Genomic DNA, 70,937 nt, shown 5'->3' with positions numbered 1-70,937 from the left:
GATTGAGCTGTTGGGCAAAGCAAGGGGATTTACGCTCGCCACACTCTGTGGAAGGTGTTTCACTCCGGCTACCCCAACGTATGTCGAGGGTTCACGAAATGGGAGGCCCCGGGCTGGCTCTTTGTCTTTCTCATTCACTCCTCACAGCAACTCTGTGAGATGGATCCTTGTCTCATTTTTCAGAGAGGAGAAATGAGGCTCAGAGGTGTTAAGCAACTTGTCCCAAGTCACTCCGCCTCTATGTGGCGTAGCGGAAATTCAAACCCAGGCATGCCTGACTCCAGGGATCCTGCTCCCAACACGTGCTCCCCAGTGCTCCTGTGGGCATCTGTTGTCCCCAGGGGAACTCGCTCCCCGGCAGGTCCCTGAAAGTCAGTATTGCAACCTGTATTCTAGAATAACCGCATGTGCTGAGCGGGAGGGGCTAAGTTATACTGCAGTAACAAATGACTCGAAATCTCAGTGCCCTGCCCAAAGGATGCATACACTGCTCACACTGCCTATTTTTTGGATGTCAGCCAGCAGGTTCTATCCAGCCAACTCCTCACTCAGGGACCCAGGATGCTGAGGCTCCTTCATCTTAAGGGTCACCACCTGCTGGGGCAGGAGAAGGAGGCAAGCGGTGAACTGCACACTGACCCAAAAGTAACACATGTCCATTGACCCAAAAGAATCCATGGCCGGACTGTTAGAGGGTGAGGTAGGTCTGTACAGACCTACCATGTGCCCAGATGGAGGAGAGCTTGGCAATGGCGAAGACATTACTCACGGCCATCATATGTGACAAGTCCATTTATCAAAAGTTACATTTAACAGTGAGGGGTCAGAGGAAGGCTTGCTGGGGCCTCTCTTGAAGCTCAGTTCCCCAGCAGCTCAAGCAGTAGACAAGATCACCGCCTATTGTGTGACTAAGTCGGAGTCCTTCTCTGGGGTGACTTCCCCCAAAGTGTTGGGGCTACAGGGACAAGTAGGTTATTTAGAGGAAGCTGCAGCTGATATTGGAGAGAAATCTGAGGGCCTGGGAGAAAAGAGGACTAGGACCCACTTTCTCCTTCTGCAGGGCCCCCTTCAACAATGATTGGAAGCTACTGCCACTCTGTGGAAAGGCCCCAACGCCCGCCACGGCCATCTAAAAAGTAGATGCATTTCAACACCACACGCTGTTTGAGTGGAGAACACGTTTGCTGCCGATGTCCTAAATGTCTTGTCTCCGTGATCCCCGCTCCGCGCAGAGGTTAAGAGCCAGGGAAGCTGCAGCTGTAACAGGACCGAGGCCAGGAGCCTTGTCTGGCGGTGGCTTCACGCTCTCCCAGCCCCTGTCACCACCATGGAGAGGACCAGCAGGTCAGCAAGGCTGCGGCCAGAGCGTGTCCTCATTCGGAGAGCACCACTTCTCCTGGGGATTTGGGTTGCATCCTTAAGACCGAATGCTAATGAATTCTCCAAGAGGTCTCAGATGTTCATCCCCTGGGAACTCTTACTAACCCTTATTAGGATTATGCCAGTTCTGAAACTTGGGAGGAAATAACAGACACATCCAAGTAAGGCTGAACTGTGAATGCCTTTCGTACAAAGGACTCCCTACCCTTTCTTTCACCCAACCTCCTAACCACCCTCCCACCCATCCACCCATCCACTCATTCAACAATAGGCAAATGTAGACATGGATCCTGCCTCATGGAAGTTGTGTTCTAATGGAACCTGGGGGAAGGATGGACATCCATCACGCAATCCCACAAATGTGTACTTACAAACTGACACATAAAAGGAAGGTATATGTGTATATAAGCTCAATTGGAAGGAAACCCCGTCTAGTGTGGAGAATGTAACTACTGTTGACCATTCCTCTCCTGCCTGGGCATTTAGGAGATTAACTGCCCTGCCCTTTTCGGCCATGTGACTTAGTCTGGCCAATGAAATGTGAATATACGTGAAACACACTTCTATGATTCTCTAGCCTCTTGTTCCCCTGTAAGACTTATGTGTTGAGAAGGTGGAGCCAAAAGATGGAAATAGCTTGCAGTTACTTCATGGAGGAGTGGGACTCTGCAGAGTTACCTGAATCTGCAGGGGAGTGGGCACGACTGAGAAATAAATTCTAGCTGTGATGACGTATTGAGATTTTGAGGTTGGTTGTTACTGCAGCATAGCATAGCCTAGCCTGACTAATAGCCTTAGGGCAGGAAAGGCCATTAGGTCAAGGAAGCGGTCGGTCATTCAGGGTGCTCAGATATTTGATCAAACGTTATTCAGAGTGTGCCTATGAAGGTGTTTTGGAATGCGATGAACATTTGAATTGCTTAACTGAGTAAATCAGATTGCTCTCCTTAATCTGGCTGGAGATTAAGTTGATCAATTTATCAGTTGAAGGCCTGAATAAAACGAAAAGGTCTGACCCTCCTGTGAGTAAGTGGGAATGCTCTCTGCCTGCCTGCCTTCAAGTTGAGGCATCAGTTTCTTTTCTAGCCTTTGAACTTGAATGGAAACTTAGGCATGTCCCGGGACTCCAGCCTGTTGGCTTCTAGACTGGCACTACACCATGGGTTTTCCTGGGTCTTCAGTTTACCAGCTCCTCATTCTGGGATTTGTCAACACCCGTAGTCACATCAGGCAATTCCTTATGATCCATCAATAGCCTATTGGTTCTGTTTCTCCGGAGCATCCCAACTGATGCAACAACTCCATTTCGGTCCCTAGCGCAATACTCGGCACTTAGCATTCACTCAATCCATGCTGGTTGAAAGTGGGACCAGATTTCGGTGTTTTTGAGGCTCTGAGCCTTGTAAAGGTAACAACAGAGTCCTCATCTCTGTGTATGTCCATTCAAACAACAGCATAGTAAGACCCAAAACCTAAGATGTGTACTGAAATTTCTTTTTTGAAAAGCCTACTTCTAGATGTTTGGATTACAGGATTCAAGAAGACTGTATCGAAGCTAAACTTCGAGGAAGGGCGTTCCCCTGCTTTGCTCCTGCCCTCGGCACAGGAGTGGTCTGCACGGGGTGGTCCCGCCCTGGGTGAAGGAATGAGTGCATGGAAGAATGGATGAGCACACCTGTGTCTCAGGGAATGAAGAGAAACTGCCCTGTAAATTGTACATTATTATTCTCTCACTTCTCTTCATCCCAGCACTAGCCTAATTCCAGTAGGAATTTTTTTCTTGTCTTTTTATTTCCTCGGTGTGTGTGTGTGTGTGTGTGTGTGTGTGTAGTGCTGGTTCCTCGAAACTTGCTTTTTCATTCCTCTGATGCAACACTTTAAACTAATTAGCTTCTGGATGTGACTCTTGCCCTCTCGCCATCTGGCCCTGAAACCCAAGCTCTGGCTGGACTCCCCTGCAGAGGTGCTCTCTCCCTGCAGTATCCTCCCCTGTGGGGTGCACAGTGCCCGGGGCCACTCAGAAACTGCAGGGAGCCCCCTCCCTACCCCAGATGCGGACTCAACTCTGTGGCAGAAGGACCTTCCTCTAGGAAGTCACTTCTCACGTCTGCCCGAGGTGGAGCCAGAGAGAGAGCGTGTATCTCCACTCCACACAGTGCGCCCCAGTGGGACCCCTGCTCTGTCCCAGCCACCATCTAATGGCTTCCTCTGAGGGACCAGGGTCTGAGGTTGGCACCTGTAGTCATCTCTGCCCTTTGGGGGTGTTCATTAGCATAGATGGCAGAAACTCCCACATCCCTCAGACATTCTTGGCTGAAGAAAAAAAAAAAACACAGAAAAACTCTGCCTTTTGAATCACCCAGAGAGAGGCAAAGAAGAAATTTTCCCAGCCAGGCTGCTGTGTGCGGCACCCCAAGGCTGTGAAGTGGGTACAGCTTTCCTGGGTGATTTTGACTTCTGTAACTGGGGTCTTTTCCTAGGACATTCTGAGCCCCGACTGTGCACCAGACACTCCTTGGAGTCACTGAACCTTTTCTCTGGGAGGCGGGAGGCGGAGGCCGTGGGGTGGAGGTTGGGACCTGCCCTGGCTCAGATCCCGGCACCTCTTCCCCGGGCAACCTTCAGGCGGTTACTTAACTTCTCTAAGCCTCAGTTCCTCCATCCGTAAAATGGGGATAGTGATAGTGACCTAGTTTGCGGGGCTGTTGTGAGGACAAAACCACTTAATTCCAGCAAAGTGGCTAACATCGGGCCTGGCCCTCAGTCAGAACTCAATGTGCTTAAGCTCCTGGCCTCCCATGCTCCACGTAAGGCAGTGGAGGCGGCTCAGGGCCAGCGGGCCAGTGTCCCCTGGTCACAAAGCTGCGAAGTGGAAGACTCCAGGTTCACCCCAGGCCTGTGCGACTTCAGAAACCACGTTCATAACTGCCGCCTCTCTGTGGTTTGGAAAACCCATGGGGAGCCTTGCCTTGGGTAATTCAAGTTCTGCTAGATCAAAAGGAAAGGACAGATCTAACATGTCACTGCATTAGGCTCCTCTGACAGGACATTTTCCATGTGACTGTTTGCCAGAACCTACCCTCCCAAGAATGCACTCCTTGGTTTTAAAACATCTTTCTCCAGGTGTTTCTGTTTGCTTTTTTTCCCCCTCTGTGTGGGATTTAAGCCTCCCATTTCTACCTACTGTCCCTTCTCAATACAAAGCTGCGAATGAAGTCTCTCCAAGCTGTCAGTCACCTGGAATTGCGTGCGTGTTGGGGCTGGAAGAGGCCCAGTTCACACATGAGGAAACTGAGGCCCAGAGAACACAGGGTGTAAGGACCACAGCCTCATGATGTGCAGGGCTGGGGCGAGAACCCAGGATGTGACCCTGAGTCCACGTGGCCTCTCGGGGCTGAGACCCTGAGCCACACTCATCCCCTAACTTCATGCACTAGAACGCCTGACTGGCAGGCCCTGCAGAGCCCAGCACCAGCAAGCGTGAGGAAGAGACAGCCAGGTTAGCCCCTCAGTCTATTATTACTACATAATGCAGAGCGACCTGCGACCATGCCTTCCCAGGGACGAACCACAAGAATGGGTTTCCCATGTGACCTGCTCAGCTGGGAATAGGCTGATCCTGCTGGGCTCAGCTGCTTCTAGCTCAGCTCAGATCTGCAGCCCCTATGCTCTTTCCGGGGCCCCAGCTGAAAGAGCAGAAACTCCAGCAGCCACAGCAAAGCTGAGACAGGGAGAGCAATTCCCTTCCCTTTGGGCCTTGATCTTCCCTCTACAAATCCAGAGGCCTAAACCTCTGCCAAGGAGCTGCCAAGGGGGAGAAGAAAACTCCTGAAGGGGCTTTTTCCAGCTCGGGTGCTGAGCAAAGCGCTAGAGAGCTATTTTACATTGTTTAGGCAGAACTGTTCCCAAATGTGACTGGATAGGGCTATTGTGCTCTGGAAAATCATGTTTGCCAGTAAGCACATGTTACATCCCTACTGTGTGCCAGTCTATGTGCTGGGCACCAGGACAGCATGAGGGTCCATGGAGTCTGTGAAGGAGAAACTCAGCGTCTATCTTGCCTGGGTCTGCAGTCCAAGAACATGACTGACAATAAGTGCTGACGTGGCCCTACTATGCACAGGCCCTCTTGGAAACATGTTGCACGTGTCGTTCCTCGAATCCTCATGGCAACTCCATAATGCTTACATGCATGCCCTTTGTTTTCCTTTGCAGGTGGAGAAACCTAGGCAGCAAGCATTAAAGTGACTTGGCCAATGTCACCCAACTCAAAAGCAGCCAAACGGGAACCAGAACCCAGGCAGCTTGGTTTCAGAATCCAATCTTGAACTACACCATCCTCCTTCCTCTTAAAATGCCAATATGATGTGCTCATGCTGTGATGGTGTATAGGGGTATGAGACCACCCATGCAATGGCAGTCTGGGAAGGCTTCCTGCAGGTGGTGACTGTAAGCTGCTGCACGAAGTAGGAGTTGCTAGAAGATAGTACCAGGAAGTGGAGACAGCATGAGCAAAGGCCTGGAGCAAGGGGCGCATGAGGTGATGGAGGAGCTTGCAGGAATGGGGGCCTAGAAGTGGGTTGGAGCAACCTCATGCCCAGACCCGTCTCAGAGAGAGAAGCCATGCCTTCCTCCCCAGACGCAGGCCCCAAAGCAACAGTTGGAAGACATGATGAACCCTGCCCATAGCTGACCTTTTGCTTCGCAAGACAATGCCCAACCGAGCCGCACCAGTCAGGGCTGGAAGAGTTTGATTTTTATTTAGACTCCCAAGAAACTGTTTTTGTCCCTTTGGGGTTGTCACCCCTGGGGAGAATACATTGGTGGAAGGGGGCAATGCCAGGCTTTTGTTCCCTTGTTGCCGTTTCTTGTTGGTTTCTCAATTGTTTACGTTTTTATTTTAAAAAATAGTAGCAAATATTTAGATACCACTTAGTACATGCCAGGCACTATTCTAGACACTTCACACAGTCTGAACTATTCAATCTTCATAATAATCTATAAAGTAGGTGTTATCTTATCCCTATTTACAGATGAGGAAACTGAGGCTCAGAGAGGGTAAATAACCTGCCCGAGGTCACACAGTTAGGAAGTGAGGGAGCCAAGATTCAAACCACAGCCACCTGAGCCCAAAGTTGGTGTTCTTAATGAAATATAACTGTTTACCACACTTGCAATGAAAGGAAAAAAGACAACACAGAAGGTGGATGTGTTTTCTGTCTGTGAATGGATTAATGTAGGTGAAAGCCCTTATAAAACTTGCAGTGGCTTATAAACATAGGACTATATTCATTATTATGATTAATATGTGGATACTCCCGCTACGATTACACTAATACAATCAAGTTCAGATAAAACCACAGCCAAACTTAGGGATTTAACATCAAGTTGGGGCAAGGGGTGGGGATGAACCTGCAAAAAGCCAGTGTGCAATGAACGAGCCCCTTTAATTAGGATGAACCTGAGCACAGGCAGCTGCAGGGAAGAACCTGGAGACAAAATATTTAGGCAGCTGCACAGCGTTCGGATGGCAGCCCAGCTCCTGGAGCGGTGCCCAGCTCACTCCCTCCACTGCTCGGCTCCCCAGGGGTGTGCTACAGCCAGATGGGTCAACCTCGCAACGCGGAGGACCGCCCAGCTGGGGCATGGGAGGGGATTGATGAATGCCACTTTAGATCTAAAGGGGGTCAATCCGGTGGAAGCCCCCGGCACCCCACATGCTCAGCAGCAACCCCCGTCCCTAACCCATCATTTCTGAACCTTCAGGACCCAAGAAACACAATTCAAAAAATGTATATGCATCCAGTCCCAAACACTTATTTCATAGACCGAGAAGCTGAGGCTCAGAGAGGGGGTGCCACTTGTCCAAGACCACACAGCACACTGGCAACGAGGTTGGATGTGGACCTCTGCCTCCCCGCTCTCTGGGTGCTAAGCCTGACTGCGTGATACAGCTCTCCCAGAGCTTGAAAACCCGAGTTTGCTTCCTTCCCCCGGCCACCTTGGTGGGACGGCTTATCCTTCCAGGTTGCGTCAAAATGACTTGCTCACCTGAGGACCACTGGCCCATACCATTTCAAATTGTTTTACGGCCTTTGTCCGAATCAATCTAATCTTGCTGGAATTCTTTTGGAACTCAGTTGGAAATTAGTGTTTATTTTTTCATTGAGCTCTTTTAGAATAACTTAGCAAAAAAGAGAGAGAGGGAGAGGGGAGGGGAGGGGAGGGATCCTGGGCACTGGACAGAATCTCCAGGTAGGCGGACAGCTTGGTATCTTTGAAGTTAAAACTGCTAAGCTGAGAGTCTCCCTGGAGACGAGCTGGCCCCCAGCTGTCCAGTCTCCAAGGTCACCTGGCCGGACACATCTGCTACTGCAGCCCTGAGGTGCTCTGCCTGGAGAGGACTCACAGGAGCCAAAGAACATCTGGCGTGCTCTGGCAACCCTTGGTGTCCAGGCCCCTTCTTCCTCTTCCTGCGCCTGTGTCATTAATCGGCCATGGCGCTCTCGTGAAGACCCAGGACCCAGCCTCAGAATCCTTCTGAACACAATGCTCTGAGCAGCCTCTTCCACTCTGTCGGTGCTGGCCCTCAAAATGAAACGCACTTCCTTTTCTTGATCTTGTTCAACATCCCCATTTTACAGATGAGGAAACAAAGCCCAGAGGACCTCATCGTGCCAAGCAACCCTTGGACCTTACGCATTCCCACGGATTAATCAAGGTCGGGCGTGGAGTCCCCCAACTTTGTCCTCATTCTCACTGACTTCTCTCCTCTGTCAGAAAAGGGGTCACTTGAGCCCCACCTCGCCCAACCCTTTGCCCTGCAATACAAAACCTGCCTCAAACTCTTGGCGTTGGTTTGCTTCAGCATCAGCTAGGCAATCTGGTCCATTGAAACAAGAGACCCCCAAACAGGACGCACCAAACATAATCGACCTTTGCCTGTCCTTATGTGCTCGCCTTAGGCGGGCTTCCAGAGCAGTGGCTTTGCTCCACGTTGTGGTTCAGGGACCTCAACTTTCTGGCCTGTGGCTCTATCAGCCCCTGGGTGGGGTAGAGTTGACCTTAACAGCGTGCCGTTGAAGGAAGAGGCAAGACCATGGAGGGACCTATGACCTCCACCCGGCCTTGGCCCACACGGTCATTCCACTGGCTGAGACTCAGTCACACAGCCAGACCTAAGTGTCATGGAGACCAAGGACTGAGGGCTAGCTCTGTGACAAGGACCATGACAAAAGAGGAGAAGGGAGGGGAGGAGGTGCAGAAGAAAGTGAATTTTGGGTGACCATCGAGTAACCTCTAGCAGAGTCTCAGTCCTCCCTAAGGGCTCAGTTTGACTCCCATCTTTTCCCCTAGGTGGACGCCCGAGCCTGGTTCCAGTTCCTCAGAATCTAATGCCAATGATGAAGTTGAAGTTCACCCACAACAAACAGGATGACTTTCCCAAGATCACATAGCAAAACAGGACAAAATCCTGACTTTGGGACCACCACGCTCCAAAACTTAATCGAAGAAGCATGCTTTTAGGAATGATAGCTATGACACTTAGAATATTATAAATAAGATACACAACAGTTTATATTTGCATAAGTGAGGTAAGGCTTCTAAATTTTTCCCCCCGTAGTTTTCTATGTTACCTTCAAAACAGTTTCCCACAGCCAGTCAGTCTTTGGATGGTGTGAGAGATCTCTCAGAAACACTCACCGGCAAGAGGAAAAAACAAGATGAACACTAGAGACAGAAGGAGAGCACTTAGTAGGTGCACTTAGTAGTCACACAGTCAAAGTGTTTGCATTCATTTGAATTGAGTTAAGGTTTCATCCCATGCACCTGGAAGAGAATAAAAAAGCAAAGCTATTTATTTATGGGTTTTTACTCTGCTTTGTCTTAAGTATCTCCTATTTTTCTTATTTCTCAAACCATAGTCTTTTCTTATAAAAACAGATAAACAGAAGGAAGTAAATTAAAATTTCTCACCACTCCCCATGCTGGAATGGCTGCTTCTAGCACCCCGATGGGCCCCCAGCCAGATTTTATATACATAATACTTAATTTTTAAAAAGGGGGTGTGTGGAGCCTTTAAGAGATTCTACCTAATTAGGCCAAAGTGACCAGTTGCACCCCGCTCCTTGGGAACCCACTAGTGTTTTGCCAGCCACGCTTGACGAAACCTTCCAGCACCAGCATATATTCCTAATATGCTAATCCTTGTTTGGGTTTCTGAACAAAACCCGTCTTTTAAAGAAAAATCGAACAGGTTTGAAACCAGAAACCCTGCCCTCCCTGGAGACACTGAGAAAACGCCAGCCGAAGGCTCCTCGTGTGTGCTGGCTATTACGGATTTCCTTCCAAAAACAGGAGAAGTGTCGCCCCCGCTGTAACGCTCGAGGGCCCGGAGCCAGCGACTGTTTGCTCTCCGCGCACTCATTAACCGTGGTGTGGGATTCAATAACTGCTCTAATTTCCTACTTTAAATGTTTTTCTTTCCCCTGCTTTTCAAAAATGTCTTTTTATGTCGGACATTTGCATACTCGTATTCAGCCACTTGCGCTGATAGGCCGGTCGCTGTCACACACAATAAAAAGAGACAGAAACCACGGCGAATTACAGTAGCATTAGTGTTGAAAATGGAAATTTAATTTCCAGAAATGAGCCTCGGCAATAAAAGGCCCCTTTGTTGCCGTGCAGATCAGAAATGAGTCAGGTCTGAAAGGAAGCTAATGCGCAATTAAAAACATCTCAAAGAGGCATTTGTGATGCGTTCAAACAGTTGCCTGGGTCGGGCGTTTTGAACGCAGCGGGCCCTGGATAAATGTTTTTGATGAGCGTGGAGATAATAGTAACGCCTTACACGTTATCTCGCTTTTAGCCTGACAAAGCAGTTTTGCCGTCAGGACATGTTTGGATTCTCACAGGGAGCCTGGGAAGGAGGAGGCCAGGCAGAGGGGGAAACTGAGGCTCCAAGGGGGGAGTCACACAGTTTCCCCAAGGTGACCCAGCAGGACCAGGACCAGAATGAGGCCATCGCTGCTCCACAGCACAAACCTCGAATGGGGGAAAGAGTTCAAGTTTCCAGCCAGTACTCCCTGAGCACCATGGGAGCCGAGGCTGTGGCGGGGTGAAGCCGCATTTTGAAATATTGACCCGGCCTCTTTGCCCAGGGTTATCTGTCCCTCCTGCCCCACCCCCATGGGCCCCCACGCACTCTGACAGCAGTGACCGGTGTTCTGGGTGACCGCCTTCGGGGTGCAGAAGGCAGAGAGAAAGACCTCCTCAGGTCACGAGCTCCGACATTGACATGGGGAGCCCAAAGGCAGATGCATAATAATTTGAGAGGAAAAGTCTTGACCCTCTGACCCATAAGGGGTAGAGGTTGGAATATGAAAAGGCAGAGCTTTAAATGTCATGAACGAGAGGGTTAAGGGCCAGCAAGAGCAGCCAGGACCATCCCTCCAAGGCAAGGCCTGGGGGGAGCAATGGTGCCCCCAGAGAGGGAAGGGGACCCTAGAGGGGAATTTCTGTGGCTCTGCTCCTGCCCTGAGACCAGGAGGACAGCAAGCTATTCATTGTTTCCTGGGGAAAATATGAATGGACTGATTGTACCCTAAGTTGACGAATGCAGCCGCCGCATCTGGAATCGACACAGAAGCAACGGGCTGTCCCACGTGTGAATCTGGAACAGCGGCTGGGAAGAAAAAAATAATAAAGGTGGAAGAAAATCAATGGGAAGAAAAAAATAATAAAGGTGGAAGAAAATCAATGGGAAAAAAATAATAAAGGCATCGCACACCTCACACCTGGACAGTGGAAACTCGACCAAATAGTTACCTTTCAAAACTTCAGTCATAAACGTTCTAGAGGGAAACACTGGAAAATGTCTTCATCACCTTGGGATGGCAAAGATCTTCCCAACTATGACTCAAAACCAAAATGTCATAAACAGATGGGCAAGTTTGATTAAATTTAAAAATACTCTGCAAGGTCCAAAGAAACCCGAATACAAGTAACAGCTATTTACAAGTCAGAGAAGACCAAGACCAGCCATCCAACAGGAAAATGGGAGAAATGTAAGTGACTTGTATCCACAGTGCATTGAGCTACGGCTTTTCACCCGTCAGACCGGCAAAACCCCAAACGCTTTACAGCACACTCTGTTGTCAAGGGCAGCGGACAATAAGCGTGCTCCATAGATTAGTGGTAGGGAAACAAGCCGTAAAAGCCTTATGGAGGGTAGATTGCCAATAGTCATCAGGACTACTAATGCAGATGTCTTTGATCAGCAACTATAATTCTGGAAATGTATCCTAAAGATATGAACGCCTGTGAAACAATGACATCACAAGGCTGCCCATTCCAGCATGGTTCACAGCAGTGAAAGAGGAGAAATGACCCAAATGTCCGTGATGCAAGGAAATCCTGTGCACTTATTTTTAAAGACTGAGCAAGTTTTCCATGTGCTGATGTGGAAACAGGGCCACAAGATATGATGTGAAAAAGACCAAGGTGCAGTAGTTCATCAAGAGGGGGATAAGAAAATAAATTCATACTTATTTGCAAAACTATGTATGTAGAGAGTATGCAAGAAACTAAGGAAGGTGCATGCCTGGAAAGATGAGGGGCAGGTGGAGAAAAGGGTGAATGAAAAAAATGTACTATATATATATATATATTTTAATATTTTATTTATTTATCTTTAGAGGGGAAGGGAAGGAGAGAGGGAGAGAAATATCAATGTGTGGTTGCCTCTTGTGAGTCCCCTGTTGGGAACTGGCCTGCAACCCAGGCACGTGCCCTGACTGGGAATCAAACCTCGATCGTGTGGTTCGCAGGCCCGCGCTCAATCCACTGAGCTACACCAGCCAGGGCTTGATATTTTGATTATTAGCATGGTAGTCTTCCTTGGAGTTTAATGGCTACAAACATCAACCAAGTGGGTACTTAATGTGGTTTTATGGGCCAGCAATTTGGGCAGAGCTCAGGTGGGCGAGGCCTCTGTTCCATGTGCCAGTGACTGGGGTCCCTCCAGGTATTCGGCTGGCAGCGAAGCAGTCTGGAGAAACCAACTTGGTTTGTTCATAGGTCTGGCCCCTTGGCGGGGTGGTTGGAAGGCTGGTTCAGCCAGACCTGCCCCTTCTCCATCCAGGCTCAGGCTTTCACCTCGTGGGTCTCTCCAGCTCGCTAGTCAGATACTTCACAAGGCAGTTCAAGGCTCCAAGAAGGAAGCAGAAACCTCCGATCGTTTTCAAGTTCTGCACCCAGAACGGCACAGGGGCACTTCCACGACAACCTGGTAGTCAAAGTAGCTCCAGACTCGCTCCGCCGCCAGGTGAGTGGAAACGGACAAGTCTCTGGTGGGAGAAGGGCCCAGAAATGGGAGCTCTCTCTAATGCCCCACAACTGTGTGTATCTGTGTATTCAGGTAGCAGGAAGAAACCAAATCGTGTTACACGTGGAGAAAGAAGTAGGCTTAGAATTCCTGTCGTACCTCGGAACCACACAGATATCCCCAAATAAGCTGGAGATAAGAAAGTGGAGCTTGGGGTCATCATGAAAAGCTGTGCGCACTGTCCAATTCTACACAACCACACAGCCTAACAAAGCAAACTGTTCATGGATGTAAATGCCATGTGCGTTTCTGGGTACTTCGGACCATAACCAAGCCTTGAGAGATGGCTTTGATTAATATATATAACAGCGCCCTCTGCAGGTCTGGAGGCCCTGGGGCAGGTTTCACTGGGCTGATGGGAAAATCCAAATGAAAATGCAAATTCCTGCCGGGGCTGAGTGATGGTGGTTCTCTGAGATAGAGACAGGACCTCTCGCTTCTCCAAAGCCCCGCCTCTCACAAAATGCACAAGTGTACAAAAACCTGGCTTACTTTACCCACGTTCTTGACTGCCCGTGGGTCCTTCCACCTGTGACGACCGGACGTATAACACACCAACACTGTTAAGGAGTCACAATAAAAGTCAAGAGCCTACTTTCTGGTTACCGTAGTTACCATAGTTACCGTCCACGTTAGCCTTAACATATTACAGCAGATCCACGCTGCCCCATGAACTGGGCCTTGTGGGACAAAGGTGGTGATGTGGACCCAGGGCTAATGGAATATGACAGAAAACGGGATTGGAAGATGCAGACCCACCATCATGTCAAGCAGCCTTTGAAATCTAGGGACCATGGGGAGGCAAACCAGGCCCCAAGGACTCCCCAATGAGGCCCTCCCACAGGGCGGCGGGGATGGGGGGGTGGGGGGGTGGGTCTGGCCTTCGTAGCTCCCATGTGTGAGGTGCCACCCCTGTCTACGACTGTCCCCGTAAACCTGGAGGACATCTTCATTTTGAAGAGCTTCGGGTCGGTTTCCTGCCCAGATGTTAAACATTAAATGACAGAGCTGATAGAGACAGGGCCAAAGTGACTGTGACTTTTGCTTCCGCCATCATGCTTTTTGCTAGAACAGGTCCTACGGGGGTGGGGGGGCTTTTAAAAGAAATTCTCGGGAACCCTCCCCCATGCCACCCTGGAAGAGTGCACACGCCTCTCCACCCACCACAAGTACAACTGCTTTTCATTCCAATGAGTTGTTTTATTTTATCATCATTTTGGCAGTTGAAAAATAACCCTTCGATATCAAAGAAGGCAGGCCTACCAGAACTTATTATTATTAGACTAGTAATAGTTTTGGTAATAAATTGGGCCAAGTAAGAGTTGATGTCGTGGGCTCTCCCGGCCCCAAGCACAGGGCTGTCAGCTCCGCTTAGCGGGTTCTTCTTTCTGCCCTGGGTTATAAGCCCTTGGGTGTCCATCTCTCCCCACTGGGGCTGTCAGCACCTGGAAGGCACAGGCTTCCTCTTGTTCACTTTCTTACCTCCCAGCCGTCCACGGCACGAAGCCCAGAGAGGTGCTCATCAGTGCGCCAGTAGGTAATTCAGGAAAGCTGGAGACCTCACCGAAACCTCCCCGAAACTGAACTTTATGAATTACTCCCTGCTCATAGGAGGACAAGGTGAGTGGGAGGAAAAAATATTAAGGATTTAGGTGGCTTCTGTTCTGTTTTTGATTTTGCCTTTTGGGCGTTTTTCAGGGCTGGCCCGGGGTCTGCACACATGGAGCTCAATCTGTACTTCCCTCCCCCTCAAAGCTGGAGAGTTAGTCGGAGGGAGGCCTGGTTGAAATGAGTCCCTCATTGTCCCCACACCACGATGGGATGGAGACAGGGAAATAGTCAGACACTGAAGAAAAGTTATCCTGGGGCCTAGACATCCATCCATTCATTCATCCATTCGTTCAGTGACTGCTCATCTGTCACTTTAACTATGGACACTCTTCCAGGCAGTGAGGGTACAACGCTGAGTCCCACATCCTCGTGAGAGAGGCAGACAGACACTGAACGAGGAATCGAAACCGTGGGCTACTAAGGGATTCCAAGCGCTGCAGAGGAAACTAAAGCACCCTGGGGGAGGAGGCTCGGGAGGGGGGGTTTCTTAGGAGATGGAGCTAAGGAAGACCCCTCAGGGGAGGAGAGAACCCTACAGATAACAGGGGAGAAGGCGAGTGCAAGGTGGGAGCATGCCCAGGAGTTCAGGCACGAAGATCTCTGTGTTCACCAGGCTCCCCGAGGACTTAGGATTTTACTCTGAATAAGAGGGGGTTTGAGCATAATGTGATCTGATTTACATCTCTCTCTTTTTTTTAAGCACCAATGTAGGTTCTGTATGAGCAGCAGATTGAGGGGGCAAAAGGGAGGAGGAGAAGGGCAGGTGGGGGGTTTGCATGAGGCAGGCTATATGGGATGGTGGCCTGGAGTCTTGCACAGGGTGAGAATGACTGGTTTCTGGATAGATTTTCATGGGAGAGGCAGCAGGAGTTGCTGGCGTGTGTGTTTGGGGGGTGGGGGGGGGGTGCTGTTATAGAGGAAGAGGATGAGACTCAGAGAGAAGTATGGATGACTTCAAGGTAGGGGGGGCCTGGACAGGAGACCCAGTGTGCAAGGTGGAGATGTCAGACGGGACAGGTGAGCTTCCCGGTAAAGCTAAGCGTCTTCCCAGGTAAAATACAATGAGGCCGCTATCGACCTTGAGGGACTGCTGTGATGAGTAAAAAGACGTAGGTGAAGGCAGATCTTAAACCTAGCAGGATTATGGAAAGGTTATCTTTATCCCTTGTCATTTTTGTTGAGACTCCTGCTGCCAGAAACCTTCCTTCAAGGTTTCTTATCTTTTGCTTCAGAATCATGGTTTCTCTCTAGGGGACAAATGAGAATGACAAGGGGAGGCTCTTCGTTACCCAGAAGCCAGCACCCAGCCCTCACTCAGGCATGAGAGTCCCAGGCAAGAGCTGGGGCTCGGGCAAGTACGGAGGTCTCCGGGTGTGTCTCGTGGGCATTCCGATCCAGACCGGGAGGTTTCGAGGGAAACATGCAAATGCGAAGACGAGAGGCCGTCCCCTGTCTTAAAAGGAGCTCTGATCTTGGGGCTAAAGGAACGTAATTAGGTTTATTATTGTTAACAAACTCACCCTCATATTAGAATCACACTGGGAAGAAGAGGGAGTAATTATTTTTACTGTCTATATTCAAAGTGATTTAACGTGGAAAAATATAATTTTATAATTTTACTACTTAACATTTTGTTATTATAAATACAGTAGACTATATCTTGGAATTTAGTAGAAAGTCAATTTCTGGATATTCAGTAATAATCAACTTACTCTCCCAAGAGTATAAAAATGACGCCATTAAAAATCGTAGATGTGTAGATGTGTGCATGTGTGTGTATACACCACTGAGTCTGGAAACAGAAGAAATAACTCCAACTCTGATCAGTCATGTGACCTTTATTATTTAAGAACTTTACGAAGCAAAAATTGACCAAAGGCCACCACTACCATGTTTGCTGTGAAGTTTTGAATTACCTAATTTCACCACGAGGGAGAGCATCACCCATTTCCACCTGGAATACGGATGCGTTGGACACACTAATTGGAGGGGTGTGGGGGAGACGGAGCCATGTCAGCAAATTTACCACTAAATTTGCTTTTTATCATCTCCATTTGAAGGATGAGAAAACTGATGCTCAGAGAGGTTACGTGGCTTGCACAAGGCCACAGAGCTGGAACCAGTGCCGAGCTGGTGCAGTTCTGACTGCTGAGACCAATTTGCTAACCACGGTGTTAAGTATTTCTCTGTATCTAGTGGAATTATTAATCTCCTGGTGAAAGCTTCCTAAGGGATCAGCGGGTCCAACTACTTAAGTGCTGTAGAGATACAAGGAATTCTATTGCTAATGAAGTTGCATCCTGTCTGGTGCATATCGCCCCGTAAACACTGCAAACTCCTCAAGAACAGGGAGCTCTGCCTTTCCCTTTTTTAGGGCCCTCCTGCGGGTCCCAAGCACCCCACAGGGTACCCCAAGCATCCTAACCTGAACGTGTCCCCTCCGTGAGATCAGAGGAGCCGGAATTGACTTGGTTGCCCTGTATTACTCATGTTGCTGAGATTACTATCAGCGATGAATGCCGGAGGAGCGATCCAGCTGCCTGTCCTCTTGAATCAGAAGGAAAAGAGAGAAGGAAGATTTTCAAGTTTCCCCGGTGAGATCTGCGTCCGTCATCCACACCACAGCCCGCAGACAATCCCAGGCAGAGCTCCTCACCAACGGCTGACTTCATGGGGTGTCTACGAACGCCAGGCATCATGTTCAACACGTGTCATGCATGGACTTGCTGAGTCTGGCCACCTGTCTTCTGAGGCAGCAACTAGCCAGGATGATCCTTCTTTTAACACTGAGGTTCAGAAAGGTTGAGTGACTTACCCAGGGTGAGAATGTTACAAGGCAGAGAGCTGGGTTGCAAAACCTAAATTGTTAACCCGGACCCTTTCTGACCTCTGAACATCAAAGAGGACCCTATGGTACAGTTCCTGAGCAGGTCACCAAACTCTGGACACCCAGTGAGAAGCCCAAGAGCCAAGGAAACATACAACCCCTAAAAAAAGCCAAGGAAGGGAGAATTAATACATCCACCTATCTATCCATCCATCTATCTATCATCTAGCTATTTGGACATGGGAACACAGATGTTTCTTGTGGCTGTGGGTAATTGGATACATTTTAGCCGGGTATGGTCTGTTTGTCCACCATGATATTAAAATGGAAAGGCAGGGGATTACTCTTACTTCAACAGACAATGAATTAAAAAGCAAAGAACATCATTTGAGTTACTCAGGTTCGAAAGTATCTCAGGAAGCATTTACTGTGGAGTTAGGCCTCCGCACTCATGGGAAACAATGCCCAGGTAATTATTTTAAATGAGCGTTAATTATGTCATTATTAGAAATGGGGAGAAAATGCAATTTCCTTCTGTCACTTCTTGATATCTTAACTAGAGGAATATTTGCCACACTATTATAACAAGGCGCAGTTCGCATAATGGTGCCCAGGCAATAATACAGAGACATGTACATTTTCATATGAATATATCATGCCTCACTAATGAGATTGCTCATTTCATAACTTCAGTTCCATTTTTATTATTTCATAAAACTGGAAGTCCTTATCCATTTTATGAAAAACACCAAACCTTTGTGAAATTCATTAAATAAGCATAAAAAATTCATTAAACAAGTGAATTGCATCCAGGGCTGCTTTGATGCAAATGCCCTTTAAGCAATGTAAAACTCCATATTGATTTAACCTTTCATGTTCTGATATTTCCATGTGGATATAAAAAAAAATTCTTTATTCAGGGAATGAAATTAAGTGCTGATCCCCTGATCTCCAGCTGGGCAGGAGAGATTGGTCAATTTAAGTAGCTGTCGCTGATCAGCAAACAACTGAATTTAAAAGTATTAAGGCATGTCGATATTTTAAGTATTGTCACCTGCACACCAAGCAAAGGGAAAAAAATTATTATTCCAGCTCAATTAAGTTTGTGTTTGCCGTCAAGCTGAACTTGAAAGGGCTCACCCATTGGGCCACGGCTTCATGCCCTTGGAAGCTGACAAGGGCAAGAGTGGCAAGATGTAAAACACCAACAATAGCCTGACTATTTTGAATGGCATGGCCAGAGCAACCACACAATAATTAGCCTGGAGACATACTCCCCTTGGGCTGTGTCCCCTCATTAGCTGGGGGCAGCCAGGGAGGCAAAAGCTAGTTCAGAGGAGGACAAAGGGGTTTGCTCTTCACCCAAGAAATGCTTCTGGGAACCCTCATTAGGCAACGCGTACGAGGCAGGTTTCAAAGGGTTTTATTGCTGAACAGGGTCTTGGAGTTCCTCCAGCCTTCATTCACTCATTCATTCCACAAACACATATGGGAGGTCTGCTCTTGGCCAAGTGCTACGCTTGATGCTGGGAAGATAAAGCGTGAATGACACAGCTGTGGATCCAGTCCTCCTAGCGCTCACAGGTCATGAGAAGAGTCTTACAATGAGACACATGGTCTCTTTAAAAAAAAAAAAAAAATGGGGTCCGCAGTGTTGACTGTCTGAATCAAATCTCAGCGCTCCCATTGACTAATTGTGTTGTGATTCGATTTCTCTGGGCATCCGCGTCCTAATATTACTACCTCGTGAGGCTATTGGGCCAACTAAATTAGATGCTGCATATAAAAGCAGATGGCAAGCAAAAAGTGCCTGCCAAGTGGCAGTCGTCACCATCAGCTTCATCGTTACTGCTGTTGCAATCTGACCTTCTCATGCTACAGATAAAGAAACCGAGACTTGGAGAATAGAGGTCACAGGAAGACTGTGTGTCAGGCTGGCACCCCCAAGAGACTTTTCCATGCTAGCAGTAGTCCTCACGGCCTCCTAAGAAATGAGCTTTGGATTCTAAGGGACTCCTGGTCAAACTGGCCTCTGTGACTGTAAAATCCAGAAGTGGATCTGCTGAGGCTTGAGGAGAGGCATGACCCAGGAGCCCAGTGCGGTCACCAGGACTCGGCTTCTCCCTCTTGATATTTTTTGGCTCCATGCGCTTGGTCATGACTCCAACCTCAGCAGGTGTCTCCTCTCCTGGTCCTGAGATAGCTTTCAGCAGCTTGGAGGGCTTCCTGTCTGTTTGTTCAGATCCTAGAAGGGTCTCAGTATTCCTGAAGTCCTGAATCAGACCAGCTGAAGTCCGAAACAATAACTGGGGCCCGTAGATGAAATGTGCTGATTGGCTTAGCCGGGGCTCCCCCACACTCCACGCTGGGCCAGGGGGACTATCGGCAGCCTGACCGGAATCGCAAAGATCAGGGGCTGTTGGGAAAGTGGGGAGGGTGGGAAAATGCATGCTGGAGATGGCACTGCAAAAACCCTCACACAAACTTAAAAGCCACGCAACACCAGAGGGTGAGGATTCGACCCTGTCTGACCAGGAGTCGGAAAAGCAATCACACAAGAAAGAACTCAGTCTGCATTCCTATCCACACACACTGGGCAGTGAGCCCCAAGGGCGCAGAGACCACATTTGTCCCATCTCCCCAGGGCATAGCGCTGTGCGTTTGGGGTCCTGAAGTCATGGTCAGCGTGCGAATCCGAGCGTGTGAACGCTTACGTGAACTGCGACTCAGTTGGGATCTCCCCAGGAAGTGTTGTGGGCATCCCGTGGGAAAAAAAAATAGCTGTCAAGGACACAAAAGAAATGCAGCGCACAGCATGGATTCGCACCATGCCATCCATTGTTATCATCACTTAGTCCTGCCAGGCCCCCATCTGGGCATCAGTGATGTTGCACGTCAAACACGCCCAAAGGGAAAGTGGCCGATTCCAACCGACCCTGAAGTGTCCTGGCCCCGCGCCTCACCACCGAGGCCCCCCTCCTCCTCGAGACCCAGCATAGAGCCACCTTCTCTGCCAACCCTTTCCTGGAAGCGACCCTCCTCTGATCTTTCTCCCCCGTCTCTTTTGGAGCTCTGGCGATGCTAGATTATTTCCCTGTATTTTGCTGTGTATAATGCGCACTCGTGTTGTCTGTGTGCGTTATGCATGGGATTATTACACCCATGGTATGTAAGCATTATATCCATGCATGGGGCACACCCTTATTTTCCCCTCAAAATTTTGGGCAAAAAGTGTGCCTCATACATGCTGAAATATAGTACCTCTTACTTTCTAGAGGTGCCTAGAAAACGTTTGAGATGATGGGTTAAATGCTGCCTATGGGTCAACCCAGTTATGATGTTTCAGTAAGCACATGGGACACCGGGAACTCAGTCTTTGGGGCTGGAACCGGGGTCTAGATGTACCTAAATGTCTTGGGCTCCCTCGGTGGCAAAGGCTAAACCCCCAACTCAAACTGGCTGGCAGAGTGCACGGAAGGGAAATGATGACACCGTGGACATCGCCGTGGAAGCTGATGACGCAGTGGGATGGGACCTTTATTGACGGAAAGATGCTCACAGGTGCAGAGGATGTTATGATGTTCTCATTCCAGGGGACTCAGGAGTTTACAGAGAGGCCACCCTGAGCAGAAGAGACCACAGCCTGCACCCGTCTGGGCCCCTAAATTGTCCAGCAATGGAGGGAAAGTTTACCAAGTGGAGGAAGCTCCATTTGCCATTATCATGGGGAATGGATGGGGTCACGGGTGAACCCTCTCTGGTCCCCATCCCACTGACTCGGTTGCAGGCTCTGGCCACTTCCCTGCTCACCCGTACCAACACGTTCCTGAGCTGAGAGGTCGAGTGAATTGAAGGTCCACCAGGTGCGGGGACCCATCCCAGGAGCTGCCTTCTTATCAAGTAGCTGAGATGGCTCTACCTTCCTCATAGGATCCCCTCATCCCATAGATGAAGAAAGAAAGTGAGACAGAAAGAGCAATTAAGGGACTTGCACTAGGTCGAGACTTAGTGACCATGTCAACATGACTGCACATCCCAAACCCTCCATGTCCGGCCTGCAAGGCTGTTTCTTGCACACAACGGAAGGAAGCGTGAAACAGCCAGAGCCTCGGTGGACCCGCTGGCAGCCAGACCCGGTCTGCAGCTGGTAAAACCCGAACACCAGGGTCCAGGGGGTTCCTCCCTCCTCCCCAGACCCGTTCACTCTCAGCAGCTGGCATTCACTGGCTCTCGCTGCAATAAGAGTCTCCATTGGTAGAGAGCATGGCTGGGGCACCGCTTCTGCATTTCACATCTTGTGGGTCCTTCCAGTGTCCCGTGGGGTCACTGGCGGGGGGGTGGGGGGACTTCTGTAAGGACAGGGCTGCTCCTACTGGAACCATGTGGCTGAAGTGGCTTCAAGGACCGTGGAGAGGACCTGAGCCAGTGAGACCACAGATTTTCAAACGGTAGCTAGTATCCCAGCTTCTCTACAGCGTCACGGTAAGTGAATCCAGGAAATCCACGTGGCAAGCACCCAGTTTACAAAAAGATGATGAGGTGGAAAGAGTCGCCAGGGTCGTTTGTCATCTTTAAATCTGCTAAATGAGAAGGACTCCTAAGCACTTTGGGGAAGAATAAAGGGACCGATGGGAAAGTCGGAACCCCACGGATACGCGGCTTCTGGAGCTTACAAGGCTTGGCTGACAAAGCGGGTTATCCGCTTTGAATCTTGGTAATGACAGCACGCCCTTGACTGGCATTTCTGGTTCCTTTCTGTGTGACTTTGGAGAAGTCACTTGCCCTCTCTGAGTCTCAGCTACTTCTTGTGTGATTGGGGGCAAGCGAAGCTGATAAGTGGCTGTTTTAGAATTCCGTCTTGCTGGGCCCTTAGGCAGCTGACGCGGGAGGAGGTCAGGGCGCCGTGGGTGGGCTTCTGAATCCCCTCACCCCACGTTCACCAGAGCCTTCTGCTTTTATCTCTTTCCTAATCAGAGGCCTGCCTATGATTTTGAGGGAAGAAAGAGTTCTGAGGCTCAGAGGAAAATGAAAACCACCCTAATGACTTATCTCAGAGGCCTTCCAGCCCTCACATCCCAGCGGCCCGGGAAGATAATTACCTGTTTTCTCATCCTTTGGCCTTTTGCAAATGGCTTAGGCACCGGCAAGAAACCATACCCAGGCGCCCACGGGCATGCTGCCTTCTGGGGGTGCTGGATGGTTCTGCTGCCCCAGTGAGGAGGAAAGCTGTGGGTCCGAGTGTGACGTCATCAGAAGGAAAAGCGCTTTGTCTTGGGTGGGGCCTGGCCCAGCACTGCCTCATGGTTGGGGTGGGCGGAGGCCTCTTCCTTTCTGCCTTTCTGTGTACATCCCTTCAGAAAACCCATCATCCTGGTGCTAAGACGGGGAATAATGTCCCTCGTGGATAAACAGTTTCACGTGTTATTCCTGGGTATCCATGACATTGAAAGAAAGCTTTTAGCGGCCTGGGCACAACCATCTATTCATTTGCGTTCACAACAAGGGCGGACAAACACTGTCTTTCCCATCGTGCTGATAAATTATGCCTTGCATGATGGACGTCTGGTTGTAGAGACCCTTGGCGGTACTTGAAGGCATTTAACATAAAACCATTATTAGATTTTAGTGTAGCTCTCCCTCGATACTCCGATCCGACACGAAGGCCTTGAGGTACCTCTGAGATATGGAAGCACACGTTGTCTTAAGAGACCACCTCCCACCAAAGGCAAATGCTTTAAAAGTTGCTTTGTAATATTGAGAGAGAGAGAGAAAGAAAAAAAAAATGCATGCAAGCAGGAACTGGGTAGGTTTCTCATGATTACTAATTTAGCAGACTCTCAGTTATGTTTTATTGATACCCCTAAACATAAATTTGCCTTTGGTGTACTTTGCTGCTGATGCCTAAAATAAGACCTGTAAGAACCCACCATCCTATGCCTACGGCTCTTCAGGAGAACATACGAAGGCAGCCCAAGCAGGAGAGATTTAAACGGAAAAGAACGGGGTTTCAGCAGCCGGTTCTTCCAATCTGGGCAGAGGGAGGAGTCGCTGGCTGCTCACGGGTGCAGTGCTCTCTGTCCCAGTGTTCATGCAGATTTAAACATGTCATTTCTCCGAGTTTATTCTTGAATTAGGAAAACGGATCTCGCCCACATTTTACTCTTTGCAAGCAGAGAATCGTGTGTGGGAGACCCCAAGTTCACAGGAGAAAAATAATACACTTTGCACCACTTACGAAGAGAGGTTATTTATGAGTCGACCCTGCTGAGGACTCCAGCGAAACATGTGTTACGAGATGCCTTTCCATGCTCAGAGAAACACAAAACTCTGTGAACAGGGCCCGTAAAAAGCAATCACTTTAAAGGATTTGCGGGGGAGCGATCTTTTTTTCTTCTCTTTTTTTAAATCATGCAATGCCAAGGGATAATCAAATGTATACATTCTATCTCCCCAGTACTAATGGGCCTGAATGCCACGTGAAAGACAGGAGAGCTGACCAATGGGGGGCATGATGATGCAGTGATAGGCACTATTTTCTTTATAAATACATGATCCCGATAAAAATCTCTTATCCATGAGGAATGCTACTGTGAAGGATTTGATAGCATTTGTAAACCGGCTGTCGACCCGGCAGCACTAACTTCATCCTGGTGGATAAAGACATGTTTTCACAAATGACGCGTTCCAGATCAAACCGGTTGGCTCCCTCCAGCTTGCGAACTGCTGTGGACCCCAGCAGCCAGAGAGGCCTCCTCGTGGGACCTCAAGCCTCTTCCCAGAAGGGCGTGTGGTCTCGCCTCCTGGCTGGATGTTTGCAGGCAGCAATGCAGGGCAGGAGCAGAGACACAGAAAGCCTGGCTCTTAATATTATTTTAAAGGAGACAAAGTATCTGAGAGTGTGCTCTGGGCAAACACACTCTCACAGGCAGATCAGCTTAACTCCCTGGTACCCCGGAGCACAGAGCATTTTAATAAAAATAAGATTTTTGGCTGCTGCACAGGTCTGAATGGCGGGTCTCTTTCACCGATAGACATCCTCCAACAGCAGTAGCTGGTCGCATATCTGACGTTCCTCGGAGGCCCAGGGCCTCTCCCCCAGCACCTCCTCCCAGAATAAGTCTACCTCAGGCCCTCCAGTCATGGCTTGCCTTCCTAAGCAGGAGCAAGCCAGCCCCTCCCCACTGCCCACAGCTGGACCTGCCGCCCCAGACCGTTGAAAGCAGGCGCCCGGTTTAAACACTAGGCTCTTCTCAGCTACAAATCATGAGCTACTGTGGGCACTTTTCCTTGGCAGCTTCTTTAACCTACTCACGGGCTGAGAGAAAAGACATGAGTTCCAAGGGCCCTGGTGCTTTCCTCGTTGTAATAAACATTTCCTGGGCTCCTACTGTGTGCCAGGTATGGTTGCGATCCTCAGTCTCTGCCTTCAAGAAGCTCCAAGAGAGAACAATGGTGAGATTGGACCACTAGGTCCAAAGGGAGAAGATAAGAGTCTATAGGACCATTCATTCATTCACTCATATTTTAAAGTGCCTACTATGTGCCGGGCCGGTTTCTATGTGATGGGGTGTCATGACAATGAATGAATGTGTATTTTTATTCTCACAAGAAGCACCCATTGCCACGTAACATTGTGAAAACTGTAGCAAGCAGAAGCTCTGCGGCCAGGAGCGGTTTATGAAGCACACCCTCCTCGTGGAACCCCCGGCGTCCGTGGGAGGGTGACCTGGGTAAGTTGCCGAGGTAACACACAGGCGTTTCCCCTGAGAGGGGTCAAGAGAAAAATAGATTAAATTATACACTTAGAAGAGTAGGTCCTTTTAATGAAAGAACCACATGTTTGCTGGACACTGTGATGATTCAGAAGTTCGGGGCTAAACAGTTCATTCCACTTGTCGTGGAAGTAATAGAGGGAGCAGGGGTGGAAAAGAGAGAACGAGATGAGGGGCCGGAGCCAGGTCACTACTGAGGCCTGTGAATACGTTATACGAGCTCATCATTTCAACAGTTACTACCATTGTGCCTGGTCATTGGAGTCACCCAGGGAGCAGACCCAGGACCGGAGTGAGCAGAGTGGGGCATCTGGGGTATAACAGTTAAGGAGGCTCTCCCTTTCAGGGTCCCACAGATACAGGATTGGCACCTGACAGAGGGTGCTGCCTTAAATTTTGTTAGGTAGGCAGCTCATTTACTTGACCTTAGTCCCAACTCTGATAGAGACCTTCGAAATGCTGATTCCTGGGCCTGGCCCCAGAAGTCCTGGTTCCAGTGGTCTGGGATGGACCAAACCATCCTCATGCACAGCCAGGTGGGGAACCGCTGATGCAGGGCCAGTCTCCCCTGAGCAGGGCTCAGCAGGAGTGGGCGGGGCTGTTCACTGTTGCGCAGAGGGCTTGGAGCAGCGGTAAATGGTCAGAGACTTCCACGCACTCAGCTCTTTCCTGGGCAGCTCGCAAGACCTCAGACCTCCCTATTCCAATGACGCAGCTCCGTTCAGAGCAGCCCCGGCGGCTCTCACATGTTAGCTCAATGTGGACAGAAACTCTGAGGAATACATGCTACCTACCACCTTCCTTTTATGAAGAGGAAACCAAGGTCCAGCACAATGAAGTCCCTTGTCTAAGGTTCACCCCGAAAGGAAATGGGGTTTGGTATTTAACCCAAGGTTGTCTCTTTTCAGAGCATGTGCTCTTGCCTTCAATCAAGACTGTCTCCTGGGCACGTGGCCGCTGTAATCAATGGGAATGGTAAGCCCCATACTGAGTCTGTGATCTGGGAGTAACTTTACTTACAGAAGGCCCCTTGACCTTGACCTTGACCTTGACCCAGGAGAAAATCAAAACCACGGTGTGCCTCTTTACTTCTTGTCACTGCAGTTAGCAGGTGTCCCATTCTGGACCCCACGTCTGTTGCGGTCGGATTTCAGGTGTGTTTCTCAGCCCGTGCTGCCATGCGCAGACCTCTGGCAGATGGCCAGTGAGGCCACTGGGGTACTAGGTCCACGCTAGCGATCCCCAGCCTCCAGAGCGCTCAGCTGATGGCAGCTGCCACGCAGGACGTGAGGTGACCACTTCCATGGTTCCTTGAAATGACAGCCCCTTCAACTTGGGGCCTATTATTTGTGCCAGACATTCTGACTGTCTGTTTCATAAGATTCTTTTTTTTTTAATTTAAAAATGATTATTTTAACAATTCAAATAGTACAGGTGTATATAAGATAAAATTACTTTTTTAATTTCTTTTCAAATTCCCCCTCTGATGTTTGTTTTATTCAATTTTCTTGTTTTTCTTTTTGTAATATTTTAAATTGATGTTTGAAATGTCTCCATTTTCCCACCACCGCTATCCCCCGCCCCACCCACCCCCACCTCCCACCCTCGACCCTAAAAACATGGAACGCTTCGTGAGTCTGCGAGTCATCCTCGCACAGGGCCCGCACTAATCTTCTCTGCGTCGTTGGGATGTTAGTAAACGTGCTGCCGAAGCGAGCGCCCTGAGAGGGTGCCCCCTACGTGTGCACCTCCCAGATCCTCTCTGACCCTGAAGCCTCAGCTGAAAGAAGGTCCCGGTGATGGCCACGCAGAGAGTGGATTTCCCATTCGTCTGCGTATCGATAGAACTGCGACGATTTCTCCCGCGATGAAACTTTGTCTTGTTTCGGGGTTAACTACGTCTGCCTCCCCCGCTGGGCTTGAAACTTCCTGAAGGCAAACGTTTCCATGGGACGTAGGTTTCCTGGGGCCACGTTTCCATCTGGGCTCCTCCCCCGGGGAACCCAGCACAGAGCCTGAATCCGGGAATGGCCAGCAGGAAATGCCGGCGGGGGGGGGGGGGGGGGAGCACGTGGGGTCTAGTCAGTGGGCCAACCCTCCTCCTGGAGAGCTGAGCTGAAAAGCATCGGGCAGCTGCTGGGTCAGCTCAGTGAGCCGGGTCTTCCGTGGACACAAACCAGAAAGGGGCGCTTTGGGGCAGGCCCTCCGATGGATGCTGATTCCATTGCATTATACAGCTCCGTGTTTGAAACTGTGTGTTTATATGATTGGATGACGCATTTCTCCAGCACGCCTAATCGCTATCCCGTCTAACCCTATGACAGCCCTGTATTTAGTACTTTCCCCCTTCACAGAAAAGGTTCAACAGCCTGATCGAACTCACTCCCTTAACAAGCGGCGGAAGCCCCCCTTGAAGCCGGGTCGCCTGCCCGTGAATTCGAGGCTGCTTTCCCCGTGGGTGACAAATCGTCGTCACTGACATCACAGCCCCGAGTTTATATTATCACGCACCATGAAAATTCCCTTCCATTATGTAAATTGGCATATTTATTTAAAACGCAGGAACGTGCCATGCAGGCAAAAGCAGGCATGGGCACGCATACACGTAACAGGAAGACCTCAAATCAAGGAACTCTGCTTCACTGGAAGGGAGGTTCTCTCCTACTCTACTTTCCTACCCTAATTCTCCAAGTGGGCATGTGCCATTGTTGCTGGTATGACAGCATCATGATGACATAATTGGACGACTGATTGACTCAGTGCAAAATGAAGACAACGTTTCTAGTAAAGTAGTCTTGGCTGGGGAATAACAGTGTTCCGGTCCTGGCTGGTGTAGCTCAGTGGATTGAGCTATGGGCCTGCGAACCAAAGGATCATGGTTCGATTCCCAGTCAGGGCACATGCCTGGGGACGCATGAGAGGCAACCATACATTGATGTTTTTCTCCCTCTCTCCTTCCCTTCCCCTCTACAGATAAATAAAATCTTTTTTTAAAAAAGGTGTTTTGCTAAGTCCAATTTTCTGGTTAATAAGAAGTTTCTACAGAGCATATTCGATAGTAGTGAGGAACAGCAACCTTGATGCACATAGAATAAAGGGGGGGAAGGTCCCCAAAACAGAATACGTCATGAGAAAAGTAGGAAAGAGCGAAATTTTCAGTTCCATCCAATACGCATAAATTACACAAAACTGCAACATACACAGGTACACAAAACCACCTTCCATATTTATCGTGGGACGGGAGCAAAAACGGGGATCGTAAGAACAGGAGGAAGTAAAGTCAGCAAGAAGGGGCCTCACTCCAGTAATGGTAACTGGCTAAGAACTGAAAAATATAAGTCACCTAATTCTATGGCAGAGGCTCAAAACTAATTAATTGAAAATGCATTAATATAAATGAGAGTTTCTACAAAACCAAAAGTGGATACCAGAGATACAAATAATTCAAATACCATCAAAAGGGTTTCTCCCCAGCAGTGGTTTATTGCGGAAAATAATCTTTTCTGCCTGCAACACCATCAGCACATACGAAGCACTTTCTACAGTCCAGGTGTTGGAAGTACAGAATCACACAGAATCTCAAAGAGTTTAAGAACTGCCGATGTTTGTTCAGCATCTATGAAATGCTAAGCTCTGCCCAGGGTATGTTACATGCACTGTAATTAATTCTCATCATACACTAGCAATGATTACCCCACCTCTTTTAAAGACAAAGAACCTCAGGCTGATAGAGGTCAAGATGTTTACCCAAACACAAAGCTAGAAACCAGCAGAGCTAGAAACCAGCAGAGCTAGAATGGAGATTCGTGTTCCTTCCATGGACTCTGTGTGCAATTTGGTATCTGGGCAAAGGGAGGGTGGGTCTATCCTCACCTATTCCCGTCTGACAAGAGCTCAGGGCAGCTGCTGTCAACACCGTGTGGACCTCAAGCTCCTGCAGACACATACCAGCTCTCATCTATCCCATGGTAGTGGCAGAATCTTGCCGGCATGTGACTTCACATTCTCGTCAAACAAAAAAAGGCGTGACTGACTGAGAGTAGAAGGGCACGTGCTGGCTGAACTTCCTAGTTAAGAGCTTTCCAAATAAGGCTAATTTTATTGTATTTATTCTTTTCTGTAGATACAGTCTAGGAAGTTGCATAGACAACCACAGAAGCTGGCGTGTAATTAATATCACATGATACAAAAAAACCACGTACTAACATGGGCCAGAGAAGGTTCTCTCCAACCCTGACCAGAGGTGGAGACTGTCTGGGTCCTCCTACCCAAACAGAAGGGTTCAGTCAGTTACTGCATCCAGCTTCTGAGTCGCCCTCCTCCTCATCATCACATCACATCACCATCACCCCACCCCTACTGCCGTCATGCATCACACACATCTGCATGCCGAACTGTCAGCCGAGCATTTCACACGCATCTTTTCATTTAACAACCATTTGAGTAACTGCTCTTTTAATCTTGGCTTGCAGATAAACAAAGTAAGATTCACAGAAGTTAAGCGACTGGCCCAAGATCACATACGATAGCAAGCGATAGACTATGGTGCATTTGTTAGAAATGCTGCAAAAACAAACATCTCTCAGATCTCAATAGCTTAAAGTTTACAAAGTTTGCTACAAGTCTGAGAATCCTAAGCTCTGCCCACACCCTCCGTCCTCCATGTGGTGACTCAGGGACCCAGTGGCTCCACCCACCAGCACGAAGCCTGTGTATCTGCAGACACAGGAAAGAGAATGAGGGGCATCTCATCCAGAGTCTTGTCCTTGCCTCATCCTGGAAGGGACTCACATTATTCACACTTCTGTGGCCCAACAGGTAGCGTGGCCCTGTTTAGTTGCAAGGAAGTTCAAATGTGTTGTTCCCAGCCTGCCCAGGAAGGGGAGGGGAAGAGCATACAGATGTTCACTAGAAATACCTGCCACAAATAGGGACACCAGTGGCCTCTTAGACTCTGACACCTGCACCTGCCATAAATGTTGGATTTGACTTCTGGAACGTGTCCACAGGAGGTGGGGATGGTTGTCATGGTTATGCCTTGGCCCTATGTTGGATCCTGGTAAGACCACGTGCATGCATTAACCTTGAACCCTTACAATAACATCACAAGATGGGCACTATTGTCCCTACTCCATAGATGAGGAGACTGAGGCTCAGGAAACCAAGAGCCAAGACCCAAAGCAACAGTTTATTACCTCCAGAGTAAGCTAAGTTACAGCAAGATCACAAAATAATTGCATTTGCTTATTTGTTACTTTACAAAATATTTTCACCTATGCTCTGGAGTTTGCATTCACAACAGCCCTATGAGCTTGGGAGGAACACCCTAATTTCGCAGGTGAGGACGTTGGCATGCAGCAAGGTCAGGTGCATCACCTAAAAGGTGGTGAGGCCAAGCCCATCCATGGACAAGACATAAAACATTCTTAAGGCAAAGAGTTCCAGGACCAAGAGAATAAAAGGTAGAGGCCCCCAACCTTGTTCTGGCAGCCCAGTCCCTGGAGGAGAGAAGGCAAGAGAAATTTCCACCCTTACAGAGTTCATGCTCTTAAACACTTATAAAAGCTTTAAGATCCAGACAAAATCCAGACCTGAGTGCAAAGGTTACTGGAGTCGGGATTTTATTGCCAGATGTAAATCCATCTTCTCTCAGACCGGCTCCGGGTCCCTTGTGTCTCACTTGAAATATTTCCCGTGTGCGGAATGGATTTGTTGGCTCCTGTTGCCTCCGTAAATCACGGGGTCCAAACTTCTGAGGGCCTGGATCCAGCAGGGGTGGCTCGAACTGCCCCGCTCCAGCACTGGACGTGGGACGGTTTTGCTTCGTTCCTGGGAATTGCCCCGATTTACTCTCTGATCCCCTGCTTTGGATTAGGGGGGTGCTCCTTGGCTCACAACAGTTACCCACACCCTGAGTGCCCAAATTTGGGCCATCACTCCCGCCATGCTGGGGCCACAGCTGATTGGGCCAGCCACAAAGATACTAGACCAAAAATGGACCAATCAGATACTCTCTCTCACTCTCAGAAATATGACACGTATGCAAAGGGGCACAGCTATTGGAAGCCAAGATTCCTTCCTGGCAGCCCCCTGGGGAGAAAGTTCCTGGGCCTCTAGCTAAGATCTCTGAATGGGACTCCTCCAAGTGGGGCATCGAATTTGCCCTTTTATCTTTTTGTTCCCCTTGACTGAGACAGGATCTGTCTGCTGCAGCAACCAACAAAACCTGAACTAATTATCGGGGTTTACCCCGCTCACCCTCAAGACCCAAACACACCCTCTTCAGCCTTCCCACCGCCCATGACCTACTTTTCTATATCTCTCCCCAAAACCCAGCAACTTTGCCTACTTCCTCTCGGAGCCCTCACAGAATGGTATAGCTGGGTGGGTGGGACCGGGGAGAAGCAGAGAGTGTGTGCCCCGGCAAGGGTTAGCCTTCTAGAAGATGCTGTGTCTTACCAGCGCTGTTATGCATGACCTTGCTAAAACCCAGAGCTGCTCATCAGAGACCCAACACCCTCCTCAGTCTGCCCCAATCACCTCCCATCCGCCCCAATGTTGTAATCTCCAAACCTCTCACCCTATGGCTATGAATAAACTATTCCTTCTCTTACCTGGAATGCCTCTCCACCTTCTCCGATTCAAATCCCAGCTTGTCTCTCACAGGCAGATTATTTCTTTGTCTTCTGCACACAGCTATAAGGCACGATTAGTTAAAATTAATTACTCCCATTGCCTTTTATGCTCATTCTCCCTCGTTGTGGTTAACATGTTGCATCATTACTATCTGATTTCTTTCTTGTCTGTGATCCCCCTCCAGCCAGCTGTTACTTAAATACTGCCTCCCTCCTAGGATTAATGCCACCAAATCAGCTACCGTGTCCCCTCCGTACAAAAAGAACGTCTGGGTTTGTTTCCATTTTATTTATTTCGTTTTGAGTCCATCTGAAACTAGAACATGCAGCCTCATGGGAGAAAAGTCTACAGAGATCCAGTTCTTTGGTGCAGAAGTAGAATGGGCATGAACAGAGGGCATGCAGGCCAGGGGCCAAGAACGTGGGAGATGTGAAGGGATGGCCAACAGAGGAGAGAAGGCGGTGCCCAGCAGATTCCCCTGTCTGCCATTCACCAGCCTGTGCGGGGGCACAACCCTCCATCAAGAGGCCTTGTCAACATACCCCAGGGACATTCAGAGGAAAAGACACTGGTGGCCTCTGTGCTGAGGAATACTACACGGGGGTGAAAAATGAGGGCTGTCCGTGTGCCTGTTGGAAAGATGTATGAGTCGACTGTTCAGTGAACAGGATGATGCTCACTGTACATAAACTAGCAAACATGTGTATGGGCTTCCAATGTGCCGGGGACAGTTCTGGGTGCTTCTCGGAGAAATATGAATTAAATCATCAGGAGCAATCATAGGCTTATGATCATAGGCTTATGATCTCCATTTTACTGATGGAGGCATTGAAAAACAGGGACTAAGAAGCTTGTTCAAGATCCCATGGCCAGGAAGTGGCGAAACCACTCTATAGGTAACCTCTACACCATGCTATTCTACACAGGCTGCCGCCTTTAGACTCTCAGCCGCCCTGCTATACTGTTATTAATTGTGTGGGGGGTGGGGAGAGAGAGAAGAGAGAGCTTGTAAATATAGCTTCCCCTTTTATGGCTTGGATTAACATGGAAACTTTCTGGAAGACAGCCAAGAAACTCTTAGGGGTCCATGCCTCTGGAGAGGAGAGCTGAGATAATCAGGTGGCTTATTTGTCTCTTTGCACCCCCAACTACCCTGTCTTGGGAATGTATTCCTCCGTAAGTAATAGAAGACCCAGTTAACAGCGCCGGAAACGAAACTGGTTTATTTGTCTGGCATAACTAAAAGTCCCAGAGCAGTGGTTTACTGGCTCCCTGACAGCAGGCTGCTTCTGTGCAAGTATCTTCCCAGTAGCTCCCCTTCCTTGCTTTAGTTTTTCCTCCACAGTGTCTCTCTGTATCTCACACCTCTATATTTTACCCCCACTCCCTGTCCGTCTCCAGCTGCCGAATGCCGGCTCCATGAGAAGGGGACCTGGTCTTGTCCCCAGGTGTATCTCAGCACCTCACAGTTTTACCCGGAACAGAGTAAGTGCACAATGAACATTTGCTGAAAGAAGAAGCGAATGCTTCTGCTCCAATCATCACGTCCATGCTCAAGATTCAAAGAGAGAGGGAAACGCCACCCCGGCCTCTGTCCTCTTTTACCATGAAAACAAATGCTTTCCCAGAATCCTCCACACAGGTCTCCTCTAAGTCTCCGTGGCTGGAATCGGCTCGCACAGCAGGGCCTTCTCACCCTGTTGCGAAAGACGACGGAAAGCCAGGCGCAAGGGGCCAAGGCGGCGCGTGGCACCCAGGACAGCAGCAGGATCCTCAGCCAGGGGGAAGCAGGGGGCGGGCATCAGCTCGACAATCAATCCCATCTCCCATGGGGAGTCAGGCCTTTTACCGTGTGCGCGCTCTACTTATTTTCTGTTTTTTATGAATACAAATGTCCAGACCCTACTGCAGGCTTGCTCGGAATCTCAGAGGGTGAGGCTGAGTGTGTGTGCTTTTTAAAGATGCTCCAACGACGGGAACGCGCCATCCATGCTGGACGGAACTTCCCAGGTAGAAGAGGAGTTTGGAGTCCTGGGAAAGGAAGCGAGACTTGACTCTCATAAAGATAGAAGCTCCAGGCTTGTTGGCCAGCCACTGGCCCCAAGCTCTCCTTTTGGGAGATGGGCAAACCGACTTCCAAAAGGGAAAGAGACTTCTCTTTCCGCTTCCAAAGGGAAAGAGACTCGTCCAAAGCTTCCCGGGCAATGAGCGCTCTGCTCCCTTCAGCTCTTGGCCACCTTATTCTTCATCACTGAGCACTTATAGCCAAGGGCAGGCCCCTTCCCGTTATTCCCGTCTAACTTTTGCAGAGAAGCAACCCCATATCACTTTTCCCTTTCTCTGCTCGCTGCCTAATCTAGAGCAATAAATTAGTCCCAAAGCAGAAAGATGCCCTTAATCCCCGCACTGCTTTTCCATAGCCCTGTGGTGTTTAGAAAGTGAGGGGGAATTTTAGTGGTTCATATCCAAACTCAGTGGTTAAAACTCTCAGGCTTCCCTTTTATACGCGTATAAATTTATATTTGATAATTGGAGTTACAGGTTTCCCCTCTGCTCTGTTCCTGCCCTCAAGCTGGAAAGTGACTCCAGAGATAGTTTATGGTCTCTGGTCTGCACTGACAGTGTAATCCCACGCGTGTATTTCCTGCTGTTGCTGTCGAGTCCGTTTTCTCCCGGCCACAAGATAAACACGGAACCCGATGCCTCCGTCTCTTCAGACCCAAAGCTGCACACTCCCAGGGCAATCCCAGGCACCGGCTGTGGAAGAGGCCAGCTTTGGGGCAGAGGAGAGAGCCGAGGCAGACGAGAGCTTTGAAGCAGACGAGGAGAGCGGAGCCCAGGTCACATGGGGGACTCCATTGCTGTGGATTCAGTGTCTCCTACTCGGCCCCAGAGAGACAGGGAGAATGGAAGAGCGCACGTCATGAGTTTTCGAGAGTAGGTAGTAGGTAGCGAGTACGGAGTAGGTAGCGAGGGTGGGTTGGAAGCAGCCGAAGCCCCAAGGCCCTAAATCTCACCCTGGTCTTGCTCCCTCCCTCGCACCCATCAACCAAGACGCACAAGAGACGTGTTTCCTTAGTCATTTAGACATCACGTATGGTACGGGTCATCAGTTGAAGTCAAACGTAAAAAAAAAAAAAAAGAGACAAAACATCAGCTATGTATCCAAAGTGTTGGTGTCAAAGACACAGAACGTCTGTCAGGCTGCCCCGGCTTTTCCGTTTCTATGCAGGCATTGCACGCTGTGTGAGGGCAGGCGGGGGCGGGGGAGAGAGCCACCCACGCGACAGAACAGGAACAAGGAGGCCACATCCACCGTGTATTAAGGGAGGTGGTCACTTCTTGAAATGGCATCATCTTGGCAATTAAGCGTTTCATCTGAAATACGTTCTTTTCTCAGGTCTTGGAGGCCAGCAGCAGCCTGAGCTCAACCGCAGAATTTCAATACTGGTTCTAACATGACGAGCCAGGCACGCTCTCTTAGGCCCCAGCTTCTATGAAACAGAACAAATGCTCTCCAATTTTGGGTAGATATTATAGCTACACTCTAAATGCCATGGGAGCAGGGATTTTAATTGTCTTGCTGACTAACCAAATCCCCAGCCCCTAACTCGGTGATCTTTAATAACAAGCGCTCAATAAATCCTTACTGAAGGAATGAATCCGGGATAATGTAACAAGTGCTTACCCTCAGGTCTAGAGTCCTGTGATCATTCCAGAAACATTAGGTCACTTTCCCCAAATCACTGGGGCGCTGGACAAGCGATTCCAGAGTGACGTCGAGCTAGGTAACTCATGAGAATGGAGCCTGCATGAGAACAGAGACCTGTGTAGTTCAGTGATGGATCCTCACCTCCAGGCACCACGCCTGGCATTTAGTAGGCACTCGATAAATGTCTGTCATGTGACTGATACATGCTGTTCTTCCCAGACGCTCTGGCTGTTACTTGGAAAGAGAGGCCAGCACCTTCAGGTTCTCTGACATCCCCACTGGCACGTGGTACGGTGTGTGCATGAAAGCCATTCAAGCATCTCTGCTACCCTAGGACCATAGGCCACCGGGGACCAGGATGACTTAGCACCAGCCCTGTAGGCCAACAGCAAATCGCCGTGATGTGGGCCATGCAATAGTTTTTGACGACAAAGTAGCAGAAACCTCTCTCTGGGCCCTGAAACTCTCTGGCAGCCAGAATTGCAGCAGAAAAATCGCAACAGAAATTCCACAACCTTCTGTCACTGTGAAAAATGTCGTGAAGGGGATTTTTCTTACAGAACAGCAACGTGCAAAAGTCATCAGAGCTGGCAGAGTCCGAGAGAAATGAAGCAAACAAGAAGAACGGGTCCGCTCGCTCTGGCTTCATGAATAGACCATATCACCACCTCGTTCGTTCGTAAGGCCCTCCTGAGATCTTTTTTTATAGCAGGTTATGAATCATCTTCGTGATATCTTTAAATGGATGATCAATACTATATTTTCCCATAAAATGTTTGGTTTGAAATCCGATTTTAAGTGCATTAGAGTTTTTGTGCACCGAGGAGGTGAATGCTGTAATAAATTGTCATTAAAGACGAAAGAAATACAGCAGAGATTAATTGCCGTATTTATTTATGAGTCTATAAAATACCTCGTGAGAGTCCTGGCACATTTTTGGGATACCAATTTGAACCTTCGGGAAAGTTAAAAGCATTACAAGGGCCTGCCAGGAGATTTATTATCAGAATGTTTTTAATTGCAGACCCAAGCAGACACGCCAGTATTAGAACGGCGGTGCCCTTAATGGGCACGTCTCCTGTGTTTCCCTTTTCTTTTTCCTTTAAAAATGATCTACTTCGCATATTTTTTATTGATTTGTGAAGAACTGTCATAAATTACCGAGGCCAGCACGTGACATCACCAGGGATCCCAGCTTCCCTGAAGCAGGGGGCCCCGGTGGCTCCAGAAACAGGACCCGGGTCAGTTCAACAGCCCGCTTTAAACGTGGGAGAAACCGCAGGGACACAGCACGCCCTCAATAAGACGAAAATGTGGATAGCTTGAAGTTGCTCTTATTTGAATCGAAACCTTAAAGTCTATGACTGTGCCACTGTGCCAGGGGAAAGGATGACAAGACACCCTTATCAACTGTCCTTATAAACTCGTAAGTCCTTATAAGTCAGTCTGTATGAAGTGACTGTGAGCAAGGCCAGGTGGGAAAACACAGCCACAGTCAGAGCCGGTGCCAGCCAAGCCCCAACCCCATCTGTCCAGGCCTTGATCCTGTCCCCAACTGTACCCTCACGACCGTGCCTAGGCCCTGTCACAAAGGGACGGAAGACCACGGCCCCTTACCTCAGGGAGTCACCTGCCGTCCCTTTAAGGTCTTTAGGTCTCCCATGCATTTCTTCCCCCAAGGACTTGAGCTTCAAAAACTGCTCCCTGCTTTCAAAGCCTTACATGTGTTGTTCACTTTCCATTTTAATTCTTTGAAAACACATGAGACGCCTTGAGCGTATCGTGAGAAAGCTGTCATCATCCACAGGATAAAACAATCAAGAATTTCACTACAAAACAACCACGTTGAAAGGAAGTACCCAATGCCCTAAATCCCCCAGTCTACAAGGCTAACAAAAAAAAGGTTAATAACGTTTCCTCTTCCTGGAAATAACCACTAACAAAACTCAACTCATAGTTTTTTTTAAACCAATGTGCATATATAGACACAACCCTGGTTGGATGTTTTTGAGGGTTTTTTTTTTTTGGTTGCTGTTTTTGTTTTGTTACTTAGTCACAGCTGGGTCTGCTTGATGTTTTCCATTTTGACTGATGTACGATCCACACCAAATTTCTAAAACTCCCAAATTATTATATACGCTCTTTCATAACACAGGTTGATATAAATACACGTAGCGGTGACCCTGAACTGAGGTGCCCTCGGTGGCTCCTCTTTAGGTATTTTCGCTGCTAAATTACCCCATGTCATCCAGAGCTGCCGTGAATTCTCTCATCCAACCGCAGTCAGCCACATCTCCCGGCAGGGCCGGACTCTCCCTGTGTTTGAAATATGATCTGTGAAAAGACCCAACGTCCTGAGCTCTGGATTCTGGCCCCTCCTCTGCCATCTACTGGGTTATGAGATCTTGGATTTGCTTCTCACCCCTCCAACCTCCTCACCAGGAGCCTTAAATAAGGAAAATCAGAGACATTTAGGAAAGCTCCAAAGTATGCGGCGAAGGCAAAGAAATAGCGTCGTGAATAAGCTATTCTCTTCGACTCCCAGCTCAGGTCTTGCTTGGCTTGCCGACGCAGCAGGGCCTCTGCATTCAGCCTCATTTTGTGTTTTTAATTCATTCAAAACTTCCTTCTTGCTGTTTGGCACCTTCCTGCGAGGCAATGTCAACACCCTCACCTGGCAATTACTCCCTTTTCATTCTCCCCTCCTGACGCCAGCGTCGCTGGTGACAATACCTAGCCAGGCAAGGCGGGGGCACACCACATTTCGCAATCAGATGCCACGCACACTCCTTCCGTCAAAACAATTAGTGTTCATTTCGGCTTTACTCGGGGAGACCTGCGGTGACTGGTCAGTATAAATTATACATGTGTCTGTCCAGATGGACTTGTTCATTCATGCATAGACTGAAGAGAATTTCATTCTTCTCAGTTCAAAAATAGCCCCTCAAAAATTTGTACTGGAACAATATAATCTGGTACATTTTCCTCTATCTTATTGTGCCCGTATAGTCATATTCCCTCTATGCAGCATTTGAAGTTGATTTGGGGCATTTCTGGGTTATCCCCCGTCCTTCTCCTGGTAAAGATCTGCTGTCTTTTTGAATCATTAGGAAAGGACGGGCATTTAACCCAAAATAACACGTTATGATTTGTTTTCCTCTCTGTGTGTGTGAGAAAGAGAGAGATACTTGCACTCAAGTTTATTGTCAAAGACACATCCTTTACTCTGCCTGCTGAGACCTCCAATGCATTTAAAGCAAAACCACAGGGGGAAAAACAAGGTAGATCATTGAGACCCTCGCTGCTCCAAATAGGCCTTTGATTGTTTACTTTGTTTCCAATTTGTTTTAATGAGCAGCCAGAGGAAATACCGGGGGCATGTTGCACAATACAACAGAAGAATCTGTCCCACTGTTTCAAATACCTTTGCCCAATTGACTCCCTTAAATATAACTGGGAGGGTCCGTATTGGATAGGTTACTTTCCTGGCTTCAGTAACATTCTCTGTCGACACATAGGCAATCGGGCGTTTTCCCCACGACCCAATGAATCGCCACTGAACAAAGCCATCAGAAGCCAGCCCCGTGGAGCTCAGGGCACTCCCATGCTGAAGCGGGTGCCTGTCGACAGTCAGGAGGTCGAGAACAAGTGCCCCGGCCGGGTCCCTGATTCTGGCTTCCCAAGACACAGACTTCTTTCCACTCGAGGTTTGTGCCAGATGGAGGTTGGCATCGGTTTAACCGCTGGCTTTGTTTTGTTGTGGGTCCCAAATGGAGTCCCCAAATGAAGGCAAGAATAGGCACGCTTCCTGAGTTTTAGGAAACTTTTCCAGCTTTAGGGAACCCTACTGAACGCTCATGGTGGTGACAGCCACGTGTCAGCAGCCCAGGCTAGGTTTGCTGAGGGCTGGGACAGAAACACTCAGGCCAGGTCTCCCAGGCCCGGAAATGGGAAGCTCCCTCTGGGAAAGACGTTCTGGCAAAAAAAAAAAAAAAAAAGCAACTGGGAAGACAATGGAAAAGGGGGCCTGACCATGAAACCTGTTCTCTTCGCCCCTGTTCTTCCTCCTGTGTTCTTTTTCTTTTGAAAAACCATGTTGCTTTTCTCTAATCCTAGAGAGCAGAGAGGAGAGGGAGGCCTGGAGGCCGTTTGCACACACTGATCCCGCAGAGGTCTTATAAATCAGCTAAAAATCAATACACTCCATGTGGTAGTTTCTCCTTTGCAACAGTATCGCCAAGGGACAGACCTAATGCTTTTTCTCCACCGCATCCCCACTTTTCTGTCATAAAAAAAAAAATCTGCTTAGGAACCAATGGGCAATCGAAGTTGCTGAGTAAGGATTTCAACCATCTAATTTTATTACTTTACAATTGACATACCTTCCCTCTGGAAATGTTTGCAATTAATTAATTAGCCGTAATCTTCCCCAAGGGACTAATTTAGTGAATTCTCTCCAATTCTCACTTTTAAAAAAGTAGCTTAGATGTATCCGAGCGGCAAATGCGTGGACGGCTCCAAAGTGCCTTTTGAAAAATCAAGGGTTCTAGCTATTATAGTGAGTCTTTATCACTAAATCAATCAGGCGATAACCGTAATTCTTTTTCTAATGAGGAGTTCCCCGGTTTGAACGCAAGGTTTCTGCAGAATAAAGACCCTCCCCGGGTTTGTTGGTGTGTAGGGTGGACCTTGTCCTGTTCATCTCAGGCGGAGCCTGCGGTTTGCGGCTTCTTGTAGAGCCTCGCGCGTCCTGCGGAATCTAAAAAGAGAAAAGGGGAAAAAAAACCCTGGAGATGTTCTAAAGAGGTCGCCGGCTTCCTGGCCTACCAATCCCTTCCGCAAGATGCCAGAGGCCAAACCGGGTGCCAGACCTTGCCTGGTAAGTGGGCTCCCTCCTCATCTCGCAAGGACCCCGGGCAGAGACCCAGGGCAGAGACCCAGGGCGTCCCTAACCTCCGGGCCACATGTTCTTGCGTTTCAACTTAGGAATTAAAACTGAGTCCTTGGACCAATCCTTGCACCCCCCCTCCCTCGCCCGCACCTCCCGCCGCCGCAGTACTCCGGAGAGGTGAGGTGAGGGCCTGGGAGATCGAGAGCGTTTTGTAAACCGTAAAGCGCGGTGACATGGTGAGTGAAAGGCGAGGCTTTCTGAGGTTGCCGGCCTGCAAATCCGAAAGCCAGAGTTCCTCTGACATTCCGGCAGCATCTGCCCGAGATCTCCAGACCGGCCGTTCCTTTTCGTCCCCAGTGGACGAGGACTGGAGGCCCTCAGTGGNAGGTGAGGGCCTGGGAGAGCGAGAGCGTTTTGTAAACCGTAAAGCGCGGTGACATGGTGAGTGAAAGGCGAGGCTTTCTGAGGTTGCCGGCCTGCAAATCCGAAAGCCAGAGTTCCTCTGACATTCCGGCAGCATCTGCCCGAGATCTCCAGACCGGCCGTTCCTTTTCGTCAGTGGACGAGGACTGGAGGCCCTCGGTGGTGGCTCCTCCGGGCCCTTCGGGTGTGCGGCGTCTACGGTGCTTGTAAACTGCAGCCGCTTCTCGGGGGGGGGGGNGTGCTTCTCTCGGGGGGGGGGGACGGGGGGGGGTCAGGCATTGAGGACGCAGGCACTTCCCCTGCCCCAGCGAGCTCCTCCGCCCATCAGTGTCCTCTTGAGGACCACTGGGATGAAGCAGGGTGGTCAGGCCGTTAGGCCCAGCCAGGCGCCCCGGCGGAACGCAGAGAATGGGCCGCTGAACCGCGGCTCGCCAGCGCCACCCCCAGCGGAGCGCCGCGGCTGCAGCTCGGCCCCGGAGCCTTCCTGCGGCTCCCCGCTTCCCCTGGCCACAGCGGGCGGTGCGCAGGAAGCAGCGGAGCCTCACCTTGTAAGGAGATGCCCGGGGGTCTTAGCGCAAAGTTTTCAGATGCCAAGGGTCAGACTTGGCGCGTTTCCAGTTAGACTCCGAAGGGACCTGAACCTTGGCCTCGAGGGGGAGCTCTTTGGCCTAGACGAAGGCCATAGGGCTGCAGCGAAGCCCCGGGGTCAAGGCCCTAGCAAAGGCCGGGGCTTGAAGGCTCTGAATCCAGCTAGACTTGGGGAGACTGGAGAGCGAATCCAGATCCCCGAGGACAAAGAGGAGCGGGCCGGTAGGACTCGCCGACGCCGCCCAGCGCTGCCCCAAGGTGCACAGGGCCTGTGGCGCGTACAAACTTTCCTGCGGCGGAGGGGCGGGGGCGACGGGCTGGAGAGTTTTCCCCCCCGAGCCTCTGCTCTCCTCCACCTGCCGGTGCGCGATCCTCCGCCCAGCCTTCTCCCACCCCAGTGCCTTCCCCTCCCCAGCGTGCCTCTGTTCGCTTAGACTCTTCATTTCTCTCCTCTCCCCTCCTCCTTCTCCCTCTTGCGTTTCTCCCCCACTTTTCTCCTCTTTTTCCTCGTGTGCCTTCTTTTGTATTCTCCCCTTCTTCGACACCTCTGTTGCTTCTTTTCTCCTCCGGGCCGCAGGGAGGAGGTAAGCGCGCTGCGCCCGGGGCCTGCGCGACGCAGAGGGAGGCGTTTCTCCTACTTCTCCCGGGTAATTTGGAGAGATTGTATGTGTGCGCGCGCGCGCGTGAGTGTAAAGCGAAAAGGAGTAGGATCCAGCGCCAAGCAGAGAGAGGGTCAGGGTCTTTGACATTCCTCACCAGCAGCACAAATCTCCCGGAACAAGTGTGAGTGTGGGTGAGAGTGTGTGCGCGCGCACGGACTGGCTGCCCTTGGCGCATTTGGTGGCCCGGGGCCGCAGGGCCTGGGGGCCCGGGATTACCGTGACGTCACATTCAGCCTCTGGCCACCTTGGACTGGGACACCTCGAGAGCAGCACAGCCCCACGCCGCGCCTCACCTTGCCTCGCCACCGCGCGCCTTTGGGAACCCGCATCCTCTCCCTTCCCATCCATGGGCCCTTCTGTCCTCCGGACCACGCGGGCCGGTGGAGCGCCTTCTAGAGCGCAGGACTTGGCAGTTGGGCTGCCCTTGGCTCTGCCTCCGGTAGCGCCAAGCGGGCGGAGGAACCGGGGCTGGGCACCCGCAGCCGTGTAAAGAGCCGAGGCTGCGCACGGCTGGAGACGCAGAACCGCGGGGCTGAGGTGGGAACAAGCAAAAGAAGAGGGAGGCGGGCCAAGGACAACCACCATGTCCTTCCCGCACTTTGGACACCCGTATGGCAGCGCTTCCCAGGTAAGGGGCGCCTCCATGGAAGACAGGGACGAACTGGGTGGAGGGTGTGCCCAGGGAACGCATCTGCCCCTGGGCGCCTTTGGCTCGTCTCTGGCACGAGTCTCCTGGGAAACTAGAGGGACCAGGGACCAGTGTAATGTGCCACAGTCCTCTCTGATATCCCCAGTCCCTAGCTAAGAAAGGTCCACTCGAGTGATGGGAAACTTGAACACTCTGACCATGCACTCAGAGAAGTGGGTGGGATCTCAGAGATCTTCCAGACAGGCCTCCTTACTGTACAGGTATCCGAGGTGGCCAGGAGAGTCTCGGGGGGGAAAAAGACCTCCAGTCTAGAGCCTTGCCCATCTCTCAGCTTGCCGGCGCTGTTGCTTGCTGACCTCTGTGCTCATCGTCTTCCCCCTTCCTTGGTCCATCCAAGCTCCGTGTTTCTGGCCGTGCTTCTGGCCCCTTCCATTTTCCAGACCAGTGTGGGTCTTGTGCTCTGAGAAGGGTTTCCTGGGAAAATTCTGGGGACACCCACCACTGTTCTCCAGCGTCTCCCCAGAGTGCAGGATGTATTTTCCTGGGGTCTAGTCCCAGCCTGACCTCTGCCCGGCTTTGGGATCTTGGACGAGTCTGCACTTTCCTCTGGTCTCCATGCCCTTTCTGTAAAATGGGGGTGGGTGTGAGACGTAATGAAGGTCTCTGCGGCCAACTTCTCGCTCTGCCTCTGTAGGAGCCTGTGATGGGAGGGAAGGGGCGGGGGTACGGAAGGGACCCGGCCTAGTCTGTCTTCTGCAATTCGGTTTTCAGAATGGCCCCCATGCTCCGACGCCCTGGGACTCTGAAACCTTAGCAAAGGTTTAGGAGTATCTATAAGGGCAGTTTGGAGAAATTGCGTCTTCGGATAACTCCCGTTCCAGTGCTCGGCAGAATGCTCAGCACACGGAGGCATATAGATAAGGGTGAATGGAGAGATCCCGCAGTTCCGCCGCTGGCTCCCGCCAACCCGAGGCGCCGCCAGTCTCTGACCTCCAGTGCCCCCTCTGTCGCCCCCGTAGTTCCTGGTGTCTGCAAGTTCCAGCGCCACTTGCTGCGAATCCTCCCCGTGCTCGGTCGCAGACGTGGCCTCAGGCTCCACCCCGGCGGCGGCGGCGGCTCTCTGCCTAGCACCCTACGATAGCCGGCTGCTGGGCAGCGCTCGGCCCGAGCTGGGCGCGGCCTTGGGCATCTACGGAGCCCCTTACGCGGCCGCTGCGGCTGCTCAGAGCTATCCGGGGTACCTGCCCTACAGCCCGGAGCCGCCCGCGCTGTACGGGACGCTGGTGAGTACAGGGGGTGGGGCCTGGGTCTGTGCGCCGGAACCCGCCGGGCCTGGGGGCCCAGAGCGGCAGCTGGGGGGTGGGGGGAGCCAGTGTGGCTGTTCCAGTGAACATCAAGGCAGGACGCAGGAGCTAGGTAGGACGCACCACGGCGCGGACCGGAAGTGGTTAGGCTTGTGTATAGGAGGGAACAATACGTTTTTACACCATTTTACAGTTTGCAGAAGTCCAGACTGTTTGGAAAACATTCGCACTTCCATTAATCCTTCCGTCACTTCAATCAATTTACACATGAGGAAGTTAAGGCACAGAGGTCAATTCCTTACCCAAAGTCAGAGCCACACAGGACAGCTTCAAGAGAAGCCTGAGGCAGGGAACGTCCCAGCTGGCGGGGATGGTGGGGGAGGGAGGGACGCAGCAGTGCTAACGGTAATAATAACAGCTGATATTTATCTGTTGCTTATTCTGCACCAGGAATTCTGCCAAGTGCTCTTCTTCAATAACCTCTAGGGACGACTGTCATCCCATTTTACCCAGGGGAAACTGAGGCACAGCGTGGTTAACTGTTCCTAAGATCACACATCCAACCGCAACTAGGGGTGTTGGGATTTAAACCAGACATGACTCTGAGTTCACACCCTTAGCAACTGCCCTGCCTCTTCTCCACCCCAACTGTAGCTAGTCCAGAATTCTTTCTTCCTCCCCCACCAGAACGCACAGTATGAATTTAAGGAGACTGCAGGGAACTTTACACCGGGCCTGTCACAACCAGGAGCCTATTGTCCCTACGAGCCGACTCTGGGGCAATACCAGTATGACCGGTAAGGCGTGGGGCCCACTGGGGACTGGGGTAGGAAGTCCTTCCCTCTCCCCTGACCAGGTAGGGCTGATCTGGGCAGAGGATGGCAGGAGGGATGAGTGGGGAGGGAGGGAGAGGGGCAGAGCCTCACTCACTTCCAGGCTGCACACCCAGGTTGCCTGCCCCGGAACTGTGAGCCAGGTTCCCCCTTGCAGGTATGGCACCATGGAGTTGAGTGGGGCCGGGCGCCGGAAGAACGCCACCCGGGAAACCACGAGCACGCTCAAGGCCTGGCTCAACGAGCACCGCAAGAACCCCTACCCCACCAAGGGCGAGAAGATCATGCTGGCCATCATCACCAAGATGACCCTCACCCAGGTGTCCACCTGGTTCGCCAACGCGCGCCGGCGCCTCAAAAAGGAGAACAAGATGACCTGGGCACCCAAGAACAAAGGCGGGGAGGAGAGGAAGGCGGGGAGTGGAGCAGAGGAATCACGGGGCTGCCTAAACGGCGACACCAAAGGTACCCAAACCGCCCACCACCCACCTTCCTGTGGAGTGGCTGCGACGGAAGGCACCCCTTGGTTACCTGTTGCAGGTGCACCCGCTGCAGGCCTCCGGGCCTGTGCCTGCTCTGTGCCCTCTGCCCTGAATTCCCTGCAGAAGCAGCTTCTTCTGGATTTTCAAGTCCCCCCCCACACACACACACACACAAAAGCCTGCTCAGGTCACCTACACCAACGTAGATTTCCAGTTCTTCTCTGTTGTCAGCCCCTTTCACTTCCTGTGCCATATCGATCACCAGGGCCCCTTCCAGAATTTCCCTCCTTCTAGAAGGTGTCTTTCCTGAAATGAATGCCTAAATGACGTCTGTCACATTGTTAGTGTTCGCACTCTCAACATGTGCCGGTCTAACTCGTGCAGTGCACACCAGCCACCTGTGGGGGTGGAAATTGGGCCGAAATTTGCCCCTTGCTGCTGCTTCTTCCTCTGTTTACAATTTATTTGTGTATTTTTATTTTATTATTATTATCTTAAACAAGCAATCCCCTTGCTTTCATAAGGTTGAAAAACTGAGATCCGGGTCTTAGGACAGCAGCGCCCAGTGTGAGTGCCCTCGGTCTGGAGGCGCAGGGAGAGGAGGAGACTTCCAAGGGGTGGGGTCAAGGCGGGGTGGGGGTGGGGTGGAAACTCTCCCCCCGGGGCAAGGGTAGGGGATGGTGTGCTGGCCTGGTGAATGACTGCGAGAATGCTGTGACTGCAGGGCGCATCTTGCTAAAAGCTTCCCCTCAGTGATGGGCACTCCCGTGGATTTCCCTTGGGGCCTGGGGCTTTTCTCACTCGCTCCTGATTTCCTGCAGGCGTTGCTTCTAGCCAGGAAGCTCAGGGACTGCGGCTGAGTGACCTGGAAGATCTGGAAGAAGAGGAGGAGGAAGAGGAGGAGGAGGAGGCCGAAGAAGAGGAGGCAGCAGTCCTAGCTAGGGACAGGCTGGCTGAGTTCCATAAGGACGTGCAGTCGCTGCCTGCGCACTGTGCGGCAGGTCGAGTTGGCCGGCTGGAGCGCCGGGACTGTGGCCTGGCGGCGCCCCGCTTCTCGTTCAATGAGCCTCCCGGATCCAGAGAGGCTGACTTTCTCCGGGCGGAGCCAGGGAAGCCTACGTTGACAGTGCACTACCCATGCAGCCAGAAACCGCGCATCTGGTCTCTGGCGCACACTGCGGCAGCCAGCACTGTCGAAGGTGCGCCTCCGACCCCGCCCAAGCCACGAAGTCCTGAGTGCCATCTGATTCCCGGACAGCCTCCAGGCTTGGGCGGGCGACGCACGGTCCCCAGAGACTCCGCTTGTGAGGAGTCTTCTCGCGCAGCCAAGGCCTTTGGAAAGCCCACTTTTGCGCTGCGGGGGCCGCCCCCGAACTGTGCGCAGTGCCCGCGGCGGAGGGAGCCGGTCCCACAGTGCCAGTACCCGTCTGGAGCAGAAGGTAGTGGCCCCCAACGGCACTGGCAGTGGGTCCAAAAGACGCCCGCCCACGTGCTGTCCAGCCATTGAACACCTTCTCTGATTCTTGGGCCTGCTCAGGTTCGCCCTGTTGGTCCCGCAGTACTCTTTGAAATAGGAGCTTAGAAACCCTATTTCCAGTTGCCCCTCATTTTAAAGCCAAGATAGAAGCGATAAGCTCACAGTAAGACTGTAATGTACCCAGGACCACTTAGAAAGTCATTGAAGAGATGGGCAACCCACATCTCTGCACTCCTGACCCCGGTTCTACCAAATGCCCCAGGTGGGCACCCTCTGGTCCAGGTGCTCTTGTCTCCTGCCTGCCCTTCAGCGCAGGGCAGTTGGCCCCAGCCATGCTTGTATCAAGAGTTTGCCAGCTCTTCCTGAGAAGTATGGAGGGCAGGACCAGACACAAGCAGTTGCTTTAAAACCAGCGCGGCCAGAGACCTTGCCATCCCCTCTGCAGCCGGCTAACATCCTGGGGAGGGTAGTCTGGGGCTGGGGCTGCCTCTGGAGAGCGCGCACCCCCAAGACCTCACTCCTAAGCAGGGTGTGACTGCCAATCAGTGTCTCCTCCCGAGGCTGGTTCTGTGGCCCTGCCTGGAGGAAGGAAACTTTGCCCCGCAAAGGGACATTCCCCAAGCAGTTGGCAGCCTCCGGCAATTACTGTCAGGTTCTGCTCTTTGTACTTATTTCTCTCAGGATTAGCTGCTGGCTTGGAAAATTGGGTTACATTGTTATTTGAATGTACACCTAACGGGGTCCAAATGCCACCTCTGGCGAGCAAATTGCTTCTAGACCTTCGATTCCCTTCGGACGAGACACCACCGACCTCCCCATTTCCTAGGAATCGCCACCAAGCGGCTTTCGGGTTTTAATCAACCTTTCCTCTCTCAGCAGGTTAGCGCAACGGGGCGATTTGCGATTGGCGGGAGGATCTTGGAAATGAGCCCTTCTTTTCGAACTCACCTTCACGCTGAGAAGCTGGGAGACCCCACCAAGAACTGGGGGCTCTCACTTTGCTTGAGAGACGGACACACAGAAACCCTCCCACAGGCCCTCCTTGCACGCAGAACTGAAGTGGGTAGCAGGCTGCAACCTAGCCGGGTCCCAGAGGAAGTGGCAGGGCACCTGGGGGAGGCTGGGCGAGTCTGCGCCCTCCTCTGGGTTCGGGGTCCGAAGCTGCTCCCCTCTCCTGTTCACTCGCGCTCCCCCACGTTGTAACCTCCAAGCTGACCCGGCCCCTAAGGACCACCTGTCTTCTGCCCTTCCCCACTCCTTGTGTCCTTAAAAATGACCCAGCCGAACCTACGCTGTGTGGCCTCTCTGTGACAGGGGCGCCTGGGGAGGTTGGGAACGATGGAATGGGGACAGGGCGGGGTGGGCTGCCGACCTCGGTCTCTCAACCGCAGGGACGGAAAAGGACAGGCGTCTGGCCAAGGCCCGGTCGCCCGCTGCTCGGCCCACGGAGCCCCGCAGCGCAGCCAGCTCGCTGAGTCCGCCTGTCTAGGAGCAGATTCGTCCGCGCGGGAGGTCGGGGGTGTGGGGCGCGTCTGGGAGGCCGGGGGTGCTGGGAGTGGTGGGGATATTTGTCTGGAAGCCGCCTGGGTTTTCCGGTTCGCACTTGGGTTTTCAGTTCGTCAGGAGGAGGGGCGATGGGGCGTCCCGGTCATCCCCTGGCACTGGCCGCTGAGACCCCCGCGCTCCTCGCGTGGGACGACGCCTGGAGGCGAGTCGGGGTGTTCTCCCCGTCTCATCGGGGTCCTCAAACACTTCCGGTGCAGGCCGGCCAATGGGAGCGGGCGGACGGCGAAGGGGGTTCGGTCCCCGCGACGGGCGGGGTCGGGGGTCGGGAGTCGGGCGGGGGTGGGGCGCGGGGAGGACAGATTTAAAGATGCCGGTGCAACGCGGGAGTCCGAGTCCCTGGCGCAGTGGCTCTGCCTTCAGCCAGCGCGCGCGCTGGCCGCTGCTCGGGCACGAGGGGCCTAGTGGGGGGCGGGTGGGGGCAGGAAGGGCAGCTGGGGTGTGCGCCCGCGCGCTGGGTCCTTGAGAAGCCGGGTCTCCACTACTGGGCTCCAGCCGGGCCGCCCCGGTTGGGGGGGGATAGCCTTCCAGGGGTCAGTTGGGCAGTCCCCTAAGTCTGGGGCGGGAAGGACCCGAGTCCTGGGGCAGAAGGGAGGGAGAGAGATTTAAAGGCCTTTGGAGGCAGAAGGGGGCCGGCAGGGGTGTTAGCCGGGAGAACAGGCGGCAGGCCACCTGCCTTCTTTCCTCTAGAATGGTCGGAGTCAGAAGAGACTTCAGAGATTATGAATGACGAAAACACAAAGTGCTTCCTCAATGGAGGAAACTGAGGCCAAGTGGGGGCGGGGGGGCGAGGCACTGGCTCAGGGTCACACAGAATCCGTGCTGGGACGGAGCCCGGTTTTACACGCAAGGTCCTTTCAGGTTCATTCTCCTCTCCCTCACTTCCTCTGGGAAGTGCCCTCCCTGCTCTCCTTCTGCCTCTGGGCGACAGCTGCGCCTACGCCAGCCTCCCTGGGGACCCTCCTGTCGCCCTCACTGACCCGTGGCTTAGGGTCCGGGAAATTAAACTGCGAAAAGATAAACATTATTTCCAGTCGGCTTTGCAGGATTAACGCTTGTAATAAAGAGCATTAACCGGCGGTTTCTTTCAAGGCGCCCTGGACCACGCCCCCTCCTGGGGGGGGCCAGGTAGACCCCTGCGGAGGCTGCAGAGTGGGCAGAGGTGTGTTCCCAGGGCCTGCGGTTGGGAGTGGGGCTCCGGTGAGCCATTCGGCGGCGGGGAGGGGGGCCTCAGCATCACACTGAGTCAGCACTTGGGAAAGTGAAAGCAAGAGAGAAGGGACCCACCTAAGCCAGAGGCCACGTGCCTGGGCAGAGGCTGGGGACGTCTGACCTGCACACTGCCACCCGCCATTCGGCCTTTTTATAGAAACAGCGAGTCTTGGGAGAGAAGGCCCACCCCAGCCACCCTAACCTCTCCCTGCCTCCCCCAACCCACAGCAGGAATCTGCAGCCAGGATGGTCCCCAGGATCTGGGCCTGGTTGGCTGGAGACAGTGGGCTCTGAGAAGGACCAAAAAGAGTCCCCAGCAATCCCAGAAAATGGCTTTGCCATCTCAACCCCATTACTTATTACGTGCCACAGATAAGCCCCTTCTCTTCCCTCAGTTTCCCCTGCTGCAAAATGCAGGAGCAGTCTTGGTCTTCACCCCAGAGTACCAGTCCGGGACCTGAGAATGGCCTCAGACTGCCATTATCCCAGCCTCAGGCCCCCAGCAGCAATCTGTTCCCACCATCTCTGCCCCCACTGAGTGCCTCCTGCAAATCTCCTGATATAATCTCCCAGAATCATATTTTGAATACTGTTTTGATTAAACATCAGAGCCGGGGGAGGGAGGACACAGCCCTGCTCTCCTAGGCTGAGCCCCCCCCCCCGCCCCCGGCGCCCACGGGCAGCTAGCCTGTGAGCTCTGCGAAGCCCATGTCAGGAGATGTGGAAAGGTAACAGTCTCCAGGTCAGAGTCTGTAGGAGCTGGACCTCAACCCCCCTTGACGGTTCAAGGGCCGCTTCCATCAGGCTGGGGGGCAACCACCAGGGGGCCAGGTTGAGAGAAGCTGGGCCAGAACGCCATAGCACACCTGGCGTCTTTACTGATTCCTCTTCCCACAGGGGTCACTCCATCAGCGTTTTTCTCCCTGGATGACCATCTCTGTGGTCACGTGTGGCTCTAAGATCCGATGACCCAGCTACTGATGATAAGAACTTGTCGAGTCCTTTCCATACGTTGGATTCCTTGCCACCTCCTTTCATTACCCTGACTCGTCTGTACGCAACGACGGTCCTGCGGAGCATTATCTTACACTTACAAGGACGCCCGTCTAACAAATGAGAAAATAGACGCTCAGAAAGGTTTAGTAACACGGCGTCAGTTACCCGGCTAGCAGGCACCCAAGTCACACTCTGAGAATCACGGATTCTTGATCACTAAGCTCTACGGCGAAGACATTCTCTTACTTCAAGATTCTTTTATTTCATTATGAATAAGAGCCTGTTGCTGAGACTCTAAATGTCCATGAGTCTATTATCTTACACCTGCAGAACTCCAGCTTGCCCTCCTTCCTTCTCGGGAATACCTGATGGACAAAAACCTCTGGTGCCCCTGTTCTGGCCAGGAACATCCCCCGCCTGCCCCACTGCCCGCCTCTCCCGGGAGCACGGCTGTCAGAGACACCTTTGATCATTGTTTGGCAAAATGTAGCCCCTAGATTCACCGCCTTCAAAATCAACCCCAAACTGAAGAACCCCACAGGGAACTAGGCCAGAAGATCTACCTTTGTAACTAACAAGCACCCCAGGTGGTCTGATGGGCCTCTCACCTGGGCAGCCCTGTCTGAACCTCAAGTGGCCGGGCCCCAAGCCCGGCCTGAGAGCTTCGGGACACCTGCTGTCAGGCCAGAGTAAATCACATCCCAGGAACAGGGGCAAACATTTCCTCCAGGATTTAATCCGGATTCACGTTCAATCTCCTCGTCTGGTTCAGCTCCCCCTCCTCTCCCATCCTGGAGCTCAAAGGCTTGTTGTTTTGGGACGGGGAGGAGGTAAGCTAGGAGACCGACTTGCCTCTGCTGGGATTCCAGGGTTGGAAGCTTCTGAGGGCTGCCATGTACCGCAGTCTATGAGAGGGTTCTGTCCCCCGACACAACCATGCGGTCGGGAATCCCTACACACGTGGGGAAAGCCAACACTAGAAAGGAAAGACTGTATCTCTAACAAATCAATACACTGATGGAGAAGGTGGGCCTCTCCCTGTCTCCTGGCACAGCCAGTTGCAGCCTCAGCACCATTAAAAGTTTTCTTTCTTTTTTTAGCTCTAGCTGGAGTGCTGGCCTGCGAACCAGAGGGTCCCCAGTTCGAATCCCAGTTAGGGCACATGCCTGGGTTACAGGCCAGGTCCCCAGTAGGAAGTGTGTGAGAGGCAACCGCACACTGATGTTTCTTCCCCTCTCTTTTTCCCTTCCTCCCCTCTCTAAAAATATAAATAAAAATAAATAAATAAAGTTCTTTTTTTAAACTAAATTCTTTACCCATGTAACTTCTGAAATCTGTCTCCTAAACCAACAAGTCTTCCTCTTTTCCATGACTCAGTCTTCTTCCTACTCTCCCAGCCTCCTCGCCCTCTCTCCTTGGTGGGACTTGTTCGGCCCTTACTCTGAGATCAGAATAAGAGCAGAGGAGTCTAGTGTCTGTCTCTCAGTTGTCTGACAAAGGACCCCTCTACCGGCGTGACTTTCCTCATTAAGCTTGAAGTTGAAGAGGGAGAGAAGCAGCCATCTGAGGCCCTGGGCAAGCCACCAAGTGTCTCTGGGACCCAGCTTTTCCCTAGTTGGTTGGGATCTTGTTAAACCATGTGGGTCTTTCCTACTTTCCACATTTCTCTCCCTTCGCTTCCACGAGGACAAAGATTTAGTTCAGCGTTACTTGAATTTTAGTCATTGGCAAACCCGTGCCCTGACTTTTGCCAAGAGCTGGAGAGAGGTTAGAGATGAGCCAGCACCAAACGGAGGCTTCTCCTTTGTGGGTCAGAAAGCTGAAAGATGCATAGTTTGGGTCACTCTGTGACTCAGCGTCACTTAACGTCAGGACCAGCTCACATCACTGCTGGTACACTCGTTGGTCTTGGGCGAGTAAAAGTCTTAGTCAGTTTGGGTTGCTGTGGTGTAAAATACCACCAACTGGGTCTTAAACAACAGACATTTATTTTCTCAGGGTTCTGGAGGCTGGAGGTCCGAGATCCAGGCATAGACTGATGTGGTCCCTAGTGATGGCCCTCTTCCCAGCTTGCAGGTGGTGACCTTCTCACAGTGTCCTCACATGGTGGAGAGAGAGTCTAGTGTCTCTTCTCTTATAAGGGCACCAGCCCTATTGGGTCAGGGCCCTAGCCCGATGACCTCACTTAACCCTGAGCTCCTCCCCCCAGGCCTTATCTCCAAACTCAGTTCCAGTGGGGTCAGGGCCTCAACGTGTGGATTCTGAAGTCTCAAACATTCAGTCCATAACAGATGCTAACTCAGAACTCAAGACGGACAAGGCCACTTGGGAAGCAGGTGATTGGGAAGAGGGTGCTGCCTCTCTGGCCAATGGTCTGGGTCAGTCCTTAGCCGCAGAAAGTGCTGGTTGGAACAGGCGTCTGGCTGTCCATCATGTCCCCCCGTCAGTGTCCTGGGCTGACAGTGCATTGCAGCTTTGGTGTAGAAGAAAAGGGCAGAGACATACACTCCAGTGACATTGAATGCTGGCCCTTCATGTCACCTCATACCAACGCTCCACTCTATAAACGAGGAAACTGAGTCTTACATAAGCAAAGCCTTTGGTTCAAGGCCCAACTGCCAGGAAGTGGCAGAGTTTGGGTTGTGATACAGGTCTGTGTGACTCCAAAGCCCAGGCCATCCTCCGAGCCGAGGTAGGAGGCTGAGTCAGCCCCTCTAAGATCACGCTCTGCAGCAAAACAGCCAAGGCACAGTCAGACTGCCCAGGTTTGAATCCCAGCTCTGCCGTTTACTGGCTGTGTGACCTCAGGCAGGTGGTGTGACCTGTCTGGGACTCAGTTTCCTTGTTTCTAAAATGGACAGAATAATAGTACCCGCCTCACAGAACTGTCGTGAGGATGACACAGTTGCTACATAAAGCATTACAACTGTCCCTGGCCTTCTACAAAAGGCCATCTGCAACTTCTCCTACTGCCACACCCCCCCCCCTCCCCCGCTCTCTGTCCCTGCCATAGGCCTGCCCCGCTCACCCAGAGAGACCTGGAATCGCTTGTTGCGTCCCCCTCACGGCAGCCTGTCCTGCCTCTCTCAGGATGCCCAGTCCACGTCCCAGCGCATACGTGTCCCTCTTACCTAGCGCAAAGGCCTGGGGTCATCCACTCAGGGTCCACTTAGGGAGAAGCCTCCGCAAGCAGATTTTATGAATTGCTCACACTTCCCTTTATCAAGATTAATGACACAATTGCCCACGGTCAGTCCTTCTGTGGTCGCCGCTAATGACTTCAACCCTCAACACGTTTCCTCTGCATTTGCTTCAGAAGATCATTCTGAACAATAAGACGGCTTTAATAGCCACTTGGTACTAATGATGCCTTTTAAGTGCATAAAGAGAATCTCTGAGCACCAAACGGGAGCCCCAGAGACTGGTGACAACGGCTTTTGACATTGACACGGAGGCAAGGTCAGGAAGCTGCTGACCAGGGAGGCTGATCCCGGGCCTAACCATGGGGGTGTGTTTCCTACACTGGAAAACTCCTCCTCGTTATTCCCGGTGGCTCCTAGGACGTTCGCCGTCTCCTGAACCCGCTGGGTGCGTTTCAGAGCTTACCCGCCTCCAGCATTCCCCTTCCCCTTAGAGTATGTTCCCTTGGTATTTTCTTTCAACAGACTCACTTTTACGTTTTTATATAAATGTTTTTGAAAAGAACACATTGCATTACTACCCCTTCTTTCTGTCTCCCAGGACAGGCTCAGCTGCACAGGAGGTAGCTTGGTCGCCTGGTGATGGGATAAATAGAGGAAGAAGAGCAAGTGAGGTTCCTATTCTGTTCCCACCATATAGCACCCTGGTGATGGTGCCGTCATCTCTCTGAGCCTCAGCTTCTTCCTCAGGAACCTGGGAGAAAACTGCACTCAACTTGTGCGGGGATGGTGAGGATAAACTCGGCTGATGAATGTTAAGTGTTGGGCTCGGGGGCTGGCACACGCGAGCCGGATAAACATCGGCTATGACTGTGTCACCTCCCTCCCTGACAGTTAGACTCCCTGGGCAAGTGACAAACGGCTTCTGCTTGCCATCCTTGTCCCTGCTGGGATCACGTTGTAGACTACAGTTCCAAGGGGCTCCCCGGGTCACCTCCCTGTGAGCAAAGGGCCAAAGATGGAGTTCCCCAAAGGCGGAATTTGCGGTGTCACGCTCACATCAAAGCATCACGTCACGACCACCCTTTCCTCCTCTGTGGGAACTGACCTGCCCCCTCACCTGGGCATGTGCTCTGAACACTTATCATCTCAACGTGAAGGTTTCCCAGGACTCAGATCTAGTTCGTGGGGTGGCATCGCCATCTTGCTCTGTCCTTGACCATTCGTCTCATTGCTTCCCAGAGGGACTCCCACGTCCCATTTCTGAAACACATTGGCTCTGGTTTCACGTTCTGCTCCGTTTTTTATTGTCAGTGGTCAGTGCTGAGACCCCATCTGTGAGGCTGGGGCAGAGCAGTGGGTGAGGGCACCCTCAGGAAAGGGGTGCCTGAGGCTTGGTTGAAGCCAGGAGGGACATTGCCAAGTGGTGATCCATAAACTTTGAGAAGGCAAGCGAAAAGGCGGGGGAGAAATCCGTGGGAGAGAAGCAGAGTGGAGCATAGGTCGAGGGGAGGAAGTGAACTGAGGACTTGAGGACGAACCGGCCCTGGTGCTATCAGCTCCAAGTCTCCAGGGGGTGAGGGGCCATTTTGGAGTGAGCAAGGTTGGCACAGTCAGAAGATAAAGTCCCTTAGTGTGGGGCATCCAGTGAACTCTCCTCAATGGCATGCTGGGTACTGAACACACGAGGCAGAAGGAAGTGGGGTATTACTACATTGTTTAGAAAACTGAATTTTCAAACATATATTCTAACTGAAACACAGATACTTCTCATCTGAGAGTAAATGTGGGCAGTATCCTTTTGGTGGCGGGCGAGGGGGAAGCAGGGCCCAGGGATGCGAGCGGGAGCTCCGTCTGTGTACAGTTCCTCACACACTCTCTTCGTCTCACTCTCGGCTACTGTTCAGCCCCAACCCATAACTGTGACATTTGACATATGACACCCATGAGTTTCACTTGACCCCTTTGTCAGGTGCCATTAAATGGCCCGAAGTTAAAATGTTAATTATCATTAATCATTTTTTATGAAATGGCTTTGCCAAGCTATAAATTCAGCCGAGAGAGGCCTCTTGCAAGGAGCTGACGGTTTATGGAGCCTGGACCGTCAGAGAGGGCCCCTGGAAATGAGATTTAAGTTATACGGAGAAAACGCAGTGCCTACAGGTGGGCTGTGAACAAGAAAAAGTGACTGGGGACAGAGAAGAAAGAGATGGCAGGAGCAAGTCCTGATGGCAGGAGGAGACCATGAACTTGGCCGGGTCGGGGAGGGGTCAGTTCTGTCTGCCTTGTTCCCGACACCAAGCTCAGTGACTGATCCAAGGGAGATGCCAAAAAACCCACATGTGGAAAAGTGAACGAATGAGGAAGAGAGGAAGGTCAGACGAGGAAACGAGGAAAGGACCAAGGGAAGAGGAAGGTTTACAGAAAGTTGGAGAGTCCACCAAAGGCGCATGAAGAGGAAAAAGCCCAAATTTCTGCCCTTCAGGTCAAGATCTTGGAAACCTTTGTATTTATGCAAATGCTAGTTTATTTATTTATTTATTGTTTTGGCTAGACACAATAAAGCGCAATTATCTGTCTCATTCCTGCTCAAGAAAAATCGTTTAAAAAATCAACAGAAGAGTTGGAATTAATTTTTTTAAACACAAGCATACATTTCAAGGTCAACTCAGGTCAACTTCCTTTCAATGGGTGCAAAGAGGAGAAACTTCCAGAGGTCAGCTCTTCTCTGGCCGTAACTACGGTTAATAGGACGGTGCTATGGGGTCAAAAGGGTAGATGTCCTGGTAAGAGTTCTTACCACGAAACAGAACTAAACAAAAACAAAACTAAACCAAAGGGCCACCGGAAACTTTGGGAGGTGACAAAGAGGTCTGTCACCTTGACTAGGGCCTCACGGGTACTTGTGTATGTCCAAATTAATCAAATTGTGTATTGTATTTGTAATATGTGCAGTGTTTACATAGCAATTGTGCCTTCATAAAGCTGTTAAAAATTCTTTTCATAGGTACCAACGTGCATAGAAAACTTGCTTGCAAGGTCAAGGTCATGTGCCAAAATGAGACCAGTGGTTAGGTCTGGAAGATGAACTACTCAAGCCAAGAAGCTGCAGGTGTTAGAAGGTGGGGCGGGGGCCAGCCAGTCCCCACACAGCCTGGAGCCATGGCAGGAGGTCATGAGAAGGAGAGTTAGAAGGACAGTCCCCCAGCTTGGGGGTCAAGGAAAAAAACCACAACAGAGAAGGAACTTCAAGCCCTCCTTGATGAGTGAGGGGTTCAGGTGTGGGGAATAGACGACTTAGCTTATTTTTAAAAGCCTGGCTTCATTAACACGATTGTAACGAATATATCAAGGTGCCTCCCCCAGGCCCACGAACAAAATGAAAGAGGGGTCGAGTTTTTGGAGGCAGTCCCTAGAGGTTTCCGGTTGAGTACCTGTGACGGAGACTTAACTTCATCTTTGTCAATGCACGGAATGTTGAAAACTGTAATGCAACCGTGCGGAACATTTCACCACCTCCCCCACCCCCAAGGAATAGGAGCTAATTGGAATCCCGTCGCACTAACAGTGTGAAAGCGAGGCTCTTAGCGGAGACTGAAGGGAAGCACCCCTTCAGCAATTCCACGTCCTCCACCTGTGGAAGGAAGGCATCTCTGCCCAGAGACCGAGTCCGTGGCAAGGAGGGGCCAAAGGACAGAGACGGAATCTGAGAAGAGGGCTGGGGTGAAAAAGCACCTTGTTCTCCAGCCCCCATTTTCCCTGTGTCCGTGGACTGCTTTGCGGTTTGCAACGTGCTTTCGCGTACATTTTGTCATTAGCCTTCCCAAGTGGTCTACCTGAATGAGGATTACCATCTCCCTTCCCTGGTTAAAAGAACTAAAGCTAAAGAGGGTCACAGAGTTCATATCTCAGGCTGGAGGGGCCACCCAGAAGCTAACTCTAACACAAGACTTGAATACAAGTTACCTTCGTGGGCAGCTGGGTCACGATCCCACTGGGAACTACGGGAAACCCGTGTTGAGTGTTCCTCAGAGCTGAGTGTTCCTCAAGGCAGCCTCCAACTCCAGTTGTGGTCCATGTCCAGTTTGCATGCGGGGGCATCCGTGCCCAGTACTGAGGGCCAGCCAAACTGCAGCCCAAAGGAAACCCTCAGCCACTCCCAGAAGGACATCACTGGCGTGCCCAGAAAGCTGAGTGCCGAGGGAGTCGGGGCTGGGCCTTCTGCTAGCAGACCAGCGTGTGGCCGCCAGTCAGCAGCGTGCCCATCCCCTCACCCGCCACCCAGCAAAGAGGCTTGCCTAGCCTCCTGTGTAGCAAAGGGTGGCTTGTTGTGGCCTCTGAGATGGAAATGGGGCTTCTGGGAAAGCTTTTTCTTTCCCAATAAAAGAAAAGAGATGTAGATGTCTAAGGAGACCTCTCACCTCCTGACTCCCCTGTGCCTCCTGCCTTTGGACAAGTCACGTGTGGTCATAAGGCCAGGGACAGTGGTGGCAGCTATGACCAGGACTGCGGCCCTGGTCATCTGTGCTCTGAGCCAGCACTGAAACTGCACACGTCAGTCATAGTGCAACGTAAACAATGACGGCTCTGTGGTTTAAGCCCCCACATTGGGGGTGTCTGCGACTTGCGGGTAAATGCATTCCTAACTGACACAAAGTTCAAGTTTGTCTCTGAGTTGGAATTCTATACCACTGTCCCTTTAGCCTCTCTCCCTGGCTCTGCAGGTGATGTGAAACACAAAGCCAGACTTTGCCTGACACCTGTCAAAAATCAACATAAGGCCGGAGGTTTTAAAATCAGCCAACCTAGGTCTAAATTTAACAAGTGGCCAAATGGAGATAATGAAAATAGGAGACAAGATGTTATTTTAAGGAATGAATTGATTTGTTATTGTCTTTTCCCCAAGTTCTTTTCAGATGTACTTCCTCGGAATTTATCCTGAATCAGTTATAGAATTCCTCTGGTCAGCACACCCCTCTCCCTACCTCCTGGGGACAGCTCGTGAATCTGATGTGATGCTGGTCAGTCATCCATGCTGGGACCAAGGGATGCAGGGAAACTTTTGGCAGGAATCAAGGCCAAGGTGGATAGAGAACAGACAGACGTGTAAACAGACCATTACCAACAAACAGTGAGGAGTCGGTCATTTAAGGAATACAGGGGCACGCGTCGGAAAGAGAAGGGGATGATGGGCTAGGGAGTCCTGGATTCAAGCGGGAGCTCCACCAAGCACGGACGCTGGGCTCCTGGGGAAGCCTATTGCCCAGGCGAAGTCTGTACTCTCTCCCCAGACACATGGAAGGGCCGTGAGGACTACCTCTGACCCACTGGAAATCTGGTAATGCCCTGATTGATCTTTATTTTCAGGTTAAATTTGTCGTTCTACCTGTCTTTCTAAAACACGAAGCACATCTGCACTTAGACGTTACAGCCCAAAGCATCACGTATCATTTTTAAATCTTTATTCCGAATATTAGTTGGGAAAAGATCCCAGAGACAACATGAAATGAATCAACCCTGATGGAAGTGGCATCCGTTCATTTGAAAGTCTTTGGGCGCTCCAAAAGCAGGCGGCATGTTAATATGACATTTACAAATCACCCCAACCACTCTCTAATTAACTTAGTGTGCGCCTTCTCTCAACTCACACACACAGACTTGGAAGAGAAACACTTATTTGTTCTGTTGCTAAGGAACCAACATAATTTGCATAGTGAAAAAAAATCATTAGTATATTTGAGCTGAAATTCTATCTATTTATAACAGCCAGCTTTAAACCATGAGATCAAAGTCTCGGCATTATTTTTTCTCCCCTCTCCATTCTCAAGTCAGCAGCCCAAAGCGGCAGTGTGGCCGTACCTCATACATGGTATTAGCAGGAAGTTCGGTAGGACTTTATCACTAACTGCTCCAATGTCACTTGCAGGGACTACGCTCAGGAAAGGTAGCATTGTGCAGTGCTGGACAGGTGGCCTCATTTGACATGAATGTGTTATACACACACAGTATACCTGGATTCTAGGAGAGCTCAGGTTGACCGATCCCCTTTCGGGCTCTCCGTAAAGAGGACTCTATGCTTCTCTCACTAAACCAACTCCTGCACTTAGATTCCCAGGGAATGATTCAATGAGCACCAGACTTGGAGTCAGAAAGCACCGGCCTTGAGTCAGGACATAGCCCCTACGACCTGGATGACCACAGGCTACGGTCATCACTTGTCTGAAATGCAGGTTCTTCCCCTGTACAGGGGGGCCTGGGATTACTAGAACTGTTATGAGAAGTAGAAGAGAAACTGGGTCAGAAAGGAGGTGATCCTAGTCCAGCTTTATTGAGGTATAGCCGACAGGCAACACTGTAAGACATTTACAGTGCAACAGAAAGGAGAAAAGGGAAGCTCTGGCTTCCAGCGCATTTCCGACCTACCCCTGTCTTCGGGCGGGTGGGGGCAGCCACACATGCCCCGGGACCTGAAACGGCTGTGTTTAGCTAAGCTCACGTGTTAAAGGCACAGCCTGAGTTCAGCTGGAGGAGAGAGAAAAGAGGGCAGGAAGAGAGATTGGTGTCTGCCAGGCAGACTTGGTGCTTGGTGTCTTCCCATGAGATAGTACAGTTGCATAATCAAGAGACTCACATGGGACATTTATTAAAACTCCAGATTCCCAGGCTCCGTGACCTGGGAGTCTCTATGTTATTACATGACCCCCTGAGTTTCTCATTATGGGGTAAATTTGAGAGACCCCGGCATCGTGAGCAAACACGTGGACTTGGACGTCGTCAGTGCGGGATCTTGCTGGGTGGGCCATCCTGGGAGACTTGCTTAACCTCTTTGGGCCTCAGCCTCCTCAGCTGTGCAATGGGAATAATGATAGCTACTTCAGAGGGTTTCCAAGACTCTGTGTCTGCTCCAGATTTTGAGAAAAGTGTCTTTAAAAAAAAAAAAAGAGAGCTTTCCTAGAGAGTTTCCTAACCGGCGGCAGCTAAACAGCTTGCGCTAATGGTGGGTGAGGGAGCAGGGAAACGCTTGGTCAGCGGGGCAGCGTGAAGTGCCGGTGTTCCGTGGGGCCGCAGACGACTGTGCTGTGGGGTGAAAGTGGGCAGCGTGTGCCCGGCGGGCTGCGGGGGCTGGGGAAAGTCACTGACACAGCCGTCTACAATCTTAGCCTGAATTTCAGCTCCAACACTCCCTAGAAAGGTGCTGTCTTGTATAAAAAATTTCTGAGTTTCACTGCTTGTGTGATGGGGGATGGTGGTAAGGTGTGCTTCGCCTGGGCTGTGGGGAGGCTGCAGGGATGGAACAACACAAACAATGTCGGCACGATTTTTATTTTGAAAGGAGGGGCTAGTCCTATAATAAATGTTTATCAAAAGAAAGAACCTCCCAAATACAGTTTTTTTTAATTTTTAATTTATTTATCTTTAGAAAGGAAGGGAAGGGAAGGAGAGAGGGAGAGAAATATCAATGTATGGTTGCTTCTCATGCATCTCCTGCAGGGAACTGGCCTGCAACCCAGGCATGTGTCCTGACTGGGAATCGAACAGTGATCTTTTGGTTCACAGGCCCATGCTCAATCCACTGAGCTACACCACCCAGGGCACCAAATACAGTGTTTGAACACCCTGACCTATAATCTACCCAATCCAAGACAACCAAGGATGTGGTTTTTTTTCCAGCTTTCTGGCATTCGTGATTTGGGGTTGGATTTTTGGAGACTATTTGCATTTTTATGCTGTGATCATAGGGTATACCTAGGTCTGTACCTTCTTTTTTACTGAATTCTATCACACACACATTTCTGCATTGTTGGAATGGCTACACGAGACCGCCGTCTGCTTCGACAGTGCCCTGCTTTGTTTCACACACGCTTCGTACTATTATGAAAACCACTGTCGTGAACATCTTTGGGGTTCAATATTTTAAATGTGTTTTCACCATTTTTTTCCTTTCGAAGTCATTCTTAGGGAATGTGGAATCACTGTGGAATCAACAATGCACAACTCCAATTTGCAAAATGCTTTGAAAACCATGAAATGTAATGCCCCTTCCGGACTGGTGACAGTCCACATGCATCCAGTCCTTCCTGCAGCAGATATGGGACCCTCCCCAGTGGCCTGGGGATGACTCCCAGAACAGCCAGGGTCCTTGGGCCACGCCTGCAGACACCGGCAGGTTCAGAGGGGTGGCCAAGATGAAGCCAGCAGAGGCCCAGCGTTTCAGGGGCTCGCCCCACGGAAACAACCTCACAGCCACCAATGACATCACTGGAATCACCAGATCAAGCTTCTACTCCACTGGGTATGAGCTGGACTTCCTTGGGCCAGACACGCCATCTCTCTGGGCCTCTGTCCCCAGCTCAGACCAAGGGACCTCTGTCTCAGACCCTTCCCGCCCCGCAGTTCTCGGATCCTGCCCCCAGTTGCGGCTGGTGTCTCCTGAGAGGGGTTCCAAAGACTTGTATGGTCTGCTGCTCTCAGCTCAAGGACATGACGTGGCCCTAAGGGTGGGCAGAGCAGACCAGTGACCCAGCTGTCTGTCCTGCATATGGGATAAGCCACCACGCCCTGCCTAAAGTTCGTCTGACGCCAANATGTAATGCCCCTTCCGGACTGGTGACAGTCCACATGCATCCAGTCCTTCCTGCAGCAGATATGGGACCCTCCCCAGTGGCCTGGGGATGACTCCCAGAACAGCCAGGGTCCTTGGGCCACACCTGCAGACACCGGCAGGTTCAGAGGGGTGGCCAAGATGAAGCCAGCAGAGGCCCAGCGTTTCAGGGGCTCGCCCCACGGAAACAACCTCACAGCCACCAATGACATCACTGGAATCACCAGATCAAGCTTCTACTCCACTGGGTATGAGCTGGACTTCCTTGGGCCAGACACGCCATCTCTCTGGGCCTCTGTCCCCAGCTCAGACCAAGGGACCTCTGTCTCAGACCCTTCCCGCCCCGCAGTTCTCTGATCCTGCCCCCAGTTGCAGCTGGTGTCTCCTGAGAGGGGTTCCAAAGACCTGTATGGTCTGCTGCTCTCAGCTCAAGGACATGACGTGGCCCTAAGGGTGGGCAGAGCAGACCAGTGACCCAGCTGTCTGTCCTGGATATGGGATAAGCTACCACGCCCTGCCTAGAGTTCGTCTGATGCCAACACACTTGATCTTCAGACTCTGGGTCCAACATCTTTCTCTGCCAGAGCAGGACTCAGAACTTGGGAGAGACAGCATCTCTTTCCTCACTGACACGCTGTTTCCATTTCCAGCCTTGGAAGGAATAACCCCTACCAGCTGGAAATCAATGAAAAAAAAAAAAAAAAGAAAAAGAAAAGAAACACTGTCAAGGCCTAAAATGAAGATGTCTCCATTCTCTGCGTATAAATAATACTTATCATATAATACGTGACATGGCATAATATTTTTGCTTTTAAAATACTTTCAAGCAGTAAAACAAATCTTTGCCCTTAATAGCTGGACTGGAAGCCTGTGCTCGTGTGTAACCTCTAGCTTCTGTTACAATGGGTGGATGAATCCCAAATAGCTCCGTAGTGACTCCTTTAAATATTTTTATGACTTTGCTCTTGTAACTCAAATAAGACAACTTGTCCTAGGTGGAGTTCAATGACTGGCTTGTCTACTTCAAAGAAAAACAAAACAACAAAATCCCATTGGTTTTTGCAGAATGGGAGCCATGCCAGATGGGATGGGGGGACTCGGGGCCCCGGGGCCCCCACCCCACCCTCTGCCACCCATGCGCTCTTTGTGCTGAGAAGGGCATTTTCTCTCCTTGGACTTCAGTTTCTTGATGATGGAAACCAAGAGAGCTGAGCTAGATACTTAAGAATGGCGACATCCCTCTCGTCTATAGTTTGATAATCAGGCAATGGCCCTGGGCTGGGTTGAGATGCTCCATGTATCTAAGATAAACAAGCACCCAGAAGAGTGACTGAGATAAACAGGAGAGGTATGTACCCTGGTGCTTCCGAAGGGGGCCTGGAGTCCGCCATTGTGGGCTCATTCACTGCCCCTGCCTGTGTCCATGCCTTCTGTCTCAGCCACGAGTTTGTTGTATCTGCCCCTGCCCTTTGACCCCGGGCTGGGTCTTGTGACTTGCTTGGCCAATGGGATGTTCACAGCCACGATGGGGCCAGAGGCTTTCAATGTGTTGGGTTGGGGGGGTTTGCTCCAAAAGACAGACTTGCTGTTTTCCTTCTCTGACACGAGTCACTCCAGCATCATAATACCCTGGTCAGCCTGCGGGACCTGAGGGGAAGGTGAGAGGCATGTCTCAGCAGAATTGCCCCTGTGACCCACGACGCACGAGCCACAAAGGGTTGTTGTGTCATGCCACTGGGTTTGCCACACCTCGGTGCACAGCACTCCCGTGGACACAGCTAACCAACACAGGACACGTGCACTTTTTTAAGAAAGCAGCATATATCTGCCCACAAACAGACATACCAAATGTAAATGAACTTCATTTGCTGTAAAACACAGACATTCAGACTTCCTATACTGTAGGCAGCCTAAATTGGGTCGTCGCGTATGTGACTTCAGGCCAGGTCACCTCTCCTGGCCTCAGTTCTGCGCCTGGAAAGAGGGATCGCTCTGCGATTCGATTTACTGTGAGGATCAGATATAAGGGCACCGGAGAACCAGTGAACACGTCTCAGTGGAACCCGCAGTCCCAAAATGACAGGTGGGAACCAGCCCGCCACTTTCTAAACTTCTAGGGAACGTAGAGCGCATACTACACAACCCAGCACAGACGGAGAAAAATAGTATAGAGATATATTCAGTTCTGATGGGCGAGTATTTTCTCATGTAACACGAATACAAGTTACCTGAAGGGCAAAATGGGCATCGGGTTCCAGCCCAGAGGACTGGGGCCACAGTGAGCCCCTCAAGGGACGGCAAAGTATTTAGTCCCTTCTTCCCTGCCCCTTACGGCCTGTGATTATCGAAGAGCTGACCCCCACCGTTGCTGGCACACCTTTACACTTTTCCGACACAGGGAAATCTGCCTTCTCACTGAAGAACGAAGATTGGCTTTATTTTTTCAGCCCCGAACCTAGCCCAAATGCCCGAGTTTGTTTGATGCGGTTGCTGGTCTAGAAGCAAAAGAAATGCTTCCACAAAAATTAGCCCTACATTTCTCATTTCAACACCCAGGACAAACAGGCCCCTTTCCATTGTCTGAAGGAACAACAACAACAACAAAAAAATTACAGAGTCTGTGTTTTCCGATTTCATTGAAGCCAGCAGAAACCATCTGCACCCGGACAAACAGGCAGGGTGACACTCATGAGCCCAACAGGCTGGCAAATGAGTCCAAATGTTTCTTTGTGTCTACAATTAACACTTTCAAACACGGAAAGTTGTCTGTTAAACAGAATCAGAAGCCCATGGGCCCTCTCTCCTGTCCCCCTCCAACAGTCATTGTTCAAGACCAATTAGCATTACTGGTGGTCCCTTCTTCCTGAGGCTTCCACGTCCAGACTTGGGAGCATATGTTGTACGTTTTTTTTTATTTCTCTCCCATTTTGAACAATTTGGTTCCTAAGTTCCGTTTCTCTGTGGCTTCCTGGGGCTCTGATGACAAACCACCATACTTTGTTCCTGTCCTTCAAGGCCCGAAGGGCACTGGCGAACACACGAAATTTGTTTCTAATTTTGCGCCTGCCAAAACATTCCTGGGGCGACAATACAAGCCTGTAAAAATAGGATGCACTATCCCTCTAAATCCCCCAAATAAACAAATCCAAAAGGAAATCAAACACAGTCCTGGAAAATGGAACGTACATAGTGTTTACCCCCGCTCCTCCCCCCTTTCCCCAGCTGTTGAAACTTGTTTCCGCGTCCTGATCTGAGATTGCGTGTTTGTCCTTTTTGAGTTCACACCAAATAATCGTGACATAAGCAAAGGAGGAGGCACACCAGGGCTGGCTTCTTCTGCTTTCGGTTTCATGTTGTGTGAAATGAATGTCCCTAAAGACAATTTCAGAGAAAGTGAAATCCAGTTTCCTCGCTGCGGCTGGGAGTTGCGTCTTGAGTTCAGCCACTCCAAACAGTCGACCTTCCTCCGTGTCCTCTTACCCGAAGCCGGGACAAGCAGAAACACAAAACGCAATCATCCTTCCATTCTTGTGTTTGGATGATTCAGGGTAACTCAGAGTTCTGAATGCCTGAATCCTGGCCAAGGTGATGTCATTGTATCTACAATGAAAACAGCGTCACTGCGAGCATTAATTCATTATGGCAGAATGAAGGTAAATCCCTTATGAGACGCCATTAAGCCCCCATACCAACTCGCTTGCATCGACCCCAAAGAAGCACGCTCAAATACAAAAAAAAAAAAGAAAAAGAAAAAACAAGTTCCAACCTCCAACCTCGTAGACTGTTAGGTAACTTTCAAAGTGAAATTTCATTTAACTATTAAAAATATTTATAAATCTCATGGTATTTAAGCATCTTAAGAGATCTTACATGTTGCCGTGGCCAAGTACTTTGAGGTTTATATAACATCTTTGCCTGAGGGAGTATAACTTACTGTATAAATCATTATTATGTGCTTTGTAAATGTTTTTGCTGTGTTAGTCAGTTCCTGCAATGGCCAAATAGCGCAAGAATTGCCCAACATTTCCATAATCCTTAACATATTATCTCAGTCCAGATACGATACACAGTGTTGCCAGAGTTTGAAGGAACTTGGTGACGATCATAAGGCCATGGCTCATTCCCAAGTTCATATGATGCCGTCAACCCGTGCTTGGTTTTTTTGTTAGGTTCTGCAGAGAGAAATCAACAAACAGAATCTATTTCCTGTCCTCTAGGATTTTACAGTTCAGGCCGGAGCCATAACACGTTCATGTAAAAGAAACGTCTCCCCTCGAACCCGAGCAGAGAAGGAAGAAGGACATAACTATTAGCGAGGTACTTACAAGGGACCCTTTCTGCCTCTGACACCAAGTTCTGCTGAGTCCGGGAAACGTCCCACTTCCTCTCTATATCCTGGCTCCCACTTATACTTAGCTAGAATAATGACTGCTTACCTAGGGGGTTGGGTTTGTCAGAGAAAAAAAAAATACGATGCTATTCAATATGAAAACCTGGATGTTAAATTTTTTTTAAGTAAAGGTTATTGCTTCAAAAACTGGGTCATTGCATATTGGTGAACGCACAGGCATTTTAAAGGAGATAACTGGGGGGAAAATCACAATGCGTGTTCAAAGCATCTTGCTTTTGACACATCGCTGTTAAGTGACAAATGGAAAGTTCCTGAGCTCAGTAAAATGACTTGACAATAGGCTGTGAGCAGTTTCTACCCGGAGCCGGCTGCCAAAAAAGTTGTAGCCACCACACTCCGTCATTGGCGGTGACCAGCCAGACTCTCGGTCTGCGGAGACTGTGGACGGAGTATCATCACTGCTCATTACCGGCTGTGCGAGGCCTTTTTTGTTGCCACCTGGCAAGGAGAGATTTTATTTTTTACAGATTGGCTTTTATTACAACAAATATCACCCCAAACCCTTGAAATAACAAAAACAGAATTCCAAGGCCTAGCCGATGACTTGCTTGCTTCATACAATATTGATAGGACGACCCCTGGGCAACGAAGGAATTCTGGTGGTGCCTTGCTTCTCTTTGTAATGGGGTTTGGCCAGGATCAGGAAAAGCATGTATTTATTTTTTATTTATCGAAAATGTATGGCCTGCCTGCTTCCCCAAAGGTTTAGGATGGCTTGCAAAAACAAAAACCAAAATGAAGCAGAAAAAGCATATGTGTTAAGACTGATACAAATATAAAATAAATTTTTTTAAACAGAAAGAGAACAAGTGGGAGAGAGGGAGGGGAGAAGGAAGGAAGGAAGGAAGGAAGGAAGGAAGGAAATAATCAAACACACGATTAGCCTAGGCAAATACAGCTCCTCTAAGTGAGCATTAAACGAACTTAGATGTAGCATTTCCTGTTCAAGAAACGAACCAGATGGAAACTCATCTGGTCAACCCATACGTAAGACTTAGGAGCTGGTTTTTCGTCTGGTATTCACTCCAACTGGTTGCTGCTCATGCCAGACAAGTTAAATATATTTATCATCACCCCACAAACCAGGCACAGAATAGGCTCTCAGTAAATGGCAGCAATTTTCAATATTTTTGTCCTGAATTCTTAGCAGCCATATCACCTGCAGCATTCAGCTAATATGCATTTGGAATACGCAGAAAATATATTCCTATTTTTCCTTCAAACAACTGCGTGCTTAGTGCCTTCTGTAGGGCAATGGGGGTGGGGAGGACGAAAGCAAGGGCTTCATCTCTCTTTGGGCTCCATTTGCCTCGTAGGAGAAAAGTGTACCAGAGGCCACAACTCAGTTGGTATCTACCAAATATCTGATTCTCGCTCTTAGCAGAGACTTCGCAGCTACATTGTAAGTAACTTGAATACCATAGTGGGATGCCCTTGTCCTGGTCTAGCGCTGAAGGTGTGAGGACACTAGCTGGACTTCTGGAAAAGTGGGGGGCACACTTCTCTCCTTTTTTCTCCCCTTTTCTCTAAGTTTCCTTATATTTAAGCTCCTGCCTTTGGACGGGTTCATGTAGCTAATTGCGCGTTTTCCCCTTGTGTGAATAAAAGACAGGGTGTCTGCTTTCACTTCAAATGGCTTGGCCCTCAATCAACATCACCATAAAGGTGACATACGAAGATTAAATCCAAATATTTTATTGGTGCAGATAAATATGATTTGTAAAAAGAGTCAAATTAACAATCCATTACATACTAATGGGTTCTAATCAATAAGTTTAATTTGACTAAAAGGAGAGGGGCGGGGGAGGAAAGAGGCTCACTCGCACCCAAACGGTGCAATTTAAAATTATAAAGGTGACTGACTGTACAATTTTGGAACTGTATTTTGACTGGGGGCGGGGGGGGCAGCTTATGGAGCCCAGAACTGAGCTATGTTGAAAATGGATTTCTGTTTGTGGTTTTATATGTTCATCTTTCCAGTTATTTTTCTTTTAAAAAAAAATAATGCTTTAAAAAATTGTTTAAAGTACAGAAAATAAAAAGAAAACAAGCCCCCAAAACCTGGAAAGTAAAAATTGCATTTTTCAAATAATGTCATATGTGCTTCAGATTATTTTAATAAAAATAAAACAATGCACATAAAACAGGTCTCTTTTGTCCCCTCCTTACCTCGCCCTGTCCTTGCCTGTCCCCTTCTCAGGGGACTGGACAAAATATTGTGCATTTCCTCCTTGTCCCTAATTCCTATACTTTTCCTACCTGGATAGGGACCCATAAGCCATGCATAGTGTCAACTTGCTTGTTCCCCTGGACAATCTAATTTACCCTCTTTAATATGCTACTACATGATTTAACTACCTTAAAATATTTTCACTCATTCATTCTCCTACTGATGGACAATTAGAATGATTATTTTGACACCGGTTAGGAAAAAAGGTGTCCGGGTCTCGAGGTTTCAGAAGGAGAGTTCAGGTCCTTGGCCAGGCCTCCTCCAGGAGAGAACGAAAGGAGGAAGACGCTCCGTTCATCTCTTTGGCTGCCTCGCTAGCTTTTGATGTGAGTATGGCTTAAAGCTGGCAGGGGCCTTTGCGCATGACACCTGTGCTCTCCCCCGGGGCTCCCCGCAGCCCTCCTGTCGCTCCCACTGGGGGCAAAATACAGAGCAGTCACAGGAAACCGGCAAGGCTTCTGTTTACAGGGGTTTCTGTCTCTCCGGAGGAGAGCCTGCAGCGCACCCAGAATCCTGGTGTCGGTCTGCTCCCTAGCGTCGCCCGCCTGGTCCAGCATCCGACAGCCTCTGACACGGGAAGCAGCGGCAGCTCATTCCTGAGCAGCAGGCTCCCAGCTCCAGCGGCCCTCCCCCCACCCCCCCTTCCGCACAGAAGGGGAACAAAGCCCAGGGGACTATCTCGCTCTCTTCCGGGTGGCAAAAGAAATCTCAATGATACACCCAAGGGATGCGGTTTATGGAAAACTAGAAAGAATGTTTAAATTGCATACGTAAACTGTTTTGTTTTACAAGCTGGGGGAAACCAGCACATTTGCAGCCCGTATTTATCTGATCGACTCCCTAAGACGCTTTTTGAACGTGTGCCATTGATGTGGGGTGAATGCCTATGCAAAACATAACTGACCCCCCAATTCAATTAGGGCGTGGGGGAGGATGGAAACTTCGCTCTGGGGTTAGCGGAGAGGGCTGAGGCTTCTGGGAAGACTTTGGTGGCTGAAGACAGGAATGGAAGGCTCCGATTTCCAATGGGATGCCCCATCTCCAGATCGTCGTCGTCTGGGGCTTGCTTGCCCTCTTAAGAAAAGGACGGCAAATGAAATGCTTTTCTTTGCTCTGATGTCTAGCTCATTAAAAAAAAAAAAGATCTTCTTTGTGTTGCCCCAACACCACATATTCAACCTTTATTGAGCCGGCTCTAGGCTTACTGACGTTCTCTATTCTGATGATAAAATGATGGGAGATGGAAATATGGGAATGTGGAATTTCCCAGGGCGAGCCAAAAATTGGTAAAAAAAAAATACTGCAAGAAAAAATATTTGGAAGCCGTGTTTTCATTTCTCCACAACTCCGAACAGCAGAGGAATGCAGCTGATGGAAAAGGAGAAACGTTTGCATTGTATGTGTCAACTGTTTTTGTTTCTCGAGCTGCGGCCAAGTACAGGTAGAGGCCCCGGCCAGGAGACAAGTTTGTGATGGTGGCAGGGTAGCCTGAGCAGGAATAATCTCCTGCCTTTCCTCATGGTTCTGGGGAACCCTAATCCCTGATAAGAGCAGTCAAAGCAACCAAGGAGCTGCACTTGGTATACACACGGTGTTGACTTCTCCAGAAAGTCCCGCCCTCTGGGAGGCACTTCTGGCTCGATAATTAATAGTCCCCTGAGTTACAGATTCTGAGCGAAAGGTAACAGTACATAATAGAAGTCAAGGTTACCCATAATACAGTAGCTTCTAGAACAAAGGGGATTATTACAGCCATTACCGTCCTGCTGGAAAGATTTTATAAGTTTTCGTCATTTTCGTTTTTAAATCTTCCCCTTGCCCGGGAAGTTGGAACACTTCGATTTATACTGGAGGAATCACCACAAAATCTTTCTCATCTGGGGCTCTCAAGCGCCCCCTAGTGAGGTCAAGAGACAAGACAATGGTCACCCCATGTAGCCGCAAGGCCTTCAGAGAACCTTCACAGGCTGAACTTGTCTCCTGTATGCTGTCCCTTCCTAGGAAATATCCAACATATTAAAATATGCCCATAGCCCACATTCCATGTAGGATTTTTTTTTCCTGTACCAGAGAAGAAAGAATTTTCTAATTTTGTTTATAGCTTGATTATTTATTTTCACTTGGTGATATTCTTCACCCCTTTTGGAGTC

The 70,937-nt window shown here is 50.4% G+C and overlaps 1 protein-coding gene and 1 non-coding gene across 3 annotated transcripts; one reads left to right on the top strand and one right to left on the bottom strand.

Annotated features, from left to right (window-relative positions):
• Nucleotides 1-26,589: 26,589 nt before the first annotated feature.
• Nucleotides 26,590-26,696, bottom strand: LOC119001208 (U6 spliceosomal RNA). Its single transcript, XR_005069511.1, has one exon. It is a non-coding gene; the product is annotated as a U6 spliceosomal RNA (small nuclear RNA).
• A 15,027-nt stretch (nucleotides 26,697-41,723) lies between these two features.
• On the top strand, nucleotides 41,724-47,923 carry IRX6 (iroquois homeobox 6). 2 transcript variants are annotated; one of them, XM_037066368.1, is made up of 6 exons: nucleotides 41,724-42,516; nucleotides 43,557-43,820; nucleotides 44,529-44,638; nucleotides 44,832-45,139; nucleotides 45,978-46,595; nucleotides 47,513-47,923. In XM_037066368.1, exons 1-6 carry the CDS (start codon nucleotides 42,472-42,474, stop codon nucleotides 47,515-47,517), a joined length of 1,350 nt encoding a protein of 449 aa, XP_036922263.1. In that variant the 5' UTR covers nucleotides 41,724-42,471; the 3' UTR covers nucleotides 47,518-47,923. The 2 variants fall into 2 exon arrangements, with proteins under 2 accessions (XP_036922263.1, XP_036922261.1); XM_037066366.1 differs by having other exon boundaries at nucleotides 41,729-42,516; nucleotides 47,510-47,923.
• Nucleotides 47,924-70,937: the final 23,014 nt, after the last annotated feature.

This window comes from Sturnira hondurensis, unplaced genomic scaffold, assembly GCF_014824575.4.
Source record: "Sturnira hondurensis isolate 20B ecotype Veracruz unplaced genomic scaffold, ASM1482457v3 Scaffold0016617, whole genome shotgun sequence".
NCBI lineage: Eukaryota > Metazoa > Chordata > Mammalia > Chiroptera > Phyllostomidae > Sturnira > Sturnira hondurensis.
This window is presented reverse-complemented; position numbering and strand designations above follow the sequence as displayed.

Excerpts from the sequence above, each read along its gene's own strand:
- IRX6 (XM_037066366.1), top strand. The coding sequence starts at position 42,472 with ATGTCCTTCCCGCACTTTGGACACCCGTATGGCAGCGCTTCCCAG. Across the intron at positions 43,821-44,528 it reads CCGCGCTGTACGGGACGCTG|AACGCACAGTATGAATTTAA; the intron begins GTGAGTACAGGG and ends CTCCCCCACCAG. Across the intron at positions 44,639-44,831 it reads GGGCAATACCAGTATGACCG|GTATGGCACCATGGAGTTGA; the intron begins GTAAGGCGTGGG and ends TCCCCCTTGCAG.